This window comes from Miniopterus natalensis, chromosome 12 (genome assembly GCF_054644295.1).
Source record: "Miniopterus natalensis isolate mMinNat1 chromosome 12, mMinNat1.hap1, whole genome shotgun sequence".
In the NCBI taxonomy this organism is placed as follows: domain Eukaryota; kingdom Metazoa; phylum Chordata; class Mammalia; order Chiroptera; family Miniopteridae; genus Miniopterus; species Miniopterus natalensis.
Genome location: NC_142092.1, coordinates 10,577,530 through 10,649,618, shown reverse-complemented (window position 1 = coordinate 10,649,618; position 72,089 = coordinate 10,577,530). Strand labels below are relative to the sequence as shown.

Here is a 72,089-nt window from a genome sequence, read left to right as displayed (position 1 = left end):
CCTCCCACCCTGTCCGCAGGCTTTCATCATACTCTTCTTGTCTGTGTCCATGGGCTATGCATATATGCATATAAGTTGACCTGGACTATTTATACTGTGGTGAAAGTGAAGCTAGGGACCTGCCAATTCATATGCAATGCCAGAGTCTGACATGAGCCTTCTTTGCTTTTCCAAGAGGCAGCAATGATTTATCTCACAGGTGGTCAATTGCACCCTCTCTCCAGGAAGGCTCTGATCAATGGTTTGCATTTAAGAGATGATAGGGATCCCTAGATCTCGCTCAATAAATCAAAAGGAAGCCCCTGGCCTATTGGACATACACACTCAGGTAGAGATAAATGGTCAAAGTATTAAAACCCAAACATGGTTTCAAGTCACACAACAGAGAAACAGAGGCGGACATTATAGATCCTCTGATTAGAGAGGCTTTGGATGAAAGGGACTGTTTATCCCAGAGAAGTAAAAGTGATGCGAGGTTAAAAACAAGCTCCCTGCTGCCCCAGGGCTCACGTTCTAAGGAGGAAAGACCAGGGAGGCTGTCTGATCGGTTGACAGTGACTGTGGGAAAGGATGGGTCAGGAAACCCCAGAACCTTTGAACCCTGTCCTATGGCTTCACCCTGCCCTTCAATACTGTGGGGCTGATTTCCCGGCTTATTTGGGCCTTTCCATCAGCTGTTTCTTTGAGACCAGCCCTTGCACTCGTATTTGTTCTGTATGTTTTTACTGTGGGAGAATAGTAACGGGGTTTATATGAAGGGTGATGGATTCACCTAATTGCTGATTCTGCTACACCCTTTATTTTTCATCTGCAGAGCTTGGCAAGTAGATACCATCATCAGGGTCATTTCTTTACCATTCAAGGTCTATTGTTACCATCATTCAAAAAGTAATGTTTTAAAAGTGGTGTCCTGAGTCCTTCTAATTACTGCAGTCATCAGGTTTCAACAAATAAATTCTAGGCCCATCATTTCCCTTACTTTCTCTCTTTTTTCTTTTGTTATTTTCTCCCCTCATAAAATCCCTTCTTTCTTTCCTTCCTTCCTTCCATCCCTCCTTCTTTCCTCCCTCCTTCTTTTTCCTCCTTCCCTCCTTTCTTCCACACATATTTATTGATTACCAGGCAGGTGCTAAATGCTGGAGATACAGGGATATCAAGATTTGAGTCAGGCTAATGCTTTTCCCATAATTACTTAAGTTTCTTGGCACCTACAATTCTCCCTTTTGAAAAGAAAGCCTTTACCTTTCACCATCTAATGAGCTTGTTAAAATGCTTTGAGGAGGATTCAGGGGTATTGGAAGGAAATCAGTAAAGCAATGGCTACAAAACCAGATATGTTTAGAGGGAGTGTCCAGAAATTGCTCATAACAAGGTTTCATTGGTTCATAAACTCTGAGAAATTTCTGTGAGGACGATGACAGAAAGCTCATAATGAACCTGAACACAGAAATAATTGACCAGCAAGAGCATAAATTCAGGTAAATACAATTTACCTTTTAGGAAAAAAATGTCAAATACTATACTATACAAGTTCCTTATAGAAATAAAGAGGCTCTGAATTCCTGTGAAAACAATTTTAGATAATCCCTGGTGGCATGAATTTGACCCCTTGGCTCAAGCCTAAGATGTCCTTGGGAAAAGCATGGAAAACAAACCCCAGATGGTCTGCAGGGTCCTCACTGGGCAGCTCCAGCAGTGAGTGGGGTTGGGTTCATCAGCACAGAGGGATTAAGATCAGAGCATCTTCTAGAGAAGTGATTTTTTGTCCATTCCCAATTCCTTTTTTCATAATTAATTTTCCTACAGAAGGGACACTGTGATAAAGGTTTGCAAAATGGAAAAGCTGTGTCAGACTAGTAACAGCAATCTGAAGATGCATCATTTTATGAAGGAGAAAACCCCTCTGTATTTCTCTGTATCTCTTTGATTTTAGGGAAATTTTAAAGTAAAGTGTGAGCACATATATTTAAAGAAGATTGAACTCTTTATCTGATAGATTACTTATCTCCATTTCATTTAGCTCTTTTTCTGGTGATTTCTCTTGTTCTTTCATTTGGGGCTTGTTTTTTTTCTCCCCATTTTGGCTGCCTATTTGGGTTCGTTTCTATATATTAGGTAGGCCTGCTAGGACTCCCAGTCTTTTTGGAAGGTCTCCGGTGCAGACCAGTGTCAGACACTGTTATTGGCCCTGAGTACCCTGTTTGGAGATATCAACAACCCATGGCTTGAGGTCCCCTCTTCTGGGGCTGGGAGCATTTGGACAGGACCAAGATGCACACCAAAGTCTACTTTTCCAAGGCCCCAGTCCAGAAGCAGATCAGGCAGACTGAAAGCACTCTGAAGTACTCTGAAGTCCACCTCTGCCTGCAGGCTGATTCACCTGATTCTTTAAATGAGCCTCAGGATGTAGAAACTCACCTGGGTAAGGCAAGAGGTTTTCTAACAGGGTGGGGCAACTGCTTCCACCACAGGCAAAAGCAGCAAATTGTCTGCCTGAGAAAGATGTTCTCTGCAGTTTGGGGGAATGATTCAGTATAGGAATACAGGCAGGTGCCTTCTGATCTCAATCTCCAGAGCCCACAACCCTAGATTCTCCTCACACAGTTCCAGCCCACTCTGCCCTCCCTCTTCTGGAGCCCAAGGTGAGTGGCTGCACATGAAACATTGTGTGTTGGTACTTTAAGAAGGTGCCTGCATTTCCAGACAGATGATATGTGGGCACCTTTCTCAGGTCTGGTGCTCTGGGCTGGGAAGGCCCCAGGGGTTTAGGCCCCAGGGTCCTCAACGGAAACCCCCCACAGCTGAGATCTCCCTGCAGACCTTCAGCTGCTGCCTGGGGGAGCCCAGCCAGCCCTCTTGCGTCTGCACTTCCTGCCAGTCTCTGTGTGGTCTCCACTTTTCCTCCTGGGTTATGAGGGTGCTCTCCAGGTCCTCTTCAGTTGCAGTTGGTTATTCAGGGTGGTTTTTCTGTATTTTAGTTGTAATTCCAATTTGGTCCCAGGAAAGTGTCAGTGTCACTTCTACCCTGTCCGCTGCCATCTTTAAACAATGAATGGGTTACCAATAAGATCAAGAAAGAAATCAAAAACTTCCTGGGAACAAATGAGAATGAGCACACAACAACCCCAAATCTATGGGATACAGCAAAAGCAGTCCTGAGAGGGAAGTTCATAGCACTAAAGTCTACCTCAAAAAGCAAGAAAAATTTTTAGTAAACTATCTAACCCTACAACTTAAAGAATTAGAAAGCTCCCCTGTGAAGCTGTCCAGACCAGAGCTTTTGTTTGCTGGGAGGTTTTTTTTGTTGGTGCTTCTATTCCATCAGTTGTTATTGGCCTATTCAGATTTTCTGATTCTTCCTGATTCAGTTTTACATGATCTCACTCACATGTAGAATCTAATAAACAAAATAGACTGAAGAACAAAATAGATCCAGAGACAGAAGCATGGAACAGACTGATGAATTTCAGAGGGAAGATGGGGGTGGGGGAGTGGGTGGGGAGAGATTAATCAAAGAACTTATATGCATATATGCTTAACCCATGGACACAGACAGTAGTGTGGTGAAGGCCTGGTGAGGGACATGGCTGTGGAGTGGAGGGGATCAATGGGGGAAAAAAAGGGATATCTGTAATACTTTCAACAATAAAGATAAATTTAAAAAAATTAAAGAAGATTGAGATGTGCTTTGAGGAAAGGAGAAAACCTAAAATTTAGAGTAAATGATTGAATTTTAAGACTACATCAGTGAATTTAAAGTTAAAATCTATTTCCGTTCTAGCCTGGAGCCCAGAGGTTCCCAAATGTTCTCAGTTCTTGGCATTCTTAGAATCACAGTAATTTTTTCATAGCATCCTTAGGCAAACAGTTCCATTTATTAAGTAGTTTGAAACTACTTAATAAGTATCTACATCCTGAGGTATTTGGAGCTATTTGAAAAACTCATACCCATAGATTCAAATAAAAATGTTTTATTTCATTCTTAAGTAATCATAACAAATTTTATTGATGGGATGTGCATGCCTGTTAGTGACCACACTTGTTTCACACTGGACTCTGTCACCTGCCTCATCTCCTATTCCACACGGCTCACTATGTGCTACTTGTCTCCCTCACCCCACCCCCCAGCAATGCACCTAAACAAATGCCCAGAACAAAGTGAGTCCTTGATAAATATTTATTAAATGAATCAACAGAAGCATTGAAATTGGAGAGAACTGGATTTCCATCTGGCTTTGCTCTAAACCAACTATATGACCTTGAACTTAACCTTTGTATGTCTGATTTTATTTTTGTAAAACAAGGATAAAAATGAATGGCTACCTGGATTATTTTAATGATTAAGTGAATAATTAAAACAGCACAGTGTCTGACACTTGTAACTGCTTAATAGGTAATACTTCTAAATATTTGAAATATTCTAAATATTTGAAATATTTAAAATATTTGAAATATTTAAATATTAAATGTTATTCCCTTTCTTTCTTTCATAGTTTGAAAGTATTCTAGAAGGCAAATTTTAAAATCTGACAGCAATAAATAACTATAGTCAAAATACCAAAGGGAAATAGAGAATTAGAGTCAGATGTAAGAGATTCTTAGATGGTCTTTTCTAGATGAGAATTCAGAGGTATGGTGAAAATACACAGAAAACCTAGTTCAAATAAGATTTCTGCTTCCTAGCAGATTTTCTTCTATTGAAATTCTCTGGTGTTCAGTTTTCTTTTCTAGTAATTGAGAAAAAACAGTAATACTTCTGAGAGGATGCTATTAAGAAAAGTAGAAGAGCTCCAGCCCGTGTGGCTCAGTTGGTTGAGTGTTGTCTCTTGAACCAAGAGGTCACCTGTTCAATTCCCTGTCAGGTCGCATGCCCTGGTTGTGAGCTTGATCCCTAGTAGAGGGTGTGCAGGAGGCAGACCATCGATGTTTCACTCGCACATGCATGTTTCTCTCTCTCCCTCTCCCTTCCTCTCTCTCTCTAAAATCAATAAAGATATATTTTTTAAAAAAAGGAAAAAAGAAAAGTAGAAGAAATAGTCTCCTTCATTCCATGTAGAGAAGAGGCAGGAATGCTTGCCTGGTGGAATCCTGGGTCCCAAGGCTGGAGACTCAGAGGTGGTCTCTCAGCATCATAAATATAATTTGGGGGAAGTTGCTAAAGGTAGTATCCGATGGGTTTTCCTACTTAGTGAAGATATTGGCTATCTAAAACTTGGCTACTTTATCAATCTTGATTTGGTTTGGAATACAGAAAGCATTTTAAGTGGTTTTTACACAGAAAATAATGTCATGCCAAATCTCAGAGACTCATAAAATAATTGGAGGGAGTGATAGCAACAGGAGAGTAAAGGACAGGATACCGTCTGCCAGCTTTCAAATGGCTGAATGTACTAGAATCGCAGGGAACCACCATTGTTGAATCACAAGTGGACACCCCAAAATTACTGTCAACCCCCACAACCTCTGTCTTCGGTAACCCCCATGCCCACTCACCACAGCTGGAGGAAAAAGAAATGGCTTTTCCCTCTCCTGCTTCCAAACATCAAGTGAGAACCTCTCATGGGTCAGAATAGAAGCCAGAGCCCTGCTGGTGAGGAAGGCTGGGAAAGCAGTTTCCAGGCTCCTACGCCCTGGGCAGGACGTAGAGGGAGCAGGAGCGCTAACAAGAAGCCAATACCGAAGACGGAGGGCGAGGGAGGAAGGGTACACCTGGATATGGAGACAAGAGTGTCCAATAAAGGGACCCTCGGGCAGGGCTAAGACTGAGCCTCCAGGAATTTGGGGCTGATTAGCAGCCTCACCTTCTCTTCAGGGGGAAAAAAACAGAAGAGCCACAGTGGAGTCACGTGCACAGTGCAGGTAGGTGACAGGCTTTCCAGGTCACATGCACAGTCACCTTCCTTGGTGAGCTTTCCCAGGACTCCATGCCTGCAAGGCAGCCACTAGATTAACCTGGATCTACTGAGGCCCCGATTTTGAGGTCAGAGCACCCTGGTGGCAGGAAGCCAGGGCTGGAGTGAAAAGCATTTCACTGGAGCATTTGTTAAACGGGGCCACTGCAGCTAATCCCTGGTGTGTCAATATTATGTGGAAGGAGAAGGAGAATTCCCTTCGTTGTATGCATACCCACAGTTACTCTGTGTGGCGGCTGCACTGACATCTCAGTGCAATTTCATGCTATAGGCTTCAAAGGCCTTATGAACCTGGCCATTCATTTAAAGATTTTTTTTCCTTTGCAAAGGAAACAAACCACTGTGAGACTTAGCATTTGTCCTCAAAATATCACACCAAGATTTGTATAGAGCTGTTCTCAGAAAGATAAGTCTTCCATTGCTGTAGCAAACGGGACATATGCTTGAAAGTTCCCCTGACACTCTTCGCTCAAGAATCCTGCCAGCTTATTTTTTAATGTTAGTCTCAAAAAAAGAAGCCACTTACTGAGCTCAACTTGTTTCTGTCCTGGGGAATAATAAAAGGAGTCAGGGAGCAGTTTACTTAGAATTATCCGTATGGTAGACAAGTTTATCTGTGGGTGTCCCCCACAAATGTGGGGGGAAAAACCTATTTGCACTTTAGAAAGAATTTGCCTCTCATGCAGTGGCCTGACTCTAATGTGGTTTTATCTAAGTGGTGTGCAACAATACTATCTTAATAGAGAATTAAAAGGCAACGGAATAATTCTTTAAATGGCTTACAGTCCTTACAGTCTTCTCGTGCTGAAATTTCTGCCCCATTGCAGATTTCAAGTGAACCAAAATTAGGCCTCATGAAGACAGGGGACTTTAGCAAAGCCTTAATAATATTTCTAGGGTTATATGTCCCCTACCCCTAAATCCCAGCTGGGACAGGGTGCCTTACTAAGCTCCTGGTAATGGTGCAGGAAAATGGCTGAGATAAATTGCACCAGGAGATGGTAAAACATAGATATTCAAAGATGTGGGTATTCTATCTAATTGGCCTCTGCTCTTCCAGCTCTGCTCCTTGTAAGGATCCGAGGGCGTAGGCCCCATGGGAAACCACTCCTGGCAACAGCTAACATTCTTTACCAGCACTGTTATAAATTTATAATCCTTTAACCAAGCCCATGGGGTATTGGTATTGTCATCTCACAGCTGAGAAATCTGAGGCACAGGCAATTAAGTGCCTTGCCCTCACAGGCAGTACGTGATCCAGTTGGGATGAAGACCCAGGCAGTCTGACACCAGAGGCCATGCTTGGAGCTCTTAGGACACCTGTCCCAAACTGTTAAGTTAGAACATGGCCACCCACATGCCAGCAGCAAGTGCGCTGTAAATCATTGGCCAACAGCAAATTTCCTGACTTCCGTCCTAGGTACATGGTAGGAGCTGATGGGGGGACAGGAAATCATGAGTTGCTTCCCCACAAGAGCTTCGGAGACTTCTGGTAAAATCCATTCATCCTGAAAGACTCGGTCAGGACCATCACTCAGAGCACTCTTCTTTCCTTATGCATAAGGAAAGCTGTTCTGGCCTATTTCTCCACAAGTTGGATAAAAATATATTACAGCAGAGGAACCAGCGAGTCTGCCCGACCCTGTATGCAGGGGCCCAGGCCACTGTCTAGGGAGCACTCCTTGGGACAATCTAACCAGTCTTTGGTGAAGCCAGAAGACACAGGAAGTTCCAAAATCTCCAATTACCCAGCTGGACAGAGTGCGACGCTGGGGGGATCGTACGTCTCCAAATGTCTGGGACAGTCTAGATTTCCTGCTGCTGTCTCAGCTCAGTTATGAAGAGCACTCACTTTTCAAATCTTCCAGTGTGAAGTGTTAAAGTGATATGGTCACTCTGAATATCATCTACCCCTTCCTGCACATCCCCAGGCAGATGCCCCAAGTTCCTGGCTTCTTTGTGGAGGGAGGGGGAGTGAGGTGCTGGCTGCACCCTCTAGAAACAGGGCCTCAGCTGTCCTGTGGATACTCCTATCTAAGCAGAAAGCCTGGTGACTTCAAGGACATCTGGGATTATGTGACCATTTTCCCTCCTCAAGTTCTTTCAGAAAGTTCCAATCTCGGTACAAACCTTCAGAAAAGTTTTTCTGCATATCAGTTTTTTTCACATTGATATGCAAACCTATCATTTTAAAATATTACTCCCAAAGCGATTATTTTCATAACCAACATATGTTCTTTTCTTCAAGATTTTTTTGTTAGCATAACAGGAAAAGCACGGAGCCAGACTGTACATTCACACTGAAAGTAGGTCACCTGAGGAACTGAGGGGAAGGCTGGATTGACAGGGATAAATACTAACACCTGAGCCATGATTCCAGCTCGTCGGTCACAGGCTCAGGCAGCCACCAAGTGCAGGTAGGTTGGCCAGAAGCATCGGGTACAGGCCATCTGCCAGTGCATCTTGTTACTGGGCAGTCATTGCACTTTCAAAGCTCACTGCTTTCAGCGTGGCAATCCTCGGAGACTCTCCACGTGGGCCTTCCTGACGCCTCTGAAAAGGCGCGCAGCTCACGCTGTTACCTAAAACCTTGTTCATTCTCAGAGTATGAGAATATATGAATAGCCAAGTGACACACTGGCTAAGGAGCCGGGGAGACATAAAGGACTGGCCAAGTGAAGAGAGGCCTTATTGTTAGGAAGCGGTGGATGAGTAGGCAAAGCTAAGTATTGCCTACTTCAAAAATCTGATGAAGTTCTTTGTGTACCAGGAACAGTCTCAGCCTATACTTTCTTGGTTAATCCTGCACAGTATCGGCTCAATGGGACTCCTCCACCGCCTCACCTCACAGCCCCTAACCTGGAGACACCTGCACACCCACGTAGGATCTGGACCCCGTTCTAGTGACAGCTCAGAGGAGCAGCCTTCCATGTGGACGTCCAACCTAGAACATTTACTTGCTCTTCCAAAGATTCAAAAGGCGCAAAGAAACACTGACAAGCTCACATCAGAAAGCTTTTAGGCCTGTGGCCTTGACGAGTGGATTGGAGGTGTCAGAGTCAAGGATGCATTAAAACTACATTGGCTTTCATTTCTGTGACCCTCGGATCTGAGACTAAGGTGACTAAGACAAAAGGCAGCATCAAATCCTACCAACATGTATCATGTGAGGAAGGCCCCCTCGGGTCTGGGACGTACACACCTTGGCCATAGCCCCAGTGCTGAGCCCAGCAGCCCTTTAGGCTTCGCTCTCCTCTGCTTGGCTCGCCTCGCCTCGCCTCGCCTCGCCTCGCCTCCACCTGCATTCTGTTAAACTGCCCATGAAGCTTCCCCGACGCAGGCTGAACTCTGGGTTATCCTGGTAGGGGCTGCTCGTGGGGAGGAAGCCAGGAACTTGACTGAAAAACTCTTACCTCAGCCAGATTCCCTGGGGAATTGTCTTTTCTTCCGCCCTAAGAATTTTCAATCTGACTTAGTGTAATGATTTCTGCTTCCCCCTACTTGACCCGCACCAGAAACCTTTCTCCAAACCCTCATTGGAGACATTCATGGGTCTTTTCTTACGTTCAATACTGGGTAACAATCATGAGACCCAGGCGCTCCCCAACCCTTGTGGCCAAAACTTTTTGTTTCTATAGCAACTGAGAGGAATGGTTTCTGTTGGGCGTCTCCCACTCACAATTCAAATATTAAGGACAAAGGGCAGAGGAAACAGCACTGCTGTTTCTTCTCTTCTGGAGCTCCCCTGTCCATATTTTCTAGCTGTCCTGTGGACCACTCCATGAAACTTCGATCATTTTTGCTCTGTGTCCCCACTTCCTCTGAATTCTCAAGATGCAAAGAACCAACTCCATCCATTCCTAGATGTGCTGAGCTTTTCTTTTCCAGTTCAAAGCAGGTTCCTTCAACTTTTCCTCTTCAGACTGTCTTTCCCAGGCTAAACCTTAGACAAGTTTGTCCTTTAACTTCCAATAGGACTCCAGCATGGGACCCCTCATGTGTCCCATGCTGTCAGGGACCACCGTTCTTTTTAACATCCAAAGCAAACAAAAGCGTAAATACTTTACTCCCATGTTTAACAAGGAAATGCTTATGCATCATAAAGGATTTTTTATATGGACATGCAATTAATGATTAAAATAAACTTTCATGAACATAATATTTAATTTGACCTCGAGCCTTGAAGAAAAGATGGTGTTCCATTCTGTTGCAAGAAGTAATTTTGCCTAGCATTTGTTTAAAATAATTAAAAAGGGAGGGGGGAAGTACTGCACAATTTGCTTTAGTTTTTATGAGTATTGTAGGGTATATCATTTATGAATATACAGTACATTGTCCTGAAGAGCTTTAGCCATGAACATCAGCTGTGACTTCCTTGTGTTTAGACTTTGAAGAACGGGTTTCTATTATAAGTATTGATTCTATAAAACCATATAACTAATGAAACCCAAATATTCCAAATTCTAACAATAAAATCGTGTCTACTCTTTACCCTGTGCTTATTAGCAGTGAGATGGATGAACTGGAAACCAAAGGAAGAGAACTTGGATCATCCACTTGTCCTGCTATCTAAGGAGCTTAAGTCCCAGTCTTTTTGAACAGAAAATGATCTTCTAGATTCTACTAGTCCAAATGTAACAGCTGGATCTAATTTCATGTTTTAACTCCTATGGGAGGAAGCTATAGAGACAAAGCCATTTAGGGAAGTAAAGTCATTTACTCACAAAAACAGTTTGTTTGAGAGCCAGATTTCAGAAAAATCATCTCATTAAATAAAAACATAACATCTATATTTTTTAAAGATCTTCAAATTACCAGGTTACCAAATTTACAGTTAGCTTATTCATGGTAGAAAAAAGATCAATTGTTCTCACAAGATTATCTTATCCAAGAAGATCCTGACGTAGTCTCAGTATCAGCCTTGAAAAATCACAGATAAAGAGGTTTTCGTTAGGAAGTGAGTAACATAGGAGAACTCTTCAGATTTCATTTATTTTAAGATTAGAACTAAACGTAGTGACTCTGTTCTTTTAGTTTTCTCAGATGCAAAGGCCTGTTGCTTTCTCTTTGTTCTTTCGTTTGTTTGTTTGTTTTCCAAATTGCGGGATGGGACCTGAACCTACACCTAGAATGGAGACCTGCCAAGGGGAAGTTCTACTTTTGCACTCCAGCCTATCTGCAGAAGCTGTGGGACCATGAGGGACTCAAGGGGCTCATCCGGACTCAGCAGAAGGCATCAGATTTCAACGGCTTTCTCTGCCCTGAGCCTGGAAAGAGTGGAATCATTTCTGCCAGATACTTTTTTTTTTTTTTTAACCTCTGTGCAGTTGACTGCTCTTCTCTTAGATATAAACTGGGGTGGGAGAGAAGCCACCTGGTAAAAGTCACACAAACAAACATGAGTGTCTGTCACGAACAAAGTCTGTCCATACCCAGCTGCATACACCAAGAATTAAAATCACCGCATTGCAGTCTGGAATTTACTCATTTGGAGTAACGAGACCTTCTCCACAGTAATAATTTCCTTTTCGCCGTGGAGAGAATTAATTTGGTAAAATATTGAGTTGAAGAATCCCATGGGCATCCCAGCCTCTGGGTGCTACTGCTGTGGGGACTCACCAACCGGCTTGCCAGAAGTCTCAGTGTCATCCTCTGAGTGGTGAGGACCACAGGGCACCGATTGCGTGAGGTGAGTGTTGTCTGCAAATTATATGCTTCCAGAAAACGAAAACGGCGGCTCAGCCCAACTTCTTTTGTGAAGGTCAATTCTTTACTTTCCAAACTTGGCTTTTTAGTCTCTATTGGGTTCCTGGATAGTACTTCTCCACATAATGAATACTTAGCTTAGCCAAGATTTTTTTCTACTTTTGCTTGATAGTCCATTGTTTTTCATGGAAATTCATCAGATAATGTGCTCCTTGCATCCATTCCTCGGGGATGAATTGCGGTTTGCAGTGTGAGCCTGGCAAGCCCAGGCCTCCTGCTCAGCTCCACCCTGTCACCGGGCAGTGGGAAGGGGCCAGAATGGACGTTTTATAAATTCCTGCCGAAGAGGCTGCTGCTCTCATTCGCTCCCTTTTCAGGCCTGATCCCAGGGGCACATCCTACAGCAAGAAGCCCCCTGAGAGCAGAGGGCACTGAAACCACTGTGGCCCCCGGGCATCCCCCATGAGGGGCTGCACCCCCACTGTACAGTATTGCAACACACTTGGGGGCCGGAAAGCCTAAGCCTGGTACACGTGCATGTCAAAACATTAAATAATGATCGGATTCCAAAAACGGTCACCCTTAAAACACACACACACACACACACACACACACACACACAGGGTCTTGAGATAGGCTGGGAATCTCTTCGTTAGAATAATAAGCAGAAGCTGGGGGGAAACAGAAGGAAAAAGCAGGGTGGCAACTAGCGTCATTGACTCTGCAAGAGAACAGAACTCCGTGGAGCTCCGCCGAGTGACCGGTGGCTGATTCGTGTCCTCTCCCAGAGTGTGGCACCGCTGGCGCTCAAGCGGACGTCCAAGAAGGAATCACCAGATGGCCTTAAAGCCTGCTATCTTTTCCTTTACAGATGTTAAAGAAATTGAGGTAGCTTTTCGCTGTGTTGCTAACAGCCACAGTCATAAAACGTAATATAAAATTGGGAGGAAATTGTGTCACAATCTTAGAAGACACAGCCCTTTTCATTGGTATGGAAATACTGGTGTGTCCTATGAATCCCATTACAGAAAGAAATATTTAACATTTATACCTAAATTTTTAATCAAAATTTCAGCATTTTAGTGAGCTTGTGAGATCCTAGAATATATAAGAAAAAATCCCTTTGTTTCTATATTCTAATTATAAAAATCATTTTAAAATACATTGCTCATTGCGTTTTTCTTTTATCTTAAAATACATATGTGTTAGTTTATGAAAAAGATGGCATTACGAGGGCAAGACTAACTCTCAGCCTCTCCCCTGCAGATGACTGAAATAAACAAGGAGATATTAAAATGAGGGAAATCTCTACTTGCTCACAATGACAAGAGCATTCTGTGATAGCTATGTGAATGCTGCCACACAAAACAGAACTAATTAGTTTAAAATAGGTTAAAAATGAATATTATGTTATCTAAGTCAACAGCAAAATCATCTTATAAAATTTAGTTCCCCTTATGAACACAGTAGAAATAGAATAACATTTCCATAACACGATGAGAGTTACCTATAGTCATACTTAATGAGGAAATTCTTAAAGCATTTAATTAAATTTAGGGAAACAACACTATACGATAACCAAAATCATCAGTGAATATTGTTCTAATAATACTAACCTAAACAAGAAAAAATTTTAAAGGAATATGGAAATATAAATTTGGAAAAAAATGATACTTATTTATTATCAGATGATATGATTAGCTAGAAAATCCAGGAAAGATCACTTAAAAAAAAAACAAAACAAAACTGTTTGAACTAAAAAGGCTGTTTCATAAATACTTGGTCCAAAACAAATATACAATACAAATAGCTCTCTTGTATGTGAGTAACACCTAGTTTCTCCATTGCAGCCTCACCAGACAGTCCTGAACTGAGAACTGCCTGAGAACTACGGGAAACCCTCAGGTAGGAGTGCACAGCTGGGTTACAAACCCAGCGCACTGCAGAGGACTGGAAAATGAGAAATTAGGGACAGGAAGGATATTTAAACTTCCATACCCGTTTCTATTATTTGAAATTTACTATGTATAAAGACAACATTTTCATTCAAGTTTTGTTTTCACAAATAGAAATATATTTAACATAAAAATATTTATTATTACTAGCTAAGTAGATTACTTAATTCCCACTGTTGCCCAAGCATGCCCTCCCACTCATTTTCACTGTGTTTCTGAACATAATTGATGTTTCCAGAAGATATTTCATGATCTTACTGTGGCTTAACCTACACCTTTGCATATTATCATGAGTTCCTGAGAAATGAGGATCATAATTCGAGAAACACAGCACTAATTTACTTTCAAAATGAGAGTTCCCCAATTCAACCGCAATTGATTGAAATATATAATTGGATCTTTAAAGAATTCCGAGTTTAATTAACATAGACATGATTCTAGTTGTTTGCATGCTACTCTTCATTTGAGAGAGAAAATAAAAGTACTTTTTATCCTTATAGAAGTCAGATTAGAGACTTTGAGCCAGCCTGTTGAACAAAAGAAATAAAAAGACTTTTTAAAAATCTAGACAATTATTTCTTCAATTAATATCTGTCAGCATTCGACAGAACACCTTCTAAATGCATAATTTAATTTCATGGACTGATGCTTTTCTTGGAAGTGCAGTCTTGTGTAGCGTGTAATTCGTAATAGTCTACTTCTCTACAGGATCAAAGATTAAAATTGTTTTAAAAGTTGAACCATTTTCTTGTTGTCCTACCAGGCATTCTAAAATTATCACATTTTGGTCTGCAACAACATTTGGAATCCCAAACTTTAGAATTTTCATAACCAGAAAGAAATGTTATTTTGGCCATAAAGTGTCTGCATATTATAATGGCAAGGAGATTATAAATTTTAAAAATGTATATGTTTACTTCTCCACAATAATAGATTTCATATGCCATTCTAACACTGTGAGGGTTAAACATGATAAAGCTATGGGGGATGCGGATGACAAATACAAACCTAGCCAAAAACTCTGTTAAACATTATAAATCATGAAGAGATTTGGAAAGTAACTTATTTTCTAATGCCCATGGAGCATTCACAAAAATAAATCACATATTAGACAACAAAGACACTCCCAGTGATACTTAGGAAGCAGGTATTAAACTCTGAGGTTAGTGCAATGAGTAAAGATTTATTTTATAAAGTTAAAAAATACCCATCCATTTGTGTAAGAATTACTCTCCTGTATAACTCGTTGCTCTGAAAGAAATAAGAAGGCCAATCATCAAATTCTTACAAATAGGGTAAGGATAATACTACATATCAAAAACTATTGTTCCAGTAAAGGCAACAATTAGTGGAAAACCCAGATTACTGAATGTATTATTAATAACGGGAGAAATTACGTAGGTGTTCAATTAAAGACACTTTAAAGTAGAAAAAAAAAAAAAGCATTATTAAAGATAAAGCAAAACTGAAGAATTAGAAAACAGAAAGTTAATATGGTTGATTTGTTCCCAATCACATACATAACAAGTAGCTGGGCCCAAATGATTTCAAAGAGCATGCTTTTAAATGCTTTCTTATGCCTCCTCCAGCACAGTCAACAAAGGAAAGGCTGTGTGTATACAATAACACTCACAAAAAAGTTGAATAAAGAAAAATACTTAATGACAAAAAAGAAATATACCCCTCATCACAAGATAAAGTGAAATAAATACCAGGTAGATATAGATTATATAGATAAAGATAGATCTATAGATAGATGTTGGTATAGAAGGAAATAAAACTTGCATGTCTTGGGATTAAAATTTTCTTAAGAAAGTGAGAAAATCCAAAAGTTCTTAAATAAAAAATAGAATTATAAAAATATGGAAAATGAACTTTTTTGTAACATGTATATAGACAAAAAGTCAATATTCTTGTTCACCAAGTTGCAAATTTATTGTAAATAGATTAATTAATCAAGGAAAAAGGGGGTAAAAAATACAGAAAACAAATTTATGTGAGAGAAAATGTAAATGGTGGAAACAAACAATAAGTATATAAAAATATACTTTTAGGCTTGCTGATAATGCAAAAATGCAAATTATAAAGTGAGAGTTCAATTTCTACCCATCAAATTTGCAAAGTTAACTTGTGTGGTAATATTAAAATGTAATTAGCCCTGGCCAGTGTCGCTCCGTTGGCTGAGCATCAACCCAAGCACCGAAAGGTCGCCAGCTTGCTCCCGGGTCAGGCCACACACCCAGGTTTCGGGTTCCATCCCCGGTCGGGGCGAGCAAGGGAGGCAACCCATCGATGTTTCTCTCCCACATCGATGTTTCTCTCTCTATCTCTCTTCCTCTCCCTTCTTATCTCTTTAAAATCAATTAAAAAAACATATTTTAAAACACTTAATTAGGATCTGAGGAAATAAATACTCTCATATATTTACCAGTTACAGTGTGGATCTTCATACCTAGCAAAATAGAAATAGAAATAAAGACACAAGTAAGTGAAGGTACATGTATAAGGTTGTTTCTCACACCATTGTTTGTAGCAGCAAAAACTGGAAATTCCTATCAATAGAAGGAATGTTAGGTATGTAAGTAGCAACACTGAGGAATGCCAAAAGACAGCGATCACCCAAGCATATGTAAAATCTAAAATACACGCGTGTTGCCCGACAACTTTATTACACACAATTGAAAAATAGCCCCAAAAGATAACTTTCTTGGAAATACTAGTGATCATTTCAAGAAGTAGACACCTGAGCAAGTTACTAAATAAGGAGGGAAAAGAAACATGACGTTATCAAATGATTGCTTTTAAAAGAAAATCTAAGCTCAGAGAATTGTATGAATGAATTTATGAGATCCGCAGGAGCTAGATACTTCTCTTTCGATTTAAACTGTTCCAGAATGAAAGTTTTCCATTTTTTTAATTTTACTTTTCATTTATTTGTTTATTTTGGTGAAACACACACACTCAGAACATCACATGAAGCCTAAACGCTGACTGCTTCCTAAGCCAGCAGCTGTGTAAGCACCGTGCAGTCGGGGTGGAATATTCCCTCCACCCCGGAGGCCTCTGTGCCTGTCTTCCCACCAGGGCCCCCCACTCCCCATCCAGGTAGCCAGCACCATAACTCTCCTTCATAACTGCCTTTTGGTTTGGGTTTTAACCACAAGAACCTCCCCAAATGCCACGGATTCGTTTTTTTCATGTTTTTAAACTTTATATGAATATATGTATTCTTCAGTGCTTGGATTCTTTTATTTCGTATTTTGTTCCTGAAATCTATCTGTGGCCTTGCATGTTGCTCTGGCACATTCAGTTCCATTGATTACCCCGTTGCACAACTGCCGCTGTGTGAAAAGTCTGCAAGCTAGTTATGCAGTTTTCTATTGATGGATTAGAGCTGTTTTAAGTTTTTATCTATTGCAAACAATGCTTCTAGGAACATCTTTGTACATATTTCTTAACATGGGCATATATTTCTCAAGGAGGCGCTCTTAGATAATAAAATTGCTAAGTTATTAAAACATGCATGTCATTGAGTTTCCTAGAAAAGGTTTCCCTGCTTCCCAGAGTGGTCATACCGATGTGCACATTAGCCAGAGGCGTGTGAAAATTCCTGGTGCTCTACATTCTCATTTATAATGTTTGACAGTCTCATGGCCATGGTTTTAAATGTGATTTATTATTGAAGTTGAGGACCTTAACTTATGTTTCTTAATCACTTATGCCCATTCAAATATTTGGTTCATATTTCTGCTGGTTTTACTTTTTTAAAAAAAATATTAATTTGTAAATGCTCTGCATGGAAGTCCTTTCTTGGTCATATGTATTGTAAATATTTTCTCCCATTCTTTGGCATGTATTTCTTTATGGTGCCTTCTGATGATAATGAACACTGAATTATACTGTAGTTGGATTTATTATTTTCTTTAATATAGAGACATTTTCCTCTTATCTAAAATATCTTTCTATATCTCCTACATAATAAAAATATTCTATAATATCTTCCAAAAGCCTATAGTTTGTATTTCTCATTTAGGTCTGTATGCAGCCATTATTCATTTTGTGTATGGTGTACTATCCAAACACTCCTTTTCCCCAGATATTTAATTCTCCCAGCATCATTTATGATAAGACTCTTCATGGATCTATTTCTTGTTCCTTTATTTTGATGCATCTAGGGCTGCACTAGTACCACACTATCTTAACTACTGTAACATTATAATAAATCTTGAAAATTGATAGGGAAAGCCCTCCAGCCTTGTCTAAGCTTTACCCTTCCATTTAAATTGAGATTTTTATTAGGACTACAATAAATTTATAAATCATTTTATGAAATAAGACACTTATTAATAACTTTCATCTAAGGTGTCTACCTTTTCTCTGGGTAATTATTTTACAGGAAAAAAAATTGCTCTCTATTTGAATTTATCCTTTAAAGGCTCTCCATCAAAAAGGTATGTCAATTTTCTTCTTGATGTATTGCAAGTCTGTGTTCCTGAGACTCGTGACCCATTAAGAAGCAAGTTCGATTTTACACAGATAACCTAATATTGGCACTTTAACAATATTCACCATATTTAGAATAAATTATTTTTATGTAATAAGGATTTTAGTGAATTTTTCTTAATCGTTGATGTTGTGGGGGGAAAAACTGTTTATGTGCCAAGCTCTGCAGAATAAATTTAGTACATGATTTTTATAAATATGAAATATTACATAAACTGAGAATTGATGGAAACAGCTATTTGGAAAGCTCAGGAAGCATATCTGAGTCAAGTAATGCAGGAATCTATAGCCTGCATGAATAGATTTTAACTTTTAACATGCTCATAATATAAAATTTGGAAAGCATAGAAAAATATGAACAAATCAAACATCACCCAAATGACTGGTGAATTAACAACTGTTAACACTATTATGGACTGAATTTATTTCTTGGTTATATATGCAGCCAAGTTTCTCTTTCTCCTATGTGTCTATATATCTTAAAATCATATAAAAATGTTTTTTCAATAACTGTCACCAGAGATCCTTTGTAGTTTTAAGGAGAGGCAATTTCAATTCTGTATAATTTTCTTTGGAGCACGGGAAAAGATGAAAGACTATTCAATTCACTTTCTGAAACTAGAAAAACCTTGAAGCCAAAATATGACAATCAGCAGAAGTAAATAAACAGAGGCAAACTCATTAAGGAATGTAGAAGGAAAACTTGTAAATGAAATAGCAGAAAATAGATTTAAGCAGATATTAAAAGACTAATCTACCAGCCCTGCCAGCTGGCTCAGTGGTTGAGCATCGACCTAGGACCCAGAAGATCCTGGTTGATTCTGGGTCAGGACACATGCTCGAGATGTGACTCGATCCCAAGAGGGGGGCCCACAGGAGGCAGCCGATCAATGACTCCCTCTCGGCATTGATGTTTCTCTCTCTCTCCTCCTCCCTTCCTCTCTCTGAAATCAATAAAGATATATTTTAAAAGAAAAAAAAGCTAACCTACCAGCTTAAGTAGAGTTCATCTCTACTTAAGTTATGATGTCTTAGAATGAGGGATTTATAAATATATTTTGCAATACCATCAAGTCAAACAGAAAAACAGGAAGACTGAGAACGGAGGCCAGATCTGTTCCACGCAATTTCTAAACTGGGCCTTTGGAGTATGAACAGAAGGCCAGGCCCTTGTCCCAGAGGCAGCAGCAAACATAGCCAGGAACTCAGCAAGTTCTAGGCTGGGGTGCGCAAGCCCAGTATATTCTCCATGTCTTATAACGATTACTGGACTCCAGAGCTGATAAGGTCAATGTGTATAAAGCAGCTTGAACAGACAGGGAACCAGGGAGAATATTTTTAGGTAAATATCATATCTAACTGACCTCTTCTATGTAAGGATGAGTAAGCAGAAAATGCAAAACATTATGCTCTGTGAGAGAAGATAAATGGAGCACTCAAGTAATAGAAGAACATAGGTTATAATTTTATAAACTATGAACTGTAAAATAATAAGAAATCAAAGATGATGTCATAAGATAAAAGTGTAAGATGAAAATTAAGGCTGGCTTAGTCAGAGAAAGACAAGTACCATATGATTTCACTCATTTGTGGAATTTGATGAATAAACTGAATTACTAAGCAAAATAGAGACAGACTCAGATAGAGAGCAGGCAGACAGCTCTGGTCTGTGTGTGTCGGTGGGGATTGAGCACATGGACTTAAAATATGGTTTTCATGGGGGGATAGCAGAGACAGGGGGGTAGAGGGGGAAGAGGGCATAGAGGGGATACATGGTAATGGGGGGAAAATGATAAAAATTAAAAGTAGCCTTCTCGGCAGAGGAGGAGGGTAGAGATGAAAGGAGGTATACAGGGGATAAATAGTGATGGAAAAAATAAAATAAAACACCACCAATGAATAATTATAAACAAACCAAAAAAGAATCTATTGGGAGAAATTAAAATGGCATATGTGTACCTAAAAAAAATTAAGGCTAGCTTACAGGAGAATGTAATTTAAAAAAAATAGATATAATTATCAATTTTAATAACTCTTTAAGTTGTGAAAAGTATTTTATAACACTTTAAAGAAAAAAGAAAAATCTAAGTTTTATTTCTGAGATGTAACCACATTTTTGGTGTGTAATATTGCAATATTTTTGCTGTGTGTGAGAAGGTATGCCTGTATATATAATGAATATAAATAAAATTTATCATATTTTTTATTTTCACATATATATTCTAATATGTCATTTTATGTAACACCACTAAATGATTCAATGAAAAACAAACATTTAGTGTAGAGGAAAAAATTTACTGAGAAAAACACTGAATCAACTGGTACCTAGTTTTAACACTTTCTTCTTTTGTATTACGCAGCTTGAATCTAAATCTCCCTCCCACTCAGAGACTAAACATCCCGAGAATCCCTTTGGCCACAGACATGGTATAAGCATCTGAAAGGAACATCGCTTTTCCTAATTCCTGCTCGGGTGCTTGACCCGAGGCCCCTTATTTATGATCACTAATGAAGTTTCAGGGAAAATCAAAGGATACTGGAGCTTCAACCCCATTTCTCTGGGAATGGCCTGTGGAGGGCCTGGCGTGCCTGACAGCTTCGGCAGGACGGTGTCCGAACCTGCAGTTCCCGAGCACGCTGGCTTCAGTCTCCCTTAACGAATTCCAGGGCGACAGCGTGGAGGCAGCGGTCCTTCAGATCATTCCCCTGCGGCCCGAAGGCAGCCGGGCTCCCTGCGGGCTCCCTGCAGACGGGCGGCACAATTAACATCAAGTTAGAAAAAGTGAAGGAAGTGGATTTACTAAATTTCAAAAATAAAAGGCTTTGTCATCAGCATTCCCCATAGGCGCCGCAGATCACCTGAACCTAGATCTAGCCTTTCCTGTGTGCTGGCTGCTGAACTTAAACCACACACGGATTTCTTTAGGTCCACGTTTCTTCATCTGAAAACGGGCGTGGGAACATCTACTCTTAGATCTGCTGTGAGACTGAAAGGAGGTAACCCACGGAAAGTTCTTAGGATGCTGCCTGGTCAGATTTGGACTGAAAATTGTCAGCTCTCAAGGAAAGGAATCCTTTACCTGTGGCAGTTGAGAATAATGACCTCTACGGTCACCTGGAGAAATCATTTTACACGCAAATCCATCACCACTTGGGCATCACACATGAGGTGTCTCATCCCAGCAGGGCCCAGGCAATCCTGAGAGAATGCAAACAATGTGCACTGAAATTCTGCTCACTCACCACTCTTAGTTTCATTTTATTATATTACCTATGTATAACATTTATAGAGCTCTCTCTTTATTACCCAAGTAAAATATGTTCGTTATGAAAGTTTGGAGGACACATGGTACCTTAGTGTATACACATCAACAGAAATCCCATGATCCAGGTGAACACAGACAACATGAAGGTGTTTATCTTTCTAGTCTCTTATGAATACAAAAAACAGATGCATATAACATGTAATTAAGATTATGCTATTCTTATTTTTATTTTTCATTGAACATATCTGAAAATTTTTCAAACTTTAGAATATATATGTATTTTTTAAATATGCCTTTATTGATTTCAGAGAGAGGAAGGGAGGGGGAGAAAGAGAGAAACATCAATGATGAGAGAGTCATTGATTGACTGCCTCCTGCAAGCTCCCTGCTGGGGATCCAGTCGGCAACCTGGGCATGTTCTTAGGATCGAACCCCGATCGCCTGGCTCCTAGGTAGATGCTCAACTGCTGAGCCACACCAGCCAGGCAAAATTTTTCAATCTTTAAGTATCCTTCTAAAATTCTGACTAAACAGGAGTTTGTTTAAATAATCTAATGTTGGACATTTAAATTCTTCCTAACTTTAATCTGTTATGAATTATCTTCCACTAAATGTGCTTTCACGCACATCTTTATAAAATAAATGAAATTAATGGTTCCTGAAGAAATACGAGATTTTCATAAATACATGCAACTTTACCTCTATAAGCATTTCTAATAAGTTGTATTCTCAACAGTAAAATATAAGATGTCAATTTTTTCTCACTTCTGCTAGCATTGGATATTAACATGTAAACATTTTTTGTCTTCAAATATAAAAGAAGCAAAACTTTTTTACTATTTTAATTTTTTTTAGATCTTTTTCAGGGTATATTTCATTTATGCAATTTTTTTTACATAAAATATTTATTGAGTACCTATTCTGTGTCAAATTTATTGCCAATAAAATATTTTATTCATCCATTTATTTATAAGCATTTATTGAGGGCTTGCTATTTAACTGCTGTTTGTATTTTCCTTCCTGTGATGTCCAATTTTCTGTTGTAAACATTTTATTAAGAAGTTTGATATTTCCAAGAATGCTTTATTAGAATTCTTACTAGAGAACACCAATTCGTAGTCCATCATATAGTCTATCTGCCATTGTTTTTCCAGTTTAGTATGCCTGTTAAAAATAATGACTTATGAATTAGTATCTTTATAAAGAAAATACATGTTTTGATGAACTTAATATAACAAATGGACTTACAACAGACTGGTATTTCTTTGTTGTCATAAAACTGTACTGGGGAGGAGAGTGAGCAGGGGGCTGAAAGCTCCTATACATCCATAAGCTTGCTATTTAAAACAAAATTATTACTACAGTTTTTCCAGCATACGTGTAGGTATTGGCCTAGTTTCTTGAATTTTGCTGGGCCCACTGTCAGCCATTTTCATTCTGCAAATGTTATCCTCACATAAGAATGTTTTCCTTCTACTATCTTGTAGATCATTTCATTGTTTTCTTTTTGCTCTGGACTCTGCTTTGCGATTCCTGGTGTTGGCATCTTAGTGTCCCCTGACATGTGGGTTCTTGCTGATCACATTTACCTCTCTAGTCCGTTTTGCTATATTGGGAGGTAGGAATATACTTTACATCCTAAGGAATCGGTTCTTAACATTTTTAGACAAGGACTCCTTTGAAAATCTGAGGATGCTTATGACTTCCTGAAGAGGAGAAGCATATTGTTCCAAGTTTTACACTCTAGATCAAGGACTAGAATTCCCCATCTAAGATATAAGAAAGGGCATGGTTCCCAGGACAAGCGCTGTGTCAGACTTTGAGCTGCCAGCTTATCACTTTAGTTTTGAAAATTCGTTCACAAGTCCAGAGGAAGGACCCTAAGAGGCAGCATGGTCTAGTGGACTAGCATTAGCTTAGCAGCCAAGTAGGCAAGGACTCAGTTTCTAGAAGAGTAATTATTGAGCTGAGTGGCTTACTTTAATAATTTTTTTATACATGAGGAAACCTGACTCCAAGAGTTTAATTTTGCCAGAGTTTGCAAAGAGTAAATCCATGTCCGAGGTGCTTCAAATCCTTGCTCTTTCCCATTTGTCACACTAATCAGCAAGATAAGCAAGCTGAAAATGCCACCCTCTTGTCACTAGCTCTAAGCCCATAAAGGTGCCATTTGCAGGCATGTGGCTGAGCTGGAGAGAACGGAGGCCAGAGGACGCAGCTCTGAGAAGACTGCCTGAGGTCCCAGTGAGTCCTGCACCCTGGAGGAAGAAACCTGGAGAGGAGATTTAGAGCAGCTAATTCTCACCCAAGTGGAGGAAGAAACACTAGGCTTAGGTTAAGTGGTGCTTTACTAAAGTATTCTTATGTTATTTCTCCATATGTGTCTCTAGTAATAGAAATTGCTGTATTTTATACTCAACTAATGTTGATGCTTAGCCGTTTCAGCCAGGCAGTCTGCTTTAAAAAATACATTATCTTAAAATGATCTAATAAAAATGGAAAAGCCGGAGACTATATTTCTTATATATAAAATATTACTTTAAATACGACTGAAGAAAACATGGGCTTCTGTATTTCTGAAGAATAATTGTTGGATTTATTACAACTGAGTTCAGGTTCCAACACTCTCAGTTATTAATTGGGTGACCTTGGGCATGTGACTGAACTGTGCTTCAACTCCCTCGACCATAAATTAGAGACAACAATATTTAATTCACGTAATATTTATTCGGCAATTAGGTGAAATGAAACAAACTAGTGACTGATGAATTAGAGAATGAAGATTATGCTAGAAGTTTCTATGTGTCCAGGCCAAATCAGAATGTCAACTTGGAGGCAATTTTCTATGTCTTGGTGAAACAGCTCTCCCATCACCTCTCGACATGCAGCGCTCGGGGGAAGAGGTGGGCCAATTTGCAGCTGGAGCCCAGGAGCCTCCTGGAAGGAAGAAACGGAGATGCTAGGACTCAAGGTCAGGAAAGTATGTTGGAATAGGCTGGGATGGCGTTAACCGATTCTCAGAGGAGGCCCTAAACTGAAATGGCATCGCCATGAAAACAGAAGGGCTGCAAACTGGTTCCAGCACTAAATGAGTGCGGCTGGGGTGTTGGTGGGTGAGAAAGAGATGGGGCCACCTAGGACGGACTGCACTCTGAGGAAGTGCTGTGTGCGTGCCTTTAGCTTTAACTCCAGAGACCAGGCTGAATAGGCATGAACTGTCCTATGCTGAGGAATGGACTGTCCTCCCCCTAAAGCCCTCACGTCGGGGCAGCAACGGGTACTGGCCCCTGCAGAGGGGCGAGACTGGGAGCTCAGTTTCTAGTGTATGGTTTTGAATATGATCCTAACACTTGAAGACAAAGCTTCCTCCTGGTAGGTGAAACTCTTCCACAGAGAGGATTATGCAGATTATACCTTTTCAACATAGATTAAAAAGTTCCCTCCAAAACCTCAGGAGATGACTGATAGATGTGCACCTTTCAAAAGGACCAGCTAGTTATAGTCACAGCAACAATCAACTGCAGCAGGAACATTTACTAAGCACAGCACTGAATATTACTTTCTTTAGTCTTTAAAACAACATTATGTGCCTGGCCAGGCATGGCTCAGTGGTTGAGCATCGACCTAGGATCCAGGAGACCAAGGTTCAATTCCTGGTCAGGGCACAGGCCCGGGTTGCAGGCTCCATCCCCAGTCAGGGGCATGCAGGAGGCAGCCGATCAATGACTCTCTCATCATTGATGTTTCTCTCTCTCCCTCTCCCTTCCTCTCTCTGAAATCAATAAAGACATATTTTTAGAAAAAAACTTTAAAAAGTAAAAAAAATTTTTTTAAAAGGTAAAACAACATTATGATGGCTACACATACAATGGAATACTACTCAGCCACAAAAAGGATTAAATTTGTGACAACACAGCTAGATCTTGAGGGTACTGTGCAAAGTAAAATAAATCATAAAATGTTTTATGATCTCAATTATATGTGGACCATAAAACAAAAAAGTAACAAACAAAACAAAAACAAACTCATAGATACAGACAACAGAACAGTGGTGCCAGAGGGGAAGGTGGGCAGGAGGACAGTGGGTGAAGGGTCAGGTATACGGAACCGAAAGAAGCTGGGTTTTTGGTGGTGAGCACACAGATGTCAAATTACAATGCTGTACATATAAAATGTATGTTATTCACTAGTGTTACCTCAACAAATTTAATAAAAAATACAGATTAAGAACAACATTATGCTATTGGCACTATCGTTCCCATTTAACATATGAGAACACTGAGGCTCAGCAAGGTTGAAGGATGGGAAGTCAGGCCTGTCCGAACCCCAGGCTCCCGTTCAACCCTTCCACCCTGCGCCCTTGGGAGCACTCGCAGACCCAGTCTTTGGCTTCCCAACAAGCCAGCATGTGAGCTGAAGCTTTTCTTGGGGAAGGTGCCACTGTAGGCAGTTTTTTTGCAACCAGCTATAGCAGGACTCCTGTCTCTAAGGGTTTGAGCTTCATGTTCTATTCCAGGTTCTCAAAGTCTATTAGGTTTAAAAGGGCCTGGGCTTTTCTCCCAGCTTGCTTAGGATGGCAAACCTTAACTGAATACTAACTCACTGGCAAACACAATCGCACAGGCCGGACGTCACTGGAGCAGAACTCCCAGGCAGCTACCCAATGCAAGCCTCTGCTTTGAAATGACCGATAGACCGCTGATGGCTTGCTGTCCAATAAGCACTACGTTCGTGGGCTTCTCTAAAAAACCCCACAGCATTCCAGATTTGTGAAACCACCCTTGAAGCCTCCAGTGGTGATACAAATATAGTATGGTGATTACAATTAGTTCAGATTTATTTGGCTGCCTCAGTATCCAATTTCCTCTTTCTAAAGAGCCAGATGTGATGAGTCTTGTAATGTCTTTGGATTGGGCTTGCTTTAACCCTGTCCCTTCAAGCTGAGCCACCCTCTTATCAGCGCACGCTGATAAGCACAGACCTACTGTCTAAGTCTTTTTTACAACTCCTGGAAGCTAAAGCATTTTGAGTAAATATGAATTTTGCAGCATCAAGAGAAGAGATTCTGTCTCAATGGATTATGCTGTGAGAAGCTGAAGAGACATACTATTTTAGTTTAAGCAAGTCTATGAATTTTACTTTATTTGAACTTTCCTTAAACCCCTAAAGAGCAAGACCTTTTGAATTCTTTAGTTAAGAAGGCCTTCAGAGAATTTTGCAAACACCAAAAAGAAAGGTATTTGCTATTGAAGATACTCTACTGTAAATAATGCAACATGTTCTAAAGCTTAGTATCTGCAGAAAGGAAGCATTAGAACAGACAGCAGTAAACAGTAGAATATGCTGTGGTTCTCTGCATTTATCTGTCTTCAAGAAGGTAACATTTGAGGAGGGTAGAAAGGCTGCCCTTGAGACCTTGAGGATACATGGCAGGTGACCTTCTATTTGCATGCGAACTGCTGCAACATAGACAGGCTTGAATGCCATAATTTTTACACAGCAGTAATTCTGACCCCACAAGAGTAGCATCTTGGTGAGTCAGAAAAAAATGAACTAGGTTATTTGAGATAAAAAAATCTTCTCTGAGTATAAAGGTCTGTAAGTAAAGTAGACAACAAGCAATTCTGACAGATAGGTGAGGCATTACAATTTCAGAAATAACTTACACTCACTGCAGTGGTGCCTGGGGATTGCTATTCTTGCTTTACAGAGATATAAAGCATTATATTTTATGCTGAAAGAGAAAAGAATTTCATTAATGCTATTTATCATTGATGGGAGCATCTGTAATTCTGTGGTGTCTAAGGGGCTGAGGTCTCCTTGTAGATGATCATCATTAAACACCTGTTTTCTAGTGTAACCTAAGGAGGACCAGGTTTTAGTGAGAAATCTGGCCGCACTCTGCTGCGTGGGCCTATGTAGTCCTTCAGCCTGGGGCAGAGCCCCTTGGGGAGGAGTCACTGGACTAGCTCCTTCATGTAAGTGCAAGGCTCGCACAGGAGCCAGCTGGGAGCAAGGCTGTGATAGACCTTTTATGGTGATTGCCGCCTTCTCTCTATGCTCCTGGCCAGGCTAGGCTACGCAGGTGAGCAAATTAGCATAGGGACCAAAGAAAAAAGAGAATAGGATAAAGATTTGGATCATTTCTCTTGTGAGATTTAATTTTACCCTTCCCAGTTGTTGGTAAATCACTGAACCGGCAAGGATGAGGTAGGGGGAACTATTCGGAAGCTCTTGCAATAGTTTAAGCAAAAGATGATGGTGCTTTGGACCATGCATTTAATCTTTAATAAAGGAGATGCGGTCAGATTTTGGGTAGATTTTGTTCCAAAAACTAAGAGAATTTACAGGTAGAATGAACAGAGGGGAACGGTGGGAGAGAGAAGGTGGTGAGAAGGCAGTGAGGGCGTTTTTAAGAGAAAGTCAATGGTTCTGGTTTGACCAAGTTAAACATGAGGTATTTGCCATTCATCTTAGTGAGCATTTATCATATGATCTGGCTGCTCAGCCTTTTTAACCCTGTTCTCATGCATCTGTGCTTTTATTCTTGGAGCCTCATTTCCAAAGGCAGAAACCCAGAAGCTTACTCAGGCTCCACTGCAACTGGGCCAGACAAGTGACCTAAAACCCAGCCATCGAGCCACCCAGCTGATGTAGAAGTCAGCTACTTGAGGAGGAAACAAGGTGTGGGCTCCAGTTGTCGCCACCTGTCTTCATGAAGGAGCAGCATGAGGCGTTCTGGAGCCCAGGCCCAGGCTCAGCAGATGTGCTAAGACGCCTTTGTTCAGAGGCAGCACAGTGGTCGATGGGGGGGCACCGCGGCAGTGAGATTTGGAATTCTTCCAGGCCAGCTGGTCCCCAAGGCTGACTTCCTACTGTTCCTGAAAGTCTATGAGCTATCTAAAATCCTTTATTAAATCATTTTCTGCTTTAACCAGCTAGGGTGAGTTCCACTCTTTTCAGCAAGAACACACACACACCTGGCAACAGTCACATGGAAATGTTTAGTAGTAGTTTGAAACTCAGAGGAGAGGCCAAATCTGGAGAAATAAATTTGAGGACCATTGGTGTATATATATATATATATATATATATACACACACACACATATATATATACACATATATTTAGAGCCCTAGAGTTCGAAATAATTCACCAAGTAAGAGACCATTTATAGAGAAAACAAGGGTTTGATAGAGGTGATACCATTTAGAGAACTTGGAGGAGCCGGGAAAGGAGACTTTGAAGAAGAAGCTATTATTCTGAGATTATGCATCAGGAAGGAAGAACTCCTGTTGAGTAAAGGGAGAGTGGTAGACAAAAATATATGCTCCACATAATGGCCTAGTGTTTGCATGGCTGAGAATAAGGGCCTCTGGAATGAGTTATTGAGACAGTGTCATGCTTTAGGAACAAGGACCGATCATGTGTTTATGACCTAAAAGAGCTAGAACCATGGAGCTCAAGCCTGTGGCTCTAGTGAGGTGCTGACATGGATCTGGACATCACTGCGCCGGTGGACAAGCATGCTCTGCCCACCCTCCAACAGTGTTTAGCAGCAACACTGGTGAGTGTAATGGGAACCCTAGTGTTGGTGCACCAACCAGACTTCTCGGGGCTCCACCTCTTGTCATGGCAAGCAGGGCTAACCCCTGTAGAGTGAGGCAGCCACAAATTCCTAGATAATTTCTGGTGGAATTAAAGATGAAGGTTGATTTAGTCTAAAGAAAGAGATGCTGAATATCCTGAATATTAGGACAAAGGGCAATTGTTTTAGCAAATAGTTGTAAAAGAGCAACTATAATTATTTAACAAGTAATAATAAAAAAGCAATGAGTTATAAAATAATTGTAAATTATGAGATCTTATATATTTGTATCCCAAATTTGTAAATTGGATTAAACTAGTTTTATTCAGTTGTAAGCTTCATAAGAAAAAATTTGAAAAGCATATGTTTACTTAAATCAAAATGGAAATGTATCTGTTTGTGTCCCTCTTGAGTACAGTCAGTCTTTGTTCAAAGACAACCCACTTATTTTACTACTATAATCTAAGTATATAAATACTATCAAAGTACTAAACATATATATGTGTGTGGGTGGGTGTGTATTTATATATTCACACATCAGTCCAATATTTCATGTCATTTAAAGTGACTTAATTTGTTGCCACCCTGAGAAGTTGAGATTCCTTGTGTTTTTAGTCTTAGAGGAAATTTGAATATGTCTCCAGGGTAGTTCAAGTCACTGCACGCCCGAGGAAGAACACATTTCACTGTGCTCCATCTCACTTGAGAAAGCAACTTTCTGCTACCAATCAGAGTTGAAAATGTTCTTAAAATTATCTGATACAGACTGTGTATGTAACCCCTGTATGTATTATTATTAGTTTAAATCATAGAAAAGTGCTATATTCTAGGGTCAGAAAAAAGGTTAAATATCAGCAATTCATATAGTTTAACCAAATACTCTTTCTATATAGGGAACTGATTTCACACTTTATTCACCTCTAACATAGGTTCTGAGACACTTGGTAACCCTGTGTTCCTACTTGAAGTAGAAATAGAATTTATAAGAAACATTAGCATGTGCAAACTGGGAGATTTGGGGACTCTCAGCCAATACATGCACCCTCCTTCTGGCTCTGTCACCAGTCATTCCATAAATTCTGCTTTCCTGTCTTTGGCAGTAGGAAGCCCAAAGATTTAATTCATTAATTATCTTCTTGGATATTCTGAAGTCCTGATTCCAAAAGAAATTAACTCAGTGTCTTTATAATTTGGCAACTTCAATTTGCCTGTAAGAAAATAGTGGGGACAGTCTACAAATCAGAAGAGTAATGGGGTATCTAACATTCAGATTGTAATATAGAGCAAGCTTGGTATTTAGGTGTGTGGTTAGATGTTAAAAGGAGCTCATTCTGTCTCAGAGTTAGGAGGCCCCGAAGACTAAGAACAAAACAGCAGCTGTCATGTACCTCCAAATAAGATGCTAGACCGCCCAAGGGGATAAACTAGCAATTTATAAAATTGGTCGGCAAGATGCTTTTTATTTCTTGTCTGCCAAGGTTTTCCATGTTTTTCTTCTCTGAAGATACTTCTGACCATTCTAAGCAGTACTGCTTACATCCCAACTTAGCCCGATAGCTAGGTTGCTGCTTTATCATAATTTATCAGTCCTTTATCATAGCACTTACCTCAATTTATTATTATTATTGGTTGGTTTATTTATTTTCTCTATTAGGCCAAGCTCCACAGGTTAGTGACTCCTTAGAGTTGTCTGCACCTAGCACAATATACAAAACATAAGTAGGCAACAAGTATGAAAGGATGGTCCAAAATGAAAAAATTTATCAAGTCAAAGGGGAAAAATCCACTTAATTATCTTGATCAATAACATTGGGAGTTTACCTATTAAAAAATACAAAAGGACTATAAATAAATGAAAACAGCCAACCTCATTAGCAGGTGACATAAATTGAACTATCTCCCAGCGATTAGATATTTGTTTTTGTGTGCGTTGGTCAGAATGTAGAAGAATCTCTTCCTTGTCTTTTTAGAACTTATTGTGGACTTTACTTTTCCCACAATGGACAGATAAAATCTCTTTAAAATAAATGAAGTTATTTTTGAAAATGTATTCAAATGATACTGGTACTAAACTTTACAGAGTTGCAAGTATCTGGATCTGTCCATTAAGCTTTCGTTTAGGAGTTTGCAGACATGGACAATCTCTATCAATGAAGTGTTAGATGGGGGTCATACGATTCTAAAACATGCATGTGGTTTTTCTCCTCTTTGTCCCAACCCTCACCCCCATCATTTTCACAAGACACCCACCTTCATGTTTGGACATTGATTTTTCCTGAGTCACCAGTGCCAAGGCCCAGGGCAGGCTGCCCCAAGATATTCATAATGGCATATTGATCATTTTGAACTAAAATCACCTGAGAAGCAGCAGGAGCAGGAAGAGCTCTCTGATTCCCCTGTCCTTCTAAAAGCAGGACAGGACATACATCTCTATGACAGGCGCCCTCTGCTCCTGAGGGCTGAGAGACAACCTGGTCACGGGAGTTAAAAGAACCCAGAGCAGGAATCGTGTATAAACAAACCTCATAACGACTTTACTAACCTACTACCAAGCCCAAACTTTGTTTAGATTCCTCACTAGCAAATACCCAGACCTGCTCAGATGCCTCTCGAACGAGCACTTTCTTTGTCCTGTCAATTTCTCACAAACTTACTGTTTCCTTGTCTACAAAGTATAAAAAGGTGCCTGATTCGATCATTCCTTTGGCCCTCATTTTATGATCTGAGCATCATATTGCGGTTCTCCCGTGTGCATGAATTAAATTTTTTTTGCTCCTGTTAATCAGATCCTGTTTTAATTTTATTATAGCGAGTGCAGCCCTAAGAGCTAAAGGAGGGTTGTTTGTTTGTTTTGGGGGGAATTCTCCAGCTCCTCAACACTAGAAATAGGAATGCTCCAGCATTCTGAGAACAGAATTTGCTGTGAGTAGAGCTCAAGCTTTAGCATATTACAGATTTTCAATGTCTTACGATAAACTCACATTTTTTTCAACATTTAAGGCCAGTTAAAACAGCCTTAAATTTTTTATTTAAAAAAAATTTTTAACTACAGTTGACATTCAATATTAGTTTGTATTAGTTGCAGGTGTACAGCATAGTGGTTAGACAATCCTATACTTTACAAAGTATCCTCCCTGATGTTTCCAGTCCTCACCTGGCCCCATACATAGTTATTACAATATTATTGACTGAATTTCCTAAGCTGTACTTTACATCCCTGCGACTATTTTGTAAGCAGCCATTTGTACTTTCCAATCCCTCGGCCTTTTTCACCGTCCCCCAGCCTCTTCCCCTTTGGCGCCCCTCAGCCTGTTCTCTGTGAGTCTGCCTCTGTTTTGTTTGTTCGTTTAAATCGTTCTTTAGATTCCGCATGTAAGTAAAATCCTGTGGTGCTTGCCTTCCTCCGGCTGACTTACTTCGCTCAGCATAGTGCCCGCTCGGTCCACCCGAGCGGCAAACGGCAGCCTCTCTGAGTGCTCAGAACGCTCAGGGCCCGCGTCCGAAAGAGAGGGCCCGGGCCCCTCTTCAGGCAGCTCGCTGCCTGCACGACAGTAAGGCCGCAATGTCAACACCCAGTGAAGTTACCTGTGATGCTTAGTGCTCATCGCACAGACGCCCCTCCGTTCTTAAAAGTTAGTGAGTAAACAAATGCACAAGATTATTACTTTCATATACCATGTACAGGATACACCCATCTGTGTAGAGCACAGGGAATTTCTACAGAAAGCAGCAGGTTTAGAGCCTTGGCTCGACAGTGATGTAAACCTGAGGCTGGATCTGGGCTCTGCTACTGACAACAAACTGACTTTAGTCATTGCCTATCTTTTCTAAGATTCAATTCTCACATTTCCCACATATTTAAAATAGACTCGATATTCTTGTCTGATTAAATGAGATAATGTGTTAAGCTAGGCACAGTAACAGGTTTATAGTACACATTCAGTAAATTATAATAATTATTGTCTCCACTTAAATCACTAAATCTTATAAACACTTTTTAATGGTGTATTAATGACCTACAAGTGGTATAATTAATTAAATCAGGCAGAATACAAAATAACCTGAGGATATATATATCATAATAGTAACTATGTTAGCAATCAAATCCCACCTTTTTATTTTCACCTGCTGACTCATGGTACAGAATAAATTTTCTAAATTGTAATAATATGATCAATGGGTGGGAGTGGATAAAATAAGTCCATTTGAATTCTATGTAATGATATGCAAATTAGTTATATGAGCCTGGTAGCGCTTGGTCTTACTGAAGAATATTATGAAATATGATCATATGTTTCATATGAATATTATGAGTCATCCTTCTGGCCTCTGCTGCACAAGGTGGTCATGACTGTAATTCAAGTGTGTCACTGGTTATACTGCAGAGCAGGAAACACTGATGGCGATGAACTGTGGAAGGAAGGCCAGGATTTAATCACCAGATGCGGAGGTGAAAATGGAAATCAAGGGATTACATGAGTCAAACCCCTAGAGGATTAAATGAATACTTAATTTAGCTTATTTGAATGAGTAAAGACTAAGCTGAAAAGCTGAAAAGTATTCCTCACAACTGATGAAGAGTGGTATTATCTCAAAATAGAGGAAAGAGAAAAAAGTTATTCAAAAATACTCATTCAAGTATCATGGTAGTTGAGGAAAACTGGCCACATCTAAATGTCTAAAAATAATAAAATAATGAATGAGTTAAAATAAAGTCACACCTTGGAAATTATTCAGCCAAACGATGCTCATAGAGACTAAGGTCATATGAGATAATGCTTGAGTTTAAATATTAGAAGAAAATCAAGATAACTAATCTTGCAGGTACTGTGAGTATAATTTTATAAATAAACAATATATATCTAGGAAATACAAAGAACTCAGTTAATTTATTTTATTTCCCTTTAATAAATTGTATTTTCCCTTTAATAAGTTGTATTGTACAGTTTTAACAAGCGCATACAACTTGACTTCTTCCTTATAATTGATAGTACAGAATGTATTTTAAGTATTCCATCTGAGGCAGTGGAATATGTTCTACACTATGGAATTCAATTGGGTACTTCTCTCAAGAGCATCAACTAGAGCTTTTTGGGTCTGAAAAAAAATAATAATTCAACTCAGAAAATACTCAGTTTACAAAGAAACATTAATTCAGGCCATGTGTGTCATGCAAATTGAGTTAAGCACCCATATTATATGCCTGAAAGTTGTCTCAAATTATACAAAATGTTTATGAAAAATGTGCATTCTTATATTCTTAAAAGAAAATCAAAGAACTTCACTGTAGATATATTTGAGATCAAAATAGGATTTGTCAACCGACAGTCATTGGCCTTAATTCAACACCAACAGGAATCCCCAGTTTGGGGTGCGTGACACTTTATTCAGTGCAAATAGCTCAATTTTGATATGGCAAGGCTGTGAGAACAGCACAGCTGTGTAGGAGTTCAATGGTATTACAACTCATAGAGAGGCGGCAAGGCTGTGAGGAGGCCCCGGGGAGAGGAAGTCCAAGGGCCCCCTCCCCTGGGTGGCTAGACAGCTCTACTCTGCCCGCTCTTCTCTGCTTAGATCCAGGGAGACATCTCTGGTGTCTTATCTCGGGTGCTTCAGCTCCAACCAAGGAAATGCAGTCTTCACTGAAACCGAAAAGTGTCTTCCTCTAGACAGAGGGGGCCTGGCTTATGTAGCCAGAAGTCCCTGCCCCTGGCCTCTGATTGGCCCATCCTCATGCAGATGAGGACTCCAAACCTTTGCATTTTGATTGATCCCAAAAGCACTGTCCTGATTGGTCAGAATGGAGCTGCTCTAGTTGGTCAATGAAGATGCTCTTGGGGGAGCAGCTCCTACTGGATGGGGAAAGTCTCAGACCTTTTGGTTGAAATAGGATCCCAGGAGCTCCTTCCTAAGAGCTGGCTCAGCCCAGAACACAGTGCAGGCAGGCGATTCAGTGCAGGCTTCTCCCCGAAGTGTGGATTGTGTGAGAAACCCCTGTGTAGAAACAGCTGCTAGGCTCTGTGATTTGTATTTGTTTGCTTGTTTTAATTTGAGCTAGTTGGCCACGGGGAGTCCTTCCTGGTAGGTATCTTCTTTCATAGATTCAGATTCATAGAGCAAGTGTTATATTTTATTTGTAAATGAAATCAAATACTGGACTATAAAACATTACTATTTGAAAATCTGTAAAGATAACTAATGAATCTTAATTGGATTTAGACAATACCTTTGGGTTATATTTCTGTTTGTGAGAATTGTTACAACTTGGCTAATTAATTATGTCCATGGTCCAAGTGATCAAGTAGACGATTTAACAGCTGGATCTGATTAGTCTTAAGTGACTAGTTACCTAGGCTGGCTTTCTTCAGAAAAATTGCATTTTAAAAAATCATATGAATTTCATGTGGTATAAGAAGTTGGAATTTATTTTCCTTTAGTTAGTGATGGCGGGGTGAACCTGGCAGGTACATTTAACTACAAGTAGTTAAGCTGCCCACAGAATTCGTCCTGTTCCATGTAGGTAAAGCAAATCATGAAGCACTTAAAGACAAGTTCTAGCAGAAAACAAAAACATAACAATACGTAAAGAGAGAAGTGGTCCTAACTCATGGTTCAGAAGCGAAATACTAAAAAGAGGTCATATTACATTAAAGGAGACAGAGAGGAGATACAGAAGTCTAATCATTTTAGCCTTAGGGCTGATCTGTCTTCAGCCTGCATTACAGGGAAGTTCAAGGGAAAAATGGGTTTTGGGGGGACATTCCTCTGGAGTGACATTCCCAACATGGATGGTATTATTGCCAGTTATTCTATTAGACTCCTGAGAGTAGCGCAATGAAAGCTGCTTGCACTTTATAGATAACCAATGACTCCCAGTCTGCGTTCTGCCATTTACAACGAGTGAGACCTTAGAGGGGTCATATAAACTACCTGCGTCTGTATCTCATCTATAAAATAGCTACAAGGATCTGTCTCTTACAGGATAGCTGTAATAATAAAATCAAATTAAATGTCATGGAGGAAATACTCAGGATTATACCCAGCTACTCTACTAGATAGGCATTTGTATTCGTTTTCTATTGTGTGACAATCTATCACAAATTTAATGGCTTAAAACAACACTCCTGTATTATTAGCTCATACTTCTGTGAGTCAGAAGTTCAGGCAGACTTATCCAGCTTCTCTGCTTAGGGTCTGTAGAGCTTGGAATCTTCTTTAAAGCTCATTCCTTGAGCTTTCTGGCTGTTGGCTGGAGGTCACGCACAGCTTCCAGAAGTCCTTGAATGAGGCCCCTCTCCAGTATTTTGATTCTCTCTGACTTCACCTTCTGGATCAAACAGAGAAATTGTTGTTATTAAACAGTTTGTGTGATTAGATTAGGCCCACCCTGGTAATCTTCCTTTTGATTAACTCACTGTCAACTTTAATTATTTTTGCAAAATTTCTTTTGCCATGTAAGTTATGACTTCTCATTGTATTCAGAGTCCCAGGTATTACATTGGGAAATCTTGGAGGAACATTTAGAACTCTGCCTATCACAACCTCAATAAATGTGAGCTCTTTGTCTTCCTCTCCTATCTCTAAGAGGAGCAGAGCCCTGTGCTTATTTTCCATCTTAATATTATTTGTGAAAATATCCACTGTCCACACAGTCCCTGCAAGATCTGGGAAACTTAGAGTTGGCATCTCAAAACTCCAGACTGCAGGGCTAGCTGATGGAACTGCTGAATCAATAAGGGACACTCATGCTCAAGTAACAATTGCTTTGGGATTGACTAATGTATCAAAGTGTTAAAGAACACTTAGTGAAATTAGGGATGGTGGATCTGGACCCCACTCCTCTGTTAAATCAGGAGATCAAATTAAAATGCTCTTGGTAACAATGAGAAGTCAACTGGGAGATAAGAGCCCCCTCCTTCTGCATCTGACCACAAAGCCTTAAATGTGGGAGGTCAGAACCGCTTTAGCCAGCCACCTTTCCTACCACATGGAGGAGCCCAAGAGAGTGATATTAACATGCACTTTACATGTATCTCCTCCATCAGTGCTATCCATCCTCATGATAACCCTTTGAGATTTTACAGATCATGGAACAGAAGTTTCGAGAGGTTAAAGAGTTAAGTTCTCACAGTCGGGAAGGTGGCAGAGTTGGCTTCCAAACCTATTTGTCTCTCTACAAAACCCATTTTGCTTAAAGAATGTTATGGCACCTTCTGTATTGGTTACATGAGCTTGAATGAAATGTTTATTTATTTATTTACTAAACACGCACAAACACATGTATATATGTAAATGCACATCTTCCCTCAACTTAATGGTTGAAAAATGCTTGAACAGATGAGCCTAGAGTCATAGCAATCCCATAATTATTATATGATTGGCAGAACAATTAATCGACCTTAACTCAACATAATTGGTTAAATTTTTATCTCTTGACTTGAGACCACCAATTACTATTCAGCCAGTGACCCTCCAAGTCTGCTCAGGTTTTACCTTTCACTTGCAGACCCAAGTTCTATGAATAATGTGAATATGAGCTATTTGAGAACTTTATGCCTCATATCTTGGTATCAGTTAAAGGCTAGAGATAAGTAAAAGTCTCCATCTATGCAATTACTACAGCCAAATAAAATGAGGCCAGAGAATAATATTTGAGAATTCGGATTCTGCTAAAACCATGAGGCAGGAGGCGTTCCCTCACTATCTTTAGTACAGTACAACAACGCTCCTTTGCTTGGAGTAATTTAATCATGTAACCCTTGCTCAAGTAACCACAATGGCCTTGGGAAAAACTAGAACAAGCTCTGGGATATGTCTCTTATCCAATGCTGTACCCCTTGAATAGTCTGGCAACTGTAGGTGCTCAATAAATTCTTATTTATTGAATGAATGAAACACAATGGGTTCTAATTCCAGGGAATCCTCTAGTTACTCAGATAAAATAATCTAAAATTTAAACCTACCTCTAATGATTCCAGCGTTGTTAATCCTGCCTTACAGTTGCATGTGTAAATGTTGAATAACTTGGTTTCCTGAAATAGGACAAGCTTTGTTCATTTCAATTTGCTTTTAGCACAGTATGGCTAGGGAGAAATCTTTATGTGCACAGTATCTTCAGCATGTTCGATAAAGTGATTTATTTGTCTCAGCTTTGCCTTGCTGAAGCCTCTTCTTCCAGGGTTTTGGTCATTTTTCTACCTATTTCACCTTGGGGAGTTTTGGAATATTGTAGCTTTCAGGGAATTGATCCATGTCATTGAAGCTGCCAAACTCATGTGGATAGAGTTATTTGTACTAATCCCGTACTATCCTTTTAATGGCACTGTGTTATGCAGTGATATCTCCCATTTTGTTCATTTCTATTCCTTTTTTCCTGTCAGTTCTACTACCAATTTATCAATATAATTGATCTCTTCCAAAAATGAGCTTTTTTGTTCATTGATCTTTTATAACTTTTTCTGTGTCCAATTTTATTAATCTTCTCTTATTTTATTATTTTCTTCTGCTTGCTTTGGGATTATTTCGCTCTTCTTTTTCTCTCTGCAGATGGAAGCTTCAATTATTGATTGGAGAACTTTCCTGTTTCCTAATATAAGCATTTAATGCTATTTACTTCACCCTAAGCACATCTTTAACTGAATCCCATAAATTTTGATATCTTGTATTTTCATTCTTGTTCAGTTCAGAATCTTTCTAACTTTCCTTGAGGCTGCCTCTTTGACCCACTCATTTAGATTCAGTTGACAGATGGTTCTAGTTCTTCTATATCCTCACTGATTTTCTGTCTACCAATTTCACCTATTTCTGAAAGAGGGGTGTTGACATAGCAAACTGTAATTTTGAATTTATCTATTTCTCTTTTTATTTTTGTCAGCGTTTGTGTCATGCAGTTTGAAGATCTTTCGTTACATGTATAAACATTCAGGGTTGTTCTTTTTCTTGGTTAGCTACTTCAGTTTCCTTTTCATTAATGATTGCATGAGATATCTTTCCCCACATTTTTTACTTTTACAATACCCATGCATTATATTTAAAGTGATTTCTTTTTTTTTTTTTAATATGTCTTTATCGATTTCAGAGAGAGGAAAGGCGAGGGAGAGGGAGAGAGAGAAACACCAATGATGAGAGAGCCATTGATCGGTTGCCTCCTGCATGCCCCCAACCGGGAATCGAACCCCGATCACCTGGATCCTAGGTCGACGCTCAACAGCCAAGCCACACCCGGTCAGGCTTGGAGTGATTTCTTAAGGAGAGCATATAGCTGGCTCATGTTTTATTTTTAACCATTTGTGACAATCTCTGTTTTCAATTGATACACTTAGACAGCTTGCATTTACAGTAATTATCGATGTATTTTGACAGGTCTTCCATTTTATTATTTGTTGGATTTTCCCCTCTGTTTTTAATTCTTCTGTTTCTATTTGATGACTTTTTTTTAGATTATTAGAAGGTTTTTAGCATTCCTTTCCATTTTTCTTTTAGTTTTTTGCTATATCTCAGTATATATTTAGAGAATTTTTCTAAAGATTACAATCTATTTACTTATCTTTTCACAGTATATTTAAAATGAATGTTTTCCTGCCTCAAATTGAATGTAGAAAACTTACCACCATATAGGTCCTTGAATTTCCTCCCTTTGTGCTGTTGTGGTCATGTGCATTACATGTTATATACATTTTTTTAAAAACACACACCAGGCAATGTTTTAATTTATGCCTTCAACCATCATATATATTCTAAAGAACTTAAGAGGGAAAAATATATTAAGCCATGTATTTATCAGTTATGTTGCTCTTTTTTTATTTCTAAGTTCGGTTTCCCTCTGATATGATTTCCTGTTTATTTACAAATTCCTTTTGCATTTGTTTTAGAGCAGGTGTGCTGATGATGAATCCTCTTAGTTTTACTTTATCTGAGAATGTCTTTATTTCACCTTCATTTCTGAAAGTTATTTTCACTGGGTGTAGAATTATGGGTTGACAGTTGTTTTCTTTACTCTTTAAAACTGATGTGCTGCTTGCAGTGCCTGTGCATTCAGCGCACTTCCCAAGTTGCTGGCTGTGTGGGCCGGGGTGGCCTGAGCTGTTGGACCTGCAGCGAGAGGCTTCAAAGCCTCATTAAAAATGCTTGGGTCCCTATGAAGCTCTCCTACACCCAGGTTTACCAGGAGATCTGGGGAGGAATGGAGCTGCTGGGCTTCATAGTTTACAAAATCAGGAGCTCTGATAAAATAACTAAAGCTTTGAAAGCTTGGAGTCCTGCACCTGCCCATGGTCATCACTAACCAGCTGACCCTGGAGTGCACAGCAGGTGCAGCATCGGCCTCGCTGTAGATTTTAGCTCTGTTAGATGGAAATGTGGGACATGCCATATATTGTAGAAGTACCGTTTCCTTGGTGACACGAATAATAAATATACCAGTAAGACTAAACTAAACAAAACAAATATAAGCAAAAACCTGATGTCCTACTTTTGGGCCTCCTTGGATTCTAACAAGTCCTTTGTTATTTAAATCATTGATTCCCTACATATTACATGCTCTTCTTTGCTATAATTCATATTATATGAATTTTGGAGGAGGTTGGAGAAAGGTGTTGTATTTGGTTTTTAGCATTTTGATTATATGTCTAGGCACTGATCTCTTTGAGTTTGTGGTGTTCAGGTTTTACTGAGCTTTATGTACTTATAAGTTTATGTATTTTACAAAGCTTTTAGACATTACTTCTTTTTTTTTTCTTTTTTCTAAACCACCCTGGTTGTTTTCTCCTGGGATTCTGATGACATAAAAATTAGAACTTTCCACACCTTACCACAGTTTCCTCAGCAGGGAAGTTTTTCATTTTTTAAAAATATCTATATATATTTTTGTCTTGGTCAAATTAGATCATTTCTATCCATCTAGGTTCAAGTTCCTGACTCTCCCTTCAGTCATCTCCATTACCCTGATCTATCCTTTAAGTGTGATTTTAATTTCAGTTCTTGTGTTTTTCAGTTCTAAAACTTCCATTTTGTTCTGACTTATACCTTTTATTTCCCTGATCATTTGGGGATTGGTGTCTGTTGTTTGTCTTTTCCCTTGTCAGTTGTTGAGTATTTTTTCATCCTGTGTAAAATGTCAAGTAATTTGTATTAAAATTATGCTGTTAGATTATTATATTTATAAATACATATATTAAACATGTATTAAATATTATGCTATTTGATTATTATATCTTGTTTAAATCCTATGGAAAATGTTAATACTTTCCTTTGATTTAGGAAGCAATTAAGTTAACTTTAGACCAAAAGTTCTAACCCACCTCTTATGGTCTGTGATTCCAATGTCAGTTCAGTTTTCACAGTCTGTGCAGTGTTCTATGAACCTGTTTTGATTGCCCAGTCTGGGACCTATGCAGTGTACTATTCTGAATTTCTCTTACCAAAGCTTTGGTATGTTTATGGTCAGATCCATTCCTCTTGGGAATGAGCCTTGCCCTCGTATACTCTCTAGGTCCTAAAGGCTTATCTTCTAGGACTAATGGCTAGAAACATTGGGCTTTAGTTTACCTTCCTGCCTTGCATTCCAACAACTGAATATACCTCCAGAACAAAGCAGTTGGGAAGGTAGAGAGACACAAAAAACAGTGGGAGTCTTTTCAACAAATGGAGTTGGGGTGACTGCATGTTCAATGCAAAAGAATAAAGTTGGAACCCTACTTCACACTGTTTCTCTACACAGCGATTAGGAGGCAAGTTGTCTGGTTCATTGGGGAAACTCTTGAACATAAATATGTAAAAATCTTTTAAACTTTCCAGTCTTCTTTTCAGGCATGGCAGTGGTAAAATGTGCTGCTCTTACGGGAAATAAGTGGCTGAGCAGAGCTCAAGGCACCACCATTCCATGTGAGGACATCCTGGAATTCCACCATGCACTATGCAGTACGGCCCTGAACATTTTCATATTTCCCCTCTGGTTTTCAGATGTGTGCCTTTATTTCTGAATTTTTCATCTTGGTTGTCCAGAACTTGTACAGCTCAATTTCTCCAGAGAGTAAAAATTTGGAGAAAAGAGCAATTACCTGGCTTTCAGAAGTAAGAGAGAAGATCGGGGGTTCTAGATGCTTCCTATATTGTTTTCAACCAATTCCCTTGTTTGATTCTTGCCACTGGAGAACTTGTGTCTCTAAGTCCTGGGCAGAATGTTCAGGGGGTGAATATGCTCACTCATCATTAGTATTCCTGTTTGGAGGCTCTTAGGTTGGGTTCCCCTGACTTAATAAACCAGTTATAGCATTCCATGTTCTCCCCAAAAGAAGTTTTTTATGCTACTGTCTTAAGTTCTTCTATATTTGTTTATATGGACTTAAAAATGTTGTTTTCATTCCTGTAATATCAGTTAGTATATTCTTGGGAGAAAAAGCAGATAAACAAGGTTTTTCAATATGCTATGTTTAACTAGAAGTTTAATGTATTGTTTTATTTAAATAAATAAGAGAAACTTAGAACTTATAGAAGACCAAAAAAATGTCTTCAGTCCTAGTATTAAACTTTAACTTTCCAAGTTAGATAATGCAACTAAGAGAATGATAATAAAACCACTTTCTCCCAGTTCTTGAGGAGACCCAAAGGATGAATGAGTCAATGAGAGGTAAGTCCTTAGATCTGATGCTTTATTTTGGGTGAAATGGTCCTGTGGGAAAATGGCTCTGTTCTAATTGAAAAATTATGTGAGAATAAATCCATGAAAGGAATAAATTATGGTTACAGATGTGATCTCTAAAATTTGCATATTCTTTCTATTTGAAGGGCATCTTAGTGCTCAACCTGACCCATTGGAGTTTCCTTGGATAAGAGCCTTGGCTGGGACCCAACACAAGTAATTTATGGTTTAAGAGTGGTGATTTATATCACATCCATCATCTTCTACCTCATTCCAAGGGAAGAATGCCCTGACCATGAGAGAATCCTGGCCCAGGACCAGTGAGCAGTGCTAATGTGTAACACTCCAATAGCCACATTATATCAGTGAATTAGGTTCAGGTTAAAATAAGGCATCATTAACGCAATTGGTTATTTTAGGAGCCATTTGCAACCACCTGAAGTAATGCAAACTTTGTGAGGGATCTTGATAGTAACTTCTGGTTGCCTTAAGCATCTCTGCTCTTCTATTCCATTAACATGTAAATAGAGTTCTTATAAGACTTGCAAGTAGTTGCTTAAACAAAACATTTCTCTTTCAGTCACCAAAATGGAGCTGTTTGAAAGCTCTTCTCCAAGATTGATGACAATGAAGGTCATGGGCTTCAGCAAGGAAATTGGGAAGTACAATGATGCCTGTCTCAGGTTTGCAGAACATTTACCGCTGAGATAAAACCTTGATTTTTATTTTCAAGGATATCCTAGAGTAGGCAAAGGTAATGTAATTATTCTCAGAGGAAGTACACAGCGATAGAACAATGGGAACACTTAAAAGGTGCCCTTAACCATTTTCATACAAAGGGAAGGCTGAAAAGGCTCTGTTCATTCATTTATGTTGTCATTATAAACGGCCTTGGGAACTCAGGTTCATGAATGTAAATTGCTAGGGAAGCATTGACGTAATAGATGGAGGAGAAAATGTTATTTAAAAAGTGTTTCTACAGACAGAGCTTGGGTATAGTGTTCTTTGAAATGCATGGATATTGGTGTTCCAATTTGAGTTGGAGATATTTTTTTCTCTTGTGGATCTATTGGGCACAAATGAGTATTAGACTTTGTACATCTTGATATTTTAGAACAGTACTGTGTGTATGGTGTCAGTGGTGCCTGAGCATTTATGAATTTTGGTCATCACATTGTATGCAAACCATATTCCAGATACTACTTAATGTTGTTAAGATAAATTTCCAGCAAAACTGACACAGTTTAAACAAAACAAGATGGCAAATGTATAAAGTTGCCTAGTTTATTTTGTCAGTATCCACACCTTTTGTTTAATTTTCTAGCTTATGGTAATTATAGCAGAAACAACCACAGAAAGATATCTCAAATTCTGTATGTCACTTCTGTAGAGGCTTGGTACCATTTTATATCAATGATTATAAAAATAATCAGTTATAATCATTAATGTATTTTATCCTAAACAATATTGACAGGCACCATACTCAAAAAGTAATATTTTCAATTGAGATTCAAAATAAAGTTGAAGAGAAAATTTGCTTTGTAATATGTCTATTAACTTTAAATTTTAAAATATTGTAGCTGGAAAATGTAATTGATGATAGTGCTTACCTTAGGGGGTTATTATAACATTTCAATGACTTAGTTCATCTAAAGAGCTTAAAACAGTGCCTAAAGCATAGTAAGTACTCAATAAATTATATTTATTATATTATACACAATATAATTTACAATATAAGTTAGCCTGACAGTTATACTTAAGAGTTGAATGTAGTTTTACACTTCACCCCTGAATTTTTTTGGTTATTGTTCAACTTTCCCATACTTATATTAAGATCTTAATCTTCATTTAAAAGGCCAGAATTACATCTTTCATCCCAGTAAATACTTCCTCCACCTTTACAAATGTGGTGAATGCCTTAATGATTCCAAATATTCTCTATAACTATGATCTGGTAGCTGGGCCCCACAAATAAATATAAAAACTTATAGAAAATCACCAATTAAACAAACCACAAACATATTACCAAGAGTAGACACATTTTTTTCAAATAAATGTGTATGGTAAACAGTGTTTTAAAATATGGTTTGGCCTTAACATTTTCTTCTCACATTCTCTACTAAGTAAATGTTAAATCACTTTTGTTAATGTAAGATTCTCACACAAAAAGTTTCTGCTAAATATCAACAAGCACAAAAACTTATTCAAAGATTTATTAGGTGCTTTATCCCCACAAAACCCACATACAAATGTAGAATGATTCATATTCCTCAGATTTAGTTCTTATACGTGTCATAAGTAGTGAGATTAGTGGAGACCAAATCTTTCAAACGAAGGTCAGATTGAACTGAGGATACAATAAAACGAGGGCGTTGTGATCGCCATTACTTTAGCTTTCCTAAACATTGAGCATTTTCTCACTGACCTTCTCATTTCAGTCGGAGACATAAAAGGCTTCGTTGAAGATTTTATCTGGGAATATTATACTAACCCTAAAACTGTCTTCATTTACCTACATGGGATGCTTCCTTTATAAAATGTTAGTGAGTCCATGGTTCTGTACATGTAGCCTTAAACCATGGAACCTCAGTAATAGAAAGTTTTGATTTGGGGCTGCCAGTGAGAGAGAATATAGGTGGTACAATAACAGGGGTCAACAGACATTTTTAAATTTCAGAAACTCTTTTTTTAGAAGGTTATAGGTCTAGGGGCTCTGTTTAGGGAGCGGGGCTGGAGGAGTCCATTAAGTATGAAGCAGGATACAGATAAAGCTAAGAGATGAGGTCCATTTCCCAAAAAGAGTGTTCTGATGGGCTCAATAGGTTGTGAATATCCAGCCCAAGTTAAGATTCAAGTCCCTGCAGAGAATCAGATGTGTCAGGAACAGAAGGGGAGCTCTATTTATATAGATCAAGCATGCAACGAAGAGACTAGGCTTACACATAAGCTCCCCAAGGGTTCCTGCCAGACACACGGGATTTGGACTTCAGTCAGTGAGCCTAATTCTGAGTGTTGCCGATAGAGCTGACATCATTTCTGCCACTACCCCAGCTAAGGTTGAGCTGTTAATATATTAGCAGGTTCAAGTGTAGCCAACTCTACGCCATACCTGCAGGTAAAGTTCTCTAATCTCTCCAGCTGACCAGAGGAAGGGATCAACAGGTAGTAAGTAGGGTTCCAGATGCAAGCCCAAAAGAAGTCTGAATATTTCAGAAGGTGCCTCACCAGAAAATTCCGAGTTTATTTTCATGGCCGTAAATCCATCAGAAAGTACCCCCTCCTCTTCTAAAATAAGAGATTTTAATTAATCTCTTTCCTTAGAAGGACTTCACATTATCCTGTGCTGGGACACTAAACTTTAGAGAACTTGATCTGATTTCCTGAACGGAAGAGGCTCCTTACACCAGCCTCACTGCCAGGAGGATGGTGACCAATCCATTCTTCTAGGGTCAGCAATCTTTGCACTGTGCTCTACGGAACCTTAATAAATGAGTTCTAATTAGTTAACTGTAAAATAAAAAAATATAAAGCTGCTTAAGTTTAGAATTGCTCTATTGTCTGTTAATTTAGCTGCTGTCCACATAATCTAGTCCCATCTTTTTGGGGAAAGCAAATAATGCTGCCAAATGTTGGACATTCACAAAATCTCGCTCTCCAGTGTATTTTCCCCAGGAATGAGGCTTCTTCCCCTGTGATTTTCTTATAATCAATAGAGTATGCCTTCAGCAACTCTAAAAGTTCAGAAATTTTGCATGGGCACCCAAGTCCTCAAGTCCCTGTACTTTCGAATGGGTAAATCTGACTTTACTAAGCTGCCCTTTGTTTAAGGATTGCCTTCCATACTCCTGGGCCTGGCTGCCTGGGTTAGTCTGTGGTGAGCAGATATATCCTTCATCCGCATTCATACAGAAGCCAACAGTTTGACCAGAGGAAGATTTACCTGGAGGCTAACTGAGCTTAAGCTTCAGGGCCTCTCACTTACCGGGTCCCTGACAGAGCTGAGAATTGACAAGTGTTTTACATGGAGCGGGAATGTTCTGATATAATCAGGAAGCATTTCTATGTCACTTGGCCAAAAAGATCTAAGAAGAAAGAGTGGAATCTCTAAGGACCCAGTTATTTCTTGTAATTCCTTTTCTTATTTCAATAAATATTCAAATTTGTACCTAATTTTGTATTATTTTTCTTAAAGAGTGCCCTGCCCCCAACCCCTGGCAAATAGCTTATGCTTCGGGCCTCACAAAAGCTGGATTCTCCCCTGCTTTTTGGCATTACTTGTTATTTTTGCAGCCAGCAATGTTCTCGCCTTGTTAACTGGTGGGTAAGTGGTAAGAGGGGTCTCTTGGTGTTACTCAGTTCACACCTGGGAATATATTAGCTGTGCAAGAACTCACCCTAGTTGCCTAAACCTCCAGTGGGTTTGTCTGGGGCGGTCTGCTCCCTCTCCTGCTCTTTAATTGGCTCAGTGGTGACTTATATTATCTGGTTGCTAATTTGCTTTTTTCTTCTTGTCTCAGCTTCCTGGCCTGTTTAGCTTTTTATTTCTTCCCCAGAGAACATTCTTTGATGAGAAATGTTACAAGAAAATCTTGGTGACTCTCTTAATCTGTGAAACAATTAATTAAAATTCATGGAGCATTCCCTCTAGAAACACCTTTCTATATAAGAAGCTAGTTTGTTCTCCTGCCTCAACAATTTCTATATCTTTAGAACACAATCTACTTAAATATGCAAGGCAGTCTCCCTTCTGGGCTCTGGTTCACCTCGAAAGCTGAATTCTCTGACTGAATTCTTCCATAAAAGACAAAAGCTGTCAAATTAGGTTAAAATACAAAATGCAGCAACTCCATGCTCACAAAAAAAAAACACCTCTGTTCAGATCAAGTGATAAAGAATGCTGAAAATAATGGGATAAATCAAAAGATACCCAGCAAACGTAAGCACAGGAAAAGGCAAGAATATCAATGTTGCATCCGAAAAGCCTAGATATAAGATGAAAAGCAGTAAAAAGCATAAAGAAGGATGTTCTTACATTGTAATAAGCACAACTCATGTTGCTGGCACAATCATAGCCCAGTATGTATCTGTATGAAAATATATTACAAATGTAAGGGAAAATGCATAAAAATCGAATTATGTCATAAATTTTATAAAATTATTTGAAAGTTAAAGGTCAAAAGCAAGTAAGGAAACTGAGAAACTAACAGCAATAAACTGTAATATGTGTAATATGTGTGTGTGTATACACTTAGATGTGTGTGTGTACCCACAAACACAGGTACATATATATTACCCATTTTTCTCATATCAATTTAAGAAACAATATCATGTATTTGGTTGAAAAGAAAGTTTTATATTTAAAAAGTAGGGACTTCTTAGGTCATTCTTTGATGATATCAAATCAAATAAAAAGTACATTGTAATTATATTCCCAAAAGATCAATATTCTTACTATTCATGGATCAAAGAGGAAATGACAAAATATATAGAAACAAATACAGCAAAAGATATATTCAGAAGAAATGCATAGCTTCATGTACTAAAGATGACAGACTGAAATAAAGGAAAAGTAGCACTAATATTTTTTATTTTATTTTATTTATTTTCTAGCGAGAAAGGAGGGGAAAAAGATAGAGCTAAAAACCTCAATGAGAGAGAAACATCACTGATCAGTTGCCTCCCGCACGCCCCCTACTGGGGACCGAGCCCCAACCGGGCGTGTGCCCTGACCGGGAATGGAACCTGGGACCTCTCTGTTCCTGGGTTGATGCTCAGCCGCTGAGCCTCACTGGCCAGGCTGATATTTAGAAGTTAATACAAAAAACAATAAAATAAACCAGAAGAAACCTGGAAGAGAGAATAGGGAATGGTAAATCATAAAATTAATAAAAAGGAAAAAAATAGTCAAAATAATAAACTATAAAACTCTTTGAAAAGACAAAAAAAAAAAATAGAAAAACTGCTATGAGCCTGATTAAGAAAAAAGAGAAGTAAAAAAAGTAACATTAGCAATACGAAAGGAAACAAAACTACAGATAGAAGAAAAATTAAGATGATAATAAGAAAACATCACATGGGATATTAGATAACAAATTTGAAAATGTAGGAAAAAATTATTTACTCCATTTGACCTAAATTTGAAGAAGTTGAAAACTTTTTTTAAGAAATGAGATTTTTAGATCTAAAAAGTACCAATTCCCAATAGTACGAATATCCAACGAGTTCACAGATACAGAACAGATAATTTCATGATGTTTAAATTATTCTTGGCCCCAGAGAATAAAAGACCCTCACTTTATTCATGAAGCCGGCATAATTCTAATGCCAGAAGCTATTTTATTTTTAAGTGAAAAAAATATCACTTATTTTAAAAGGTAAAAAAATCCAAATAAAATGTTAGAAAGTAAAATCTGGTAATATATTAAAAGAAAACTATGTTAAGTTTATTCAAGAAAGGCAAGAACTGTTCATTATCATAAATCGGGTCAAATAGATTAAATAAGAAAAACTTATGATTATAGCCATGCATGCTGAATAGAATTTTATAAAATTAACAGACATTTAAATTAAAAACTTAAAGCAAAACAATGCTACATATAAGTTATTTAAATAACATATAAATTATTTTCACCCAAACAAATTGGAAAACACTAATCTAGAGCTAGTTAAGGATACACTCCAGAATTTCACTGCACTCTTTTTCTTGGTGGTTCAGTTCGCTGTGAGGGGCTAGCATCAACAGTAGGGGTAAGGGATTATAAATATGTCTTTATTTCCTCTTTATTAAAGATTACCTTTTCTCCCCACAGTTCTGGAACCTGCTGTATGATGAAGTTCCTTCCTCTCTGAGCCTTGGAAGGCAATGCGGAAATTTCTGAAATGCAACTATTCGCAGTGACTTTCTTTGGGGAAAAGGGCTCCTGTCCCCACCAGCCGTTTTCAGCAGTTGCTCCAGCCATTTCTGTTGTATGTTCAGAGACCAACTAAGCCAGGGTTAGAAATTTTGGGAGCTCAGTTCTGTGGCTGTGCTCTCGCAGACCCACACCCACACCGGGCTGCCCGCTTGACTGAGTCAGTTAAAGGGCCTGCTGATGGGTGGCATTGCGCAGGGCGTGAGAGCAGGAGGACCCACTGCAGCTCGTGGGTCTTCTGACCTGCACCTGAACCTCCTCCAGAAGGTGCGGCTCCGCCTGGGGCCACAGGGCAGCACCTGACAAGCTCGCCCTGGGCCAGCGCCAGGCTGCCTTTCTCAGGCAGCCAGCCCTCCGTGTGCCCAGCCGTCCTCCCTCCACTTCCTCACAGGCCACTGAGAGCAAACTCGAACCATCAGCCAAGTTACAGCACTGGGAGGAGTGCTAGAGAGGGAAGCTCAAGGCTTCATTTGTTTCGCCAGTTATCTGGTGGCCTTCTGGAGAGAAGCCCCGAAAGCTGAAGACAAGTCGGGTCCTTGGGGACAGCCCCAGGACGTCCTCGGGCCGCAGCCCTGCTGGGGCATTGGCCCACCAGGCGGGGGGAGCTGGCCCAGCTGCCTAACTGGGGGGCCCCAAGCGAACAGAAAGCGCAGGGCCCCGGCCTGAGTGAGGAAGCCGAGCCCCCTTCCCACCGTGAGAAGCGGGCGGCTTCCAGGAGATCGGCCCCGCTGCCCAGAGACACGCTTGGTGCTTGCATGGGGCGGACGGGGGCTCTGCCAGCTACTAGCCAAAGGCCCCCCGCGCTGCTAGCCTGGTGTGGACACTGGCCTGGGACAGGGTGGCACTGTCCATTCTGACTCGCCCCATGCGCACACCCAGGTCTCCACTGCAGGACAGGGTGCTGAAGGGGCCCAAGCCCCCTTGCCGGTGTGACCGGGTCAGTGCCCCTCGGGAGGCTGGCAGCAGCCTGGGACGGGGGGAGGGGAAGGGGAGCAGAGCTCAGGGTGCCAGGGGGCAGCAGGCGGCCAAGAATCTACTAGAGAGAGATGAGGAAGCCCCAGGGGCAGCGCCAGGCCTGAGCTAAGGCCCCAAGCCCGGCTCCACACCTGCGCCACCGTCCTGGGGAACGTCAACTACAAAGCATGAACGCAAACTTAAATTATTATGAATTTCAAGCTGGCAACCATAAAGCATTAAACCCCGGTTCTGGGGCCCTTCTTGGCACGGAGTCCCATGCGGCTGCCGGGAGGCACCCCTGACAGCAATAGGGGAAGGCTCCCGCAACACGGGGCCACGGCTGTGGAAGTGAAACAGCAGCGGGCTGAGATTAGGGGCCTTCAGCCAACTATTGGCCTGGCCATTAACTATGTTGTTACCCATGATGGCATTATATATGCCTCATTGAACCTCAGTTTCCCCATCTATAAAATAAGAAACTTTTCAAGTTCTATTGCGCTAAATGGGAATCTCTAGGAATGAGACCTAAGAATCTATTTTTACATAATTCTAGGTTTTTGCTACTCAAAATGTGGTACACAAACCAGCAGCATTAGTATCCCTTGGAAAAGTGTTAGAAATGCAGAATATCACTCCAGACTTACCGAATTAGAATACAGTATTCATTTTAACAAGATCCCCAGGTGATTTGAATGCACATTAAAGTTTGGGAAGCACTGATTTTCATGGTCAGCCAGGTACGGGAACCATCAATTTAGATGATCTCTAAGGACTTATCCAGCTACCAACGTTATAATTTTATGTGACAACTAAACACCACCACAGTTAATGCCCACATTAGGGAATTAGGTAAACTCATTAAGGGGGGAGGTCTTGCTTTCACTTATGTTTTAAGTCTCAAACATGTGTTTGTTTAATGGTGTTGTTCTGTTTTCATTACAGTCTTTAGTGACTGCTTGCTCATACTAATTGATTTAATCTTTCCTCTGTGTTTAGGAAAAAGAGGAAAGATCTTACACTAATGTTTTCACCTACCAGTCTCTGCAGTTTAAGCACAGGTCTCCCTTTAAGGAGATTCATTTATTAAAATAATTATTACTATGACAATTTTATGACAGCTCTTTTCCAACTTCAGACTTCCTTTAGCTTCAACATCTGTATTATGTTTCTAAAAGCAAACAAATTGCATTAGATGGAATTTGTCCTGAAATTTTACCCTGTATCAATCTTTTTATAAATATGCCAATTTCCATGGAAACTGGAGATAAGACTGACCAGTTTTCTATATTCTGCGTTTTATCCTCAGAATCTTTTCAGACTGCAATGAGTGCTGACTAAGAAACACACGGCTCTACACATTCTTCCGTGCAGAGCCTACATTATGTATTTTTCAGCATGAAAAATATCAGGGAGCAATTGTTCTCTCACATGATTTGTGTTAATTTAAAGAACAAAACATTTTTCTAAGTTACATTGACAAAAGGCATGAGATGATGAGTTTTCAGCCAGTCAGGTCTTAGAGTCTTAATTCTTTAATTCTGAAGCTTCTTGGAGCCTGGGATACCTCTCATGATGGATGTAAGGAGAAGAGCATAAAACAATTCGCTAAGCAGTACCACTTTGCATGAATTATTGGCTCAGAGTCCAGGGAGTGTGGTGGCAGGCTGGCTTATGATAGAACAGGGTTTGTTTTATCCTGGTTCATTTTTAAACACCTGCTGAGAGGATCTCAGACCTGCCATGTAGCTATCATAGCCCAGAATTCTGAAAACTTGAGAATATGTCCAGTGGGTTGATGTTGTACCTTTCTGAACCTGCTGTCTCTCTCCTTACCTCAAATACAGATTACTGCATATTCAGTAGTAGTAGTAGGCAAAGAGTTAGAGAGAGGGTCAAAAAGACCCTACACCACTGCTCTCTGATATAAACGAATAGGTAATAATTTCTTGTTTAAAGGCATGAAAGCTATTTCTCTCCCAGCTGCTGGAAAGTACAAGTGTGAGCTGTACCAGGCTTATGCCCAAACAGCAGGAGTCTCTGCCCCTCCTTGGCCCTGATTGTGTCCCTTCTTCGTGAAGTAAGAAATCTATAGGACCAAGTGGATGTGGCCCATTACAGAGTGCATACCCCCAGGCCCTTTCTTTTAGGCCAGGATTTAGACTCTTGGGCAACTGAATTCCCACCCAGGCTGTCCTGAGCCCAATTCCAGAGTCTGTGTGGGCCTCTTTATTTGAGGTGGATGGCAATGCTCATCTGTGCACCTGCAGGCCAAGTGATGGCAAGGAGCAGCTGTTGGCAGAGAGGGGTTGGATGGAGCATGCTACAGGGTCCAGAGTGTCTACACGATTATGCATAAGACCCTCCAGGTTGCAAGACAGAGCCAAGTGTGGGAAAAGAAGGATGGGATGTGAGTTATATCTTGGTGTAGGAATCCAAGGGGTCCAACAGTTCTCTATTCAAAACTGACGTTGTGAAGGTAGATTTCTCAGGATATCAGGATAGAATCCATTTTTCTAGCTTGATTTATGACTTTTAAACACTCACATATATGGCATATGCCTCATTTATATATTTGAAGGTCTATATTTCATAAATATGATGAGACATATATGCAAACAGGTACGTATTCTCATGAGGCCAGGTTGATGTTGCGGCTGAAGCACAGAACTTGAAAGCACCCACCTGTGTTTGAATTTCTGCTCGGCTCCCTATTTTCCAAATGACTTTGTTCTATTTCTTCAACCTCTCTGAGTCTGAGTTTCCTTGTTTCTAAAACGACGATAATGATGCTTGCCTAGCACAACCAATTCATTTTTACATAACAAATCAATAAGAGATTTTATTTTATTTTATTTTATTTTATTTTATTTAAATATATCTTTATTGATTTCAGAGAGAGGAAAGGAGAGGGAGAGAGAGATAGAAACATCAATGATGGGAGTCACTGATCGGCTGCCTCCTGCAGGCCCCTGACTGGGGATCGAACCTGCAGCCCGGGCATGTACCCTGACCAGGAATCGAACCCAGATCTCCTGGATCCTAGGTAGACACTCAACCGCTGAGCCACATCGGCCAGGCAATAAGAGATTTTAAGTAAATACACACAGACAGGTTGTTCTGTGATGAGCTATGTCTATATCTCTATTCTCTGGAGAGAGAGAGGTTGATAGATCCTTAAGAAGTCACAGGTAATATTAAAACGTATCTTGTGTATCAGCAGCTGATCTTTCTATTTAAGAATTTTTTAAAGAGTTTAGCTACTTAGAGGCACAGTGTTTCTCCTGACTAATGCACATTAACTCTTTGTTAAATTTCAGCTTTAGAACATCAAGTAACTGCTGTGATTTGACTAGCTCAGGCTCAGGCTCAGGCTCACTCTCGAAGTCAGCGGTTCTCAAAATTCTTTTGTCCTCAGGTCCTTTTTGTAACTCTTAAAAATTATTGAGGATTCCAATAAGTTTTTGTACAGTTGGGCTATAACTATTAATATCTGCCTTATAGAACTTAAGCCTGGGGGAAAATTTAAAACAAAACAAAACAGCATCAAGTAATTCCTCCCATTTCAGTGACCTATGGAAATCTATCTTTCCTCTCTCAAGCACCAGTGTATTCTGTGATGGATTTTAAATCCCAGTTTACCTGCTTATTACTGCTTCATCTACAGAGAAATCACAAGTAAAATTTACATGATTTTCAGCCTAAATCATAAAACATATATCCTGAATACAAATTTTAAAAATTGTATCTTTTTATAAACATACTGGAATATTAACTAACTTCTTGTCACATGTCAGAGCATTACGTTTAGCTCTTTACAGTGCTCATTTTCACTCCCCCTCCTCTCTATCATGTGAACAACCTATATTTTCAAGGGCTTGATTTGCAGTATTACTTACAGCTTACAGCTCCACCTATTTCTGCTCCCCACTTCTATCCCCTCCCTTCCTCCTCAATTAGCCACTTGAATCATTGCTCTTAAGATGCATGCATCCTCCCACCCACTCACTTTTCTACAAACCTCATTCTATCTACCTCTTAGGTTAGTTGTGGTGAATTGTGCTGTGTCGTCATGGTTATACTGACAACTGCATTTCAGAATCCTTATTGCTGTACAGTTTGGGCAGAGCTGGCCCAATGGAACCTGCTTGAAACTCAAGAGCTGGAATCTTCTAAATGATAATAAAGTAATGGAAACCATTGCTATCATTACTACCAATACACACATTACCAATAAAGATACAGATTGTCCTAATCATCTGGTAGATTTAATAGGAAAGACAGTGTAGATATCTACAATATCTACATTTTATGAAGGAAATCAGGGCTCTCAGTGGATGTTATTTGCCCAAATCATGTTTACCAAGCAGAAGTTCCTGGTTGTTGTATAGTCCCTACCAGTTCACGGTCCACTGCAGGTTCTGTAGAACCCACTTGGGGAAATAGTAGGAGAGATGGGCATGGGACATACCCTGAAGGCAGTTTAGGGAGAAAGCTTTCAATCCATGATCCAGTGAAAGGCAATACCAGAGACTTCTGGGGAGGTTTATGCCTCTAATATGTGAGTAAATAATTACTAAAATTATCATGAATATTTAAACTATTACAGCTTAGAGAGTTGCTGACTATTCTTAATGCTACATGAAGTGAAATCAAAGAACTTCATAGGAAATTAAATGTGAAGTTTAATTTCACATGGTCTTCGCCTGACCTGAATCCTGCTGTTTATGCAAATGAGGATGAGAAGATCTCCGTATTAAAGTCTTGTTATTAAAATAATCTGTTAAAATGAGAAAACTTTCCACATTAATAAATCCCATCGTTTTATGTTATAAACTTACAATTGTCTGTAGAAGGCCCCTGATAGTAAATTAATTAAATCTCTGTTCCATTATGGTGTCAGCTAATTTGGGAACTCATTATTTATTTGGCACTAATTTAGCCCAGTGAATTAATTAGAAAGAGCATGGGAAAATAGAGGATTCGACATGAAAGTCCAAATCAAGACAAAGAGGCAAGATGAAAGAATTTATTTAATGAAGAGAGACAATTCCATCATTTTCAAGGGAGCTTTCCCTCTTCCCAAAGATAGCCAACACACAGTGCAGGAAGCTGCTAAGTGGTCAGGAGACCAGAATCAGGTGTCGTCTCTAAGAGACCCGATCCCCCCACAGGGGCTGTCTGTAAGACGCTGCCCCCCAGGGTGTGTTCGCAGAGCCTCTCCCGACTTCACCCTTCCCCACAGTGCACTCTAGGAGCCAAGCACAGTTTCAACACCAACCCTGGAGAGTCTGAGTACCTGCCATGTGGTCTCTGCAAGGATTGTAAAGAAAGAACCTGTTTGTGGCTGAAGCAACATTACTACTTTGGGAAGAAAAAAAAAGGGGGTCTGGTGGTACCTAGTGGCTACTTACATTTCCAGACAGTGTTACCCAAAGAAAATAATACTTGAGGCAATTACTTTTCCTGCCTTCCTCAAGGATTCAGGAATGTCCTGGAAAATTAACAAGAAAAAGTTCATCTCCTTGGTCAACGTGGAGGGTAGCATTGCACTGGAATTTGGAATGTTTTCATCTCTGAAAGTTTACCAGATTTGAACTGTCTATGGATCTTCTTGAGAGGCTGAGTTAAGCTCTGCTAATATGCAGCATGATCATCTGGAAGCCTCTTAATTAAAGTGTTAGCCCATCTCGAAAGGGCATGTTAAATACTGACGAGGTGTCAGTCATTGGGCTGCATGCTCCTCTCCCTCGGAGGGAAACCAAGACAACGTGTTCCTTCTCTTCAGGGAGCTTTCAGTCCAGTGAGGAGACACATCCAGTCCATGGAGAAATGCATGGGGACATACATGATTACAGATTTTTATAAATAATGTGTAGGGATATGTAAGGGGGCCTCGTTTAGACTGAGGCGTAGGGAACCCTTCTCTCAGGAAATTACAAATAACCTGAAACCTGAAGAATGATTAGCCATTATCTCAGGAGTAGAAAATAAAGACTTTTAAAGAAGAAATGAGTTGTGTAAAGACTTTGAGGCAGTTTTAAGGATATTTTTAAAAGTCCAGTGAATAGATTGAGAAATGGAATTGGAGCCACAGGCAGGGTTGAATCAAGGATGCTGGGAGCAGGGTTAACATTTCATGTTTTATCCTCAGGGCAAAATAATGACCAGTGCTTTAAAGAGGAAAATGACATAGTCAAGGTCACTGGCCTAGAAGGTCACACTGGCTGCTGCTGAGTGGGGGGAAATGGAGCAAATGCACATGGAAGTTTTCAAAGCAATTGTCTCCTCCCCTCAGGCCAGCCTTTTTCTCAGAGGATTTTTGGTGTCAGTATTCCACTTTTCCTCCTATTTTAACATTTGGGTTTTCTCTCTTTGTGGTGCATGACTTTTTATAGCAAGAAATGATTGGAAAGAACAGTTCAGCTCTAGCTGGCCACACCTAGGCCTTGGCAATTCCGTAAGCACCACCTTGGATCTTACCCTCAGTGCAATGTGAAGAGGTGGTTCAGAAAAGAAAACTGCGGGTTTGTTCTGTATTTTCCTCTGAGGGAACAAAGATCTGTTGACAACGTGCTGTGTGGCCCTGCCTGTTCTTCCTTTATGATAATTCACTGCAGCAAACACATAAGTCAGATATTAATAGACTGAATTTATGCCAAGAAAATAACTTTTTATTCTAGTGAAAATAATACAGCAAAGAACTGGAGTCCAAGAAAGAATTTGCTGTAGTGATAGGCTACCTCCTACTGGTCACCGTGGTCCTAAGATCTACCCAGCTGATTGCGCATGATTGAGAACATTAATGACAACTCACGTTTTTTCTGAATTGAAAACACAAAACTCATCACCTTAGGATTCTCAACTGAAATTTCTTTCAAGAGGAGGTGTTTTGTTTTGTTTTCCATCTAAAAACCAGATTCATGTCATACAAGGAATTTCAACAGCTTTAAATAAAGAAATGGAGATGACACCTTTGTAAGATGACACCTTTAAATTGTTTCTTACTATTCATCGATGCCTCTAGTTTTTTATGTGTTAGTCCATGATCCTTTGTTAAGGGGTCAATAATGACCCGTGGTTCATGAGAACATAATTTGTCATTAAGAATGTGGGTTTGGAAGGTAAAAATTATATGTAATTTCAATAGATGAGATTGCCTTTTCCCCTTTGTCTCTGTATTTCTCTCATATGGTCTACAATGACTACAATTATAGAGCCCCTAAATATTGGCTGGGTTCCCAGAGGCTCTTGGGCATTGATGCTGCTGCTTCTGATTAATTTGAGAACTAATATTTGATACTATTACTGCTTAGAATCTGAAACATGGGATAGAAGAGAGCAATACACCTGCCGTCTTGCAGCTGGGTCTGGTGATGAAACGCAATGAAGAAGCTTGATTCAAACACTAAATACCAGTGGTCCTGACAATGCAAATTTTCATGTGTTGTGTTCACTGGACTAGTATTTATTTAGTGCTACAACTGTGATAGATACAGCAGGAGACACAAAGATAAATCATGAAACTTACATTGTAATAGGAAATTTAATAAATGGTAATAAGATGCCATAATAAACTGTAGTGATGTACAAGTAAAGTGCTATGGGACTTAAGAGCAGGGAAGTAGTTGCTTCTGGTTTAGAGAAACTGGCTAACAACATGAATTAAAAGTTATATCAAAAGTGAAATTTGAATCAAATGTAAGATTTCACCGGCATGGTTGTTCTAGCAAAATGGTTCTCAATGTTTTGTTTTTGTTGTTGTTCTCAGAAATGCTTTACACTATTGAAAATTATTGAGACCCCCTAAGGAGCAGGGGTTTTTTATTTGTTTGTTTTTAATCTTTAAGTAAGGATGTATTTTTATTGATTTTAGGGAGAGAAGGAAGGAGGGGGAGAGAGAGAAAGAGTGAGAGAGAGAAACATCAATGTGAGAGAGAAACTTCCGTTGATTGCCTTCTGTACATGTCCCCAACCTGGAATCAAACCCATAACCCAGTTATGTGCCCTGACTGGGAATCGAGCCCATGACCTTTTGGTGTAGGGGGCGATGGCCCAACCAACTGAGCCACCCAGCCAGGGCAGGAGCAGTTTTTATATAGGCTATATCTATTGGTATTTTCCATATGAGAAACTGAAACAGAATTTTTAGAAAATATTTATTTACTAATTTATTTTAAAAATAGATCCATTACATGCTAACATAAATAATAATTTATTAAAAATATATCTGGCCAGTGCAGCTCAGTTGGTTGGGTGTCATACCATGCACCGAAAGGTTGTTGGTTCAATTCTCAGTAAGGGCACATGCCGGGGTTGCAAGCTCCATTCTCAGTAAGGGGCATGCAGGAGGCAGCCAGTCCATGTTTTGCTTACATCAATGTTTTTCTCTCTCTCTCTCCCTCTCTCTTTCTCTCTAAAAATCAAATTAGAAAAAAACTTTAAAAAATATATCTCCTTAAGCAAAAATTTAGAGGGAATAATGACATTGTTTTACATTTTTTTATAAATCTCTTTAATGTCTGAGTTGAGAGAAGACAGTTGAATTCCCATATATGCTGTGCATTAAATCTTTCATGATATAGTGTTTTTATTAAAGTAGATATTAAAAAATCCAGCTTCAAAAATATATGTGGTTGGCAAAGGGAGGAATATTTTAACAGCCTTTTCAGATAATGTGGTATGTATGCTGTTTTTAATGCTCCACAAAACCTCAACAAGGGACTATGGATATGTAGACTATACAAGCATCACTTATTCCTCAGTCACAAGAGAGTGTTACATGTCTCTAAAATAGGAGAGAATGCAGGATGTTACTCAATGGTGCTCTCCAGAGAAATCAAAGGAACAGTAACATTGGCATAAATGACTGAGGTGATCACAGAGGAGTCTGCCTCTGAGTTGAGGGCCTAGTTGCCCTCACCCTGATATTTAAGTACCCTCCTCCTTTTAGCCTACTGCATTGTGAAATATAAATAAATATGCTCAAAATTAAGTCTGCTTGAAACTTTTTAAAAAATATATATTTTTATTGATTTCAGAGAGAGGAAGAGAGAGGGGAGAGAGAGATAGAAACAGTAATGATAAGAGTCATTGATCCGCTGCCCCCTGCACGCCCCCTACTGGGGATGGAGCCCACAACCTGGACATGTGCCCTGACAGGAATCGAACCACGACCTCCTGGTTCACGGATCGGCACTCAACCACTGAGCCACACAGGCTGAGCAAAACTCTTAAATGACTTCCCATGGCTTTACCAGGGTTCCTTTAAAAGATAAAGAACCATATTTCTCAACATAACGTGCAAGTCTGACTATTGTTTAAATTCTTCTTCTGTCTCCATATTTATCTGCTCACACTTCAGGCCTTGCAACATATGCAACAGCAAGCTCCTCCTGCTCCCGTTTCTCCTCCCCAGCCCAACACCATGCTACTGCTCACCTGTGAATCTGTTCACTCCATCTGTGCTTTACACGGAGGTAATTCTCCATCCTCCTTTGATATTCGAGGGACACCATCTGCCGCGGTTCTTCAAGTATGTGTGAAGATTCATTCCTCTGAGCTCTCATTATATCCAAGCTGTCTGTCATCTGTCATTAAACTTACTATTTACAATACATTGCCTTCCAGTGATTCATTCACTTGGCTCTGTCTGCTACTGCAGGATGACTGTCTTGAGGACAGAGAATGTGTGATATGAATGTTTATACTTTAATGCCTGGGAAAAAAGTTGGGCACATAGTAGGTACAAAAAATATTTGTGAAATAACGCACAATTTTCCTTTTTAAAATTTGTTTTCAGTGCTCACATTGGACTGATTTTATCCACTGCCCTTCTAATATGACAGGTGCTTTTTCAAACAGGAGCCAAATGATTGCAGAGACAAATCACCGTGCGGACAGCTGCAAATTTGAAGTACTTGTCAGTAAATGCTGCAGCACTGTAGTGGTTGTTTTTCTGTCAGAAATGACTTTCTGACATAAAATGATCAACACCTCAGCCTGCATCTTCTTGAAGTGCAAAAGCAAATGATTCATACTTCTTGTTATTATATTAATGCATGGGGAAAACAATAAAAATTCCAAGAAGCCATAATATGCTCACATCATAACTTTCCCTCATTACCCAGGAGTTAATGGATCATTACTCCTGATATGTATTGATTCAGGCTGACAGCGTTGGAGTTTACAGTCACTGTCACTCACATAGTTTGGTAAAATAACTGTTATAACCACCTTAATGCGTTCACCTATGGAACTACACTAGACTCAGCAAACACGGTGCATTTTGCTCCATGATGATGAGACACTTGCTCTGTCCAAGGTGCTGAGAGTGGAAAGAAGGGAGGCTCTTATCTAAAGCTCAACACTTTTCCTCACACTGTGCTAAGCACTTTATACTTAAACACTATGTCATTTAATCTCCACAACAAACATGTGAGGGAGTTGGTCTTATTACTCTCATTTTGTAGGTTAAAAAACTGAAGCTCTGCATGGTTGATCCTGACCACCACTGCTGTGCGGGGGACACAAATGTCCCTAAGCACATGTCTGGGTCTCAGCCCTCACCTGCCCCAGCTGGTCCCTTAGAGGACACTCCTGACATTCTCCACCTGTTAATCCCTCTGCTGAGCTCCCCGGGGAGAGCTGAGCTATCAGAGTTGCAGGGCACCAGGATTGCCTGATTCTCTGCTCTCATTTGTGAGCTGTCCTTCAAGCTCACCACAGGCATCATCACTGCTCCTGTGCTGGTGCTGTATGTGGGTTGCTTCCATCTATTCGATTCATTTTTCAGTATGTGCCAGGCATCAAAGAGGACACTCAAGGCACTTACTCCTATGGAGCTTTCATTCCAGTAGACCCAGCTCTGCCTTGGGTCCTCAGCTGATTGGCTCTGGAGCTTTCAGAGCTAAATGGGTCCCAGGATACAGCCTGGGGCCACCTCCTTCCTTACTCCAGGCACCTAGCAGTATTGTCTAAAGGGGTTTTCCATGAGCTGGGCCTTAGGAATCTTTGTCAGTAATACTCTATGTTCTTAGGCCCCCAGAGTTGGCCACAGGGACTCTGAGCACAGTGGGACTCATGGGGACAGTTTGCTTTGACCTCAGTTAAGAACACTCACTATTGTGCAGTTTCTCTAAGTCAAGTGCCAATTCTAGAGCTCTCTAAATACCCTTCAGTTTGGTTGTCTCCAGAAGCTGAAGGGCCAGCATGCAGCCATCTCCAAGAGTGTACAGGGCACCCAGATATGCAAAAGAGCCCTGGACTACATGCACATGAATATAACAGCACCTCCCAAATAGTAAGTCCTTAATGGAACGTAAGGGGCTTACGCTGAGGTAGATGCCATAGAACATGAATCAGCAACTCAAACTTTCCTTCCTTCTATGTGGACGAAACCTTCCTAGGTAATGCTGACTGTCTTATGCTCATGGCCCTCCTGTTCACCCACCTTACTGCATCAACTATCATTAATTTGCTCTAATGTCAACCTCTCTCTCACTGTTGTTTGTCATTTTCACGTAGAAGCCAAGGCCCTCTCATGTGAAAAGCAAAACACACCCTCTCTGGACACCTTTAGCTATTCCTTCTGGGTTAAGTTTCCTTTAAGACTTGTCTGCACTCAGTGTCTCCACTTCAACCCTCACTCAGCTTCCAAATCATAGAAGTCTGCTGCTGTCCCACCCTGCTCCAGCTTTGCTCTTCTTAAAGTCCCCAGTCCCCGTGTGGTTGCTAAATGAAAGGGCTCCCCCAGGCCCTTATTTTCCTTGGATCTCACACAGCCTTGACACTATCGGCCACATTTTTATTGAAACACTTGCTTCCCCTGTTCCTCACCCCATTCTCATCTGCTGCTGACATGCTCCTTTGGTCTTGCCATTTGCTGTGGGGCTGTGCAGCTTAATATTCTGAATATGATGTGTGTTAGTTACTGCAGCTTCCTCCAGCCTCTCCTCCCAGGTCTTTGCTGGGCTGACGCTCTTGTTATTTTTCATCCCCTGGACACTGTTTCCCTGGAACGTTTATTCAGTTGGCCTTTTCCCAGTCCTCCCACTCTCATCTCCGAATGTTCTCAACTGTTGCATGCCTGGCATTCCTGCCCCTCTGTCTTTGCTCATTCAACAGCAGTTTCTCTTCTCCAGGGAACTTTTTCATAGAAACTGGAGAAGGGGTTTCCCACTATGCCCCCAAAGTTAGCCACGTTTAAAACTTCCCTGCTCAACACCCCTCAGAATACATTCACTCTTTGTCTTACACAGATTATTATGCTAATGTTGTTTCAAGTATCATTATGTGCTGGCTGGGTGGGGCCACGTATTTCTAACAAAGAGAGGCTTTTAGGATTTGGTGTGATTTTAGCACTTGCAAAAAGGCACTGATATGAGATGTTTATGATAATGATGGTGATTTATCATAAATCACCAAGCGTGCTCCTAAGAGACCAGAGGACTGTTTATACATAACTCTCATGTGAGTATGGGCCCAATTTTTCAGTCACAGCTATGCTCAAAATAAGACGCATCTAAAAAGGAATAGGAACACTGATACCTTTTATAACTTCTCTTCTTAATTCATGATGAAAGTAGCAAAGATGGTCCACAGCTGCTAACCTTAGAAGCATTCATGAGTTTACTAAATAAAAGCAAACAATGGAGAGCATTTTATGTTTCTTATTTCCACTTAATATTTTACTTTTACCTTTCCTTCCCTCTCACTTCCTTGCCTCTCTCTGTCTCTGGAGGAAGAGTTATTTTTTAATTTTACTTTATTCTCTTAAAAGATTTTAAGTAACACTACTTCCCATTGTTATATTTACATAGCTCAGAATTTTTAAAAATACAAAATAGGAGACAGTGAAAAGCCTCCCTCCCATTATATCCACTGTAGCAGCCTCCTTCCTCAGAGACAAGCATCCGCACTAATTTCCAGGTCTCTTCCCAGCATGCACAAGCACCCAGAGACAGGATCTTTCTGGAAACCACTGATCACTTTTCTCTTCCCACTCTGGAGTGGTTTGTGCTCTTCCTCGCCTCTCGCTCCCACCCGAGGGCACACAGGAGGTTGGACTCCACCTCTTTAGGAAGTCCCTCCAGGCTGCACCGCCTACACTTTTCTTCTGCACCTACCTGCTGAGCCTTGGTGACTTCAGTTTTCCTTCGGCTGAGTGCGGCCCCTTTAGATTAATGCTTACTTTGAATTTGGGGGTTGGCTCTTGATTTCAGCTTTGATCTCTGGTTGCCCACTTTTATCTGTCTCCAGGCTCTGCAGTTCACAGGCAGTTCTGACCCTCCTCCATGCTCAGTTTTGGCTCCTGAGACCCCTGACACCACCCCCCCCCCCAAGTGTAGAGTCCTGTATATTCACTTCACTTGGAATAGCCTTTGGGCCTTGAAGGCCAAGTCCAGGTGAACTTGAGCCTACCATCCTGTGCCCCACCTTCTCTTTCCATGTCAGAAAACACAGGCTTTGTTTTCCTCCCACTCATGCCTTCGTTCCATCTTATTTCCTTTTATTTCCTTGCTTGCTTATGTCCATCTCTTATCAGAAATCTCAGCCCATCTGGACTAATTAATTCACGTTCCTCTCACATGAACGGAGCTAATAAAGCAGAGGCTATAGTCTTCATGTTATGGCTCTTCCCTCAGTGAAAAGAAACCTTAGCCCAGTAAATGGCTAGCACACCCCTGTGACCTCCGCAGAGCAGAAGCTTCCTCAGCTACATCAACAGGCTGCCCTGGCGGGAGCTCTCGGCCAAACCTTAGATTCTCTCCCTGTCGGTGTTTGGGAGCAAAGACCCGAAGGCCGTGTCCAGGGGCTGATGAACTGCGCAGCACACACGGAAGGCTGTTCTAGGAAGAGTGAGCTCCAGTGGCATCTTTTCAGGTTAAACTTTCTTATGTCAATGAAAAGAGTATGTAGGTTTTCATAAGATTGGGTCACCAGCTCATAGAGTTGGGGACCTTTGCAATATATATTTTTTTAAAAGTTGATGATAGAAAAGCAGTGCTCTCCAGCAAATAATGAATTTCAAGTAAGTAACTGAAAAGTAGAACTGATTGTGTCCGCCTTGTAAAGTGAATTAAGTTACTATTAAAATACTCTTGTAATATAGTCAGACATTATTACCCAACTCTCTATGTCTCTCTGGCAAAATTATAATTCACTTTTATGTCAGCCATAAAATATCTCTTTTTGTTTGTTGGGATGGAAGCATGGGTACTTTGAATTTTTCAACTATTAGACAATGTGATGTTGTTAGAAAATTGGCTTCTTTTTGATTTGTAGGACTATGGAATCTTGTGTTTATGAGTTAGATTTGAAGGCTTATTACAAAGCTAAAAATGGGCCCATTAATTTACTATCATATGCATGTCTAGACTGAATGACTTTGAAAGAAGCTGTGTGTTCTGCAGTTTATATTCTACAGTATAAGTTTTGTCTGTGACTTGAGTTGCCAAGATAATTGTCCATGATAACTCATCAAAATATATAAATTGATTATGTACTAATTATTTCTGTTGAAGCCATCCTAGAGTCCTTTGACATTAATGCTTCCATGCACAAAATCTTCATATATAAAATTAATCTCGTATAAGCTACTGTGTGTGTGACAAAGGCTGCACCTAGGTGGACTGGGACTGGTGAATGAAATGCCTAATCCTGCCTGTTGTGATTTACTCACTATCTCAAGGATAAGAGTGTTTGGCCATAAGTCAAACAAGATATTATGAAATAAAACAGGAGATCAGCTAAGTTGTGTACTTCATTTCCTTTCTCTTCCTTGCTACCCAGCCCCATGTTTGTCTCCTTTTATATCTAATCTTACAGAACAAATAAAAACATGGAGATAAAAGCTATAAATGACTCTAACAGGCAGAGAGAAGTGATCACATCTGCCCTTCTCCTCCTCAGCTCTACAGGAATCCCTGGCACATTTAAATTGTGTCAGACACAATCTCAAATACCCGCATGTTCACCATCTTAAAAGCCAAAGTTAGGTAATCATACCCTTACCTAGCAAACCAAAACCAACAATGAAAATATTCAACTAAACTGGGCCATGAACCATCAGAATCTTTTTGAGCTCAGTATAGAAAACACCAGGACCAAATCCAGTGCCAAGTTGTATGTGAAGGCAGCAAACTCTCTAAAGGGGGGGAGGAAAATTAGATAATTCATGTACTAAAGTTCTCTTTATTGATTACTACCACCAATATTGATTGTTGCAAAATGTTCAACCATGATTAAGGTTTGTATATAGATAAAACACATAAACATTTTGATAATTCTATCAAGATACTGATATGCATAATAAAGACATTATCTATTATCTATATTAAATGTCTGGTAAAATGTGAGGGGTTTTGTCATAGTTCCTTTAAGCTGGGAGTAGGAAGGTAACAAATAATAATAACCTTCATCAGAAAATACCTACTGAATACATTCACTCAATGTGTAAGTCACTCTAGAAAACACTAAGGATGAAAAAAAAAAAAAATAGAGAGAGTACTAAAAGGCTTGGTTGGGATCTAGTTGGAGACCTCAGATGCAATGTCCCCATTGCCCTGGGCAGCCTGTGACATCCTTGGAGAAGAGACTGACCAAGATCACAAAAACTGTTTGCAGAGTGGCACTGAGGCCCAAGTGAGGTGGGGAACCTGGCATACTATAGGATTTTTTACTTTTGTCTAAAATCACCCATAGCCCAAGTGTAAGAGTACAAAAATTAAGTTCCGTATTCACCCATAAAAAAACAAAAATATATTTGCTGTATAACTAGCATGATATTATAAAGATCTCTTTAGCATCACCTTTTACAATTTTCAATAGTTGTAGGAACACAATAATACCTAGGAAAGTAGTAGGTGAAATTTTGGAAAGAATACAGAGTAAGATTCTGCTTTCCATACCGTTCGACTGATAGGTGATTTGAGCCAAGTTTCTCAGCATAGTTTGTCCCTCATCTGTAAAATGAGAATAATTGTTGCTCGCTGTTTCAGAACTCAGTGGCGTAAGCCAGTGATATGACTAAAGGCACCTTGTTACCTATCTAGTAGCAAGACATTTCTTTTCTGCGCTGAATTTTGCACACACAGGGAGCTCTTTGAGTTTACCCTTTCACCAGTAATAATTTAATAGTCACCTTAACACTGATTTAAAAATGCACATACACTCCATTCCTAGGTATATTTCTAAGAGAAATGAAAACATGTGTCCAATTGCACAGGCACAAAAACGTATACAAATGATCATAACAGCGTTATTGGTAATAGCTCAGCAGTGGGAACAGCAGGAATTTCCGTCAGCTGATAAACAGGCCAACAGAACGTGTTGTATCCCTGCAATGACACTGCTCTGCAATAACAAGGGATGAAGTCATGGTTCCTGGTACCACGTGGACGATCCCTGAAAGCATTGTGCCAAAGAAAGCAGTTTACAAGACTGCATTTTATGCTATTTCATTCCTATGAAATGTGTAGAATAGACAAATTCATAGCGACAGAAAGACGAGGGGTTGCCGAGACTGGGGAGGAAGAGAGAGCAGTGGGCCCTGCTGCGCAGAGGGCAGGCTCTCTCGGGGACGGTGGCAGTGCTCTGGGATTAGCTGCCATGGTGGCACAAGACAGAATACTGAAAGCCATTGAAATGCACGCTCTACGTGGGCGAATTTTGTGATGTGTGAATTATTTCTTAGTAAAGATTCTTTTTAAATGCATACAGACCACCTGAATAAAACCCCCACAAAGGAATACTTGCCATTTCAGTAACCTGAAGGACAATACTTTCAGCAATGAACTGAAAAGTGTTTTTGTGGTTGTCGTTTTTTGGTGTTTTATTGCATGGCCAACACCACATCTTCCAGGGGGAGGTTTTAATATGTTTCACAGCCATGAAAACATAGGAAGGCGGCCGTTACAGCGAACACCCCGGGTGGAAGAGCTGGCTGAGCTGCACACACCCCCACCCAGCAGCTTCCCTCCACGTCTGCGGAGACCATTCCCCTCCTTCCTCTGCGAGCTCAAGAGAGTGGAAAGTCGGCATTTTACAAGAAATGTTTTATCTAAGCAATTTAGCTGTTACATTTGTATCTGAATTTCAAAGCTCCTCATCTCAGATGCAGAGACAAGCCTGGAGAACTCGGGTAGGTTTGCTCTGTGGTTAGTCAACACAGGAAGGACCGTTCCTGTACCTGAGTTCACACTTTCTTAATCCAACCTTCTTAACAATTTTGAGAATTGTTTTCATTTCCAATCTCTAGTGCCTTTAAAGACCCACATTTCCCAGGTGTTCTTGTTACCAGGGACTGGTTTTGACAAGATTAAAATTTGGATGCTTTGGTACAAAGGTCAAAGTAGGTGAAGCCATGTCAAGGGAGTCAATATAAAATGTAGACTAAGCTGCTAATTTTGCCAGAGCAAGTCCCTGTGAATGGAACAACTAGAATTATAATAGCATTTCAAGCACTCCAGGTACTCTCCTAAGTGTTTTCCTTAGACTAATTCATTTAGCCCTATAAAATAGATACTATTTTAAGCCCATTTTTTAAAAAGAGGACATGAAAGCAAAGAGAAGATAAATGGCTTATCCAAGGTCATACATGCAGCAAGTGGCTAGGTTGGGCTTCGAGCTCAGGCAGTGTGGACCTTGACACCTGAGCCCTTAATCACCACACCACATGCCTCTGACATAAGAAGCAGTTTCTCCCCTCAAATAAATCCCTTTGAGCTGGGGCAGATAATGTATCTAGCAGGAGAGAGGAGACTTCAGACAGGAGCCAAATTAGGAATTTAAATAACTAACATTTTAAAAGCCTTTTATCTTTCTATGAAGAACTTTCAAATATATGACCTTGTTTGATTTTTTAAACATCTTCTCTACAAGACACAAAAGGACCTTGTGATTTACTCACTGCCACAAAGTAGCTGCCCTCTGCAGCACTAACCAGCATGGTCAACGTCTTTGTCTTAGCATTTGGCACCTGGGGAACGTGAGCGCCACACTACTGAAAATGGCTCCGGGACTCCTCCCCTAGCCTGCGTTTCAGTGCTCAGATCTCTGAGAAGTCAACCTACCTTCTGACATGCACACAACGGAATTGGGAGTGGCTGGTCAATGTGTTGGAAGTGAGGGAGAGTCAAGTAAATGGAATAACTGAGAGAACCAAAGTAGGAAGACAGCAGGCCTGGTAGGCTGAACGGTGGGAGATTTCCCAAGGAGCACAAGCCAGGCTCTCAGGGCACACAGCCTAGAGAAAGAAAGAGAGCAGAAAGAAGTCCAGGAAGGACTGGATGAACATCACAAGGCCATGACACTGCTTGTTTGCTCAAAAATCAGTGTAAATGTTGTTGTGTTTAGATGTGATTAAAATTTAAAACAGTAGCCTTTTAGTAAAGCATCTTACCCTCCATAATTTGGGTGGGCCTCAGCCAATCAGTTGAAGACCTCAAGAGCAAAGAAGATGGTTTCCCAGAGAACAAAAAGTCTCCTCAAGAAAGCAGCATGGAAACCCTGCCCGAGCTTCCAGCCTGCTGTCTTGTGGAACTCAGACTCAAAACCTCCAAATCAACTCTAAACTGAATTTCCAGCCTGGCAGCTTGCCTACAGGTTTCAGACTTGCCAGCCCCCACAATCACGAGCTAGTTTCTTAAATCGATCTCCCATCCCTCTCTTTCTCTCTTTATCTAGATAGATAGATAGATGATGATAGATATAGATAGATGATAAATGATAGATGATATAGATGGATATAGGTAGATAGATGATAGATAAATAGATAGATAGATGATAGATAGATGATAGATAGATGATAGATAAATAGATAGATGATAGATAGATGATAGATAGATGATAGATAGATGATAGATAGATAGATAGATAGATAGATAGATAGATAGATAGATAGATAGATGATAGATAGATAGATAGATGATAGATAGATAGATGATAGATGATAGATAGATAGATAGATAGATAGATAGATAGATAGATAGATAGATAGATAGATAGATAGATAATGGATAGATAGATAGATGATAGATAGATAGATAGATAGATAGATAGATAGATAGATAGAGATGATAGATAGATGATAGATAGATATAGATAGATAGATAGATAGATGATAGATAGATAGATAGATAGATAGATAGATAGATAGATAGATAGATAGATGATAGCTAGATAGATATAGAGCTTATTTGTTTCTCTGGGAGACAGTGACTAATACAACTTACTAAAACTCATGATCTTGCAGATACTATTTAACATTTCTGGGCCTTTATTTCCTAATTTTAAAAATAGACATAGCAATACAAATAGGATTCACTTAGGGTGTGGCAAGTACCTATGACAGTGCCTGGCACAGTAACACTCAACAAATAATAGCTGTTATTACTTTGATGTAACTAAATCAGGCTTTGGTTATTTATTCAGGTGAGCTTTTTACTCAGGTGATATAGACTAGAGGCTATTTTAAGTGCTTTAAAACTTTGCCTATTTTTTCTTATGAAATCTATCATTTTAGTTCACTTTAATTGAACAGGAAATTCAGATGGTTATCTTTTATGTGTCAGCCCTGTGGCACCAACTGGTACAAATGTGTCATCACAGACACAGACATGAGCTAATAAATCTGTGTTTGAGTTACACACACCGTTCTGTGAGAAGAAAGATGGGAGCGGCTCATTCTGTGAGAGTTCAGACAGGGGCGGAGAAGGGGAGTGTTAGCAAAAGCTACAGAAAAGAGGCAACATTTGAGCTGGGTCTTAAAAGAAGAGTTAGAGAGGGCTGGGCACGCAGGGCAGAGTGTGGTCATGGTGGTGACAGGCAGACACAGTGGGCCTTTCGTGGTAGAAAACACTATTTTTACTTACTGTTAACTGAAACAGGCCTCAACAGGCCCAATGACCCGGCAGCGTCATTCCCATCAACTTGCTAATTAAAAGACCACCTTGTACTCACACTGCAAATATGTGGGCAGGAGGGAAGCAGGCAAGAGGGACTTCATAAAGGAGGGAGCTGACATTGTACCTTTTATTTGGTTCAGGTTGTCAGGCTGAAGTACCTGGGAGATTAGACTTGGGGGAATATTTAGAGACACAGGAGCCTGGGGCTTGGGCAACCACTGAAATTCCCTTCTGTGGACTTGAGGGCAATTCTCAAGTTGAAAAAGACCCACAGAAAAGCTGGAGGTGCCATTAAACTTCCCCAGTAGGCAGTTTGAAAGAGTCTAATGCATTTCAAAGCCTCCATAGAACAGAATAAAAATAAAAAGTGCTGTAATTTAAATGTTAATATCTCATCAAGTTTTATGTTTGGGAAAAGGGAGAGGGAGGGGGCAGATAATGTAGCGATAAACCCCTGGCTGCCCTAGACTCACACATCTGATGCTGCCTCTGAGATGCCCCTTCCCTGCCACCTGGCGACATCGAATCAGAGGGGGGCTGGGGGCTCCTGGTTCTGGGCCCAGCTGGCAGCTGTGAGAACCTCGCTGCTGTGAAGCCAGGCTGGGGCCTCTGCGCTGCCCGGGGCCGCAGGACACCCCGCCTTTCCCGGCCACAAGCCACGCAGGAGGCTCTTTCTCGGGGCAGAACCGCATGAAATGCTCCAGTGCTGACCGCAGAGCACTGGAAGAGCTTTGCAAGGCGGGCCAGGGCGGTTCAAGCAGCCCCAGTGCTGCCGAGGGGGAGAGCACCGCACCCCACGTCACTGTGACCTGAGTGCCTGAGAGCCACTGTAGGAGGTGGGTCCACGTTAGGGAGTGTGTGCGAGGGGTAGGGGCCCGCCTTACAAGCGGGTGTGTGTGTGTGTGTGTGTGTGTGTGCTGTCATCCTATTACTTAATCCTTTGTAAAGGTCACTATATGCCAGGCTCAGGTCTAAACACTTTACATGGGTTAACCTCATTGAATCCTCACGGGGCTGAAATGTAAACTACAGGGTGGGGCAAAAGTAGTTCGTATAAAAAATAATACAGTACTTAATAAATAACTACAATAATAAACTGTGTTTTTCGTACTTGCAAATGTAAACCTACTTTTGCCCACCCTGTATATTGCAGGTCCTATTATTTACCACATTTTTCAGGTGAGGAAACTAAGAAATAAAGATGCCCAAGATCAAACAATTAACAATGGAGCTGTTTCCCGGGAGATGGGGAGACTGGGAGACCTCGGTTCTTGTCTTCTTAAGGGGAAAATTTCAATCAAGAGACAAAGTGTAGAAAAGCAAGCAAGAATTTACTGACTGCAGCAAAAATATACTGAGGACGGTGAAACAAGGAAGGGCATAGAAGAGGCGAGCCCCGGCTGGGCTGCTTTGTTTCACTGAGGAGTCAGAGAGAAAGGGCTTTGGATACAGGTTCGGAGTAAGCCTGGGACGAGCTGCCGCTGCCAACTGCTTCCCTGGTTGCAGTCTCATCAGGTCTCCTGGGAGGAAACGAGGGAGAAGGAGATGCTCTGGGTGCTCCCCTGGGGGAGAGCGTGCTGGGTCCTTTGTCCTGAGCTTATTTCTCTCTCTCTTGCTGGTGGGAATCTTAGGGGAGGTCTCAGGGGATGGTCTCAATGGAATATTCATCAGCTTTCCAGGTGGGCTCTTTCAGGGTCCTGGTCCCCACTGATAGGTCAGTGCCAGGGCAGGAGTCATTAGTCAATGCA

At 40.1% G+C, this 72,089-nt stretch overlaps 1 pseudogene; it reads left to right on the top strand.

Annotated features, from left to right (window-relative positions):
* The first annotated feature begins 28,834 nt into the window (after nucleotides 1-28,834).
* On the top strand, nucleotides 28,835-40,214 carry LOC107543076 (ATP synthase F(0) complex subunit j, mitochondrial pseudogene; annotated as a pseudogene).
* The last annotated feature ends 31,875 nt before the right edge of the window (nucleotides 40,215-72,089 follow it).